Raw genomic sequence first — 55,306 nt, 5'->3', positions numbered from 1 at the left:
GTTGAGCACCTACTACGAGCAAGGAGGAGCCTGGTCTAGCAGAGGGGATTCAGCACTGAACCAAACAGGCAAAGATGTAGCTGGGGCCTGGGCCCACAGACGTTCAACCTTGGGCTGTGGTGTTGGGAGAGAGCTGGGAGGCCTGAGCCCTCTGGCCTCGGCCCTGCTGCCAGTGCCAAATGGGACCATGGGCAATTCCAACACTCCACGCTCAGGCTTGGGACAGCAGCCAGGGCTCCTTGGTTACAGTCGCCATAGCTGTCCACTGCGCTACAGGTACCATGGCAACAGGGCAGGTAGGCCAGAGCCCCTGCTGGCCGGTGTCAGCTCTCACAGTGCCCACAGTGGGAAGGAGGCCAAGAGGGGACTCCTGGTACCCATGGATGGGGGCAAACAGACCCAGGGAGGGGGTTTGAGGCGTCATACAAAGAGGCAGGTGCAGAGCTCAATCCAGAATGAGGCTCCTGACCCCAGACCTGTCACTAGGATTACCTCCTTCTGGGATGTGGCCCCTTGGAGTGAGGGTCTGGAGGACAGCACCTGTGCCTCCTGCTTCTGGAACCTTCCCTGTCAGGCAGAGCCAAGGCTCAGCTTGCTGTCCTCTCCTTCTCAGCTCCTTCCAGGCCTGTTTAAGCCCCTCCTTCCTCTCCCCCTCCTGGGCCTCCCTGCCAACACCTGGACCGGGGGGCTCAGGGCGGGTCCGTGGAGGTAGGAGAGGGTTCAGGGCGTGGGGACGGAACGGAGTGTTCTATTATTATCCCCATTTTACAGACGAGGAGGCTCAGAGAGGCCACGTGAATTACCCAAGGTCATAGAGCAACTCAGGGCCCTGCCAGGGCTTTCTGGCCTTACGGTTGTTGGTGTTTTAGTCCCTGAGCCACAGCGGAGGTTGGCTGATAGGAGAGAGAGGTCGGGGAGGCGGGCGCGTGTCGGGGGGAGGACAGCTACTCTTGGGGGGCTGGGCCAGGTGAGCAGGTGAGTCCGGCAGACTGAGGAGCCTTTTCCTGCAGGCAGTGGGGAGACCTGGGTGGTCTTGGCGCAGATGGGCGAGTGATGGGAGAGGCCTTCGGGAAGCTGCATATGGCGGCCAGTGGGCTGGAGTGGCCGGCAGGTCGGCAGCCCTGATGGGGTCCGGCCTCCATGAAGCCTTTACGCTGCTTCTGGGGCCTCTGTAAGAAGCTGGATGGGGCAGCAGGAACAGATGGGGCAGTTTTCTGGGCTCAGCGACGAGACAGGCGGAAGCGGGGATGCTGCCAGAGGAGCCTCAGCAGGGGGGCGTGGCGGGACGGATTACTGACGGGAAGTGGGAGGGGCAGCTTGGTTCCTGTCTTCTCCCTGACAGGTGCGAGGAGGGAGGACACGCACAGGTGTGCATGGCAAGCGGGCGAGGTGGGAACCGAGGCGAGGATGGACGGGGCTATTTCTAGTTCAGTTTCTGCAGGGAAGGCGTGGGTGACGAGGGGGCCCACAAATGGCCTTGCCGCCCCCTGGCGGCCCAGAACATAGGCTGGGGGCTGAGAGCACGGCCTTCGGCTGAGGAAGGCCCTGGCTCTTGGTGGCGTCAGGAAGGACACAGCAGAAAGGGAAGGGCTAGGAGCCCACAGCCTTGACGTGGGGCCGGTGGCGCCCCTTCCTCTCTGGGTTGTCCTGAGCGATTTGCTTCCCCTCTCTGGGCTTCCGCTGTAAGAACGACCCAAAAACAACTGTGCAACTTCCACAGGGGCCACAGTGTGTGGACTAGATGGCATCATGCATGTGGATCCCGCCACACAGCGTCAGGCCTGGCCTGGGCTCAGGAAATGCAAATTCCTTCTCTTCCCTTGGAGGTAGGTGGGTCTGACTTGAAGATCTGGAAAATGAGTTTGCAGGAAGCAGCGGGCAGGGGAAGGTAGGCTTGAAAAACTCCCTCTGTCATCTTGGCCACCTCCCCGCTGCCAGCTCTCTGTCAGCCTCCCTGGGAGACACGTCACAGACCTGAGCCCACCTCCTCGAATTACAGATGGGGAGACTGAGGCCAGCGAAGAGAAGGGATCTGCCCGTGGTCATGCAGTAACTCAGATGCCCAGCTGAGGCCAGGGCATCCCAAGCCTGACCCTTCTCCTCAGGCCTGTCTGTGAAATGGGGGTGATGATGGCTTCCTGCCAGGGCGCAGCTTGGGCTCACTGAGCTAGTGTGTGAGAGGGGCCGGCACACAGTAGGTGCTCAGGAAACGGCTTCGCCTTCTGCTTATCGAGGTCACGCTCAGGTGCGCCGCTGTGGTTAGCACACAGGCTAGGGCGTCATCTAGGCCCCGGTTGAACCCTGGCTTTGCCACTTGCTGCTGAGTGAGCTTGCACAAGCGACTTGGCCTCTCTGAACCTGTCTGTTCTTCCGTGAAATGGTGAAAGCCCCAGCTCGCCCTCCCAGGGCAGCTGGGCGGACAGAGGGAGATGACGAATGCACTATCAAGCCCCAGAGCAGCACCGTCCTCTCCCTCTTCCCAGCCCGTGCCCCACTGTCAAGGCCCACACCTTGCCACTCCTGCAGGGCGGAGAGCCTGGCCTCGAAGAGACTGAGGCAACCTCTCCCATCTGGCAGGGAAGTGACTCCAGCTCGCCTCAGGCCCCCAAAATAGAGTCCTATTTCAGCTTCCAGCTCCTCCGTGGAGAGGCCCAGAGCTCCGTGCGAGGGTGTTTGGCTGCTGAGGGCCTGCAGCAAACCCCCTCCCCCCTCCCCCATCCTGGCAGGCATTGCCAAGCTGTGACCTTGGGCCTCTCCTGCCTCTGGGACACTATTTCTCCCAGAGGGCCATCATGCGAATCAGGACCCCCCAGTTCTCCACTGTATTATTCAAATGAGGTCCCCGGAGCCTTCAAGCCAGTCCCTGTTTCCGAAGCCCTATCCCAGGGAGAGCAGAAGTTCCCAAGGGGGCAGAGGAGGGAGGCAGGATGCTAGATCAGCAGTGCAGCCGTACAGCTTACTCATTCAGCCCCACAGAACCTTCTCCCCAGTGCTACAGTTTCCTACCTCAGTGCCTTTACATCTGTGGACCCCTCTCCCTTCTCCTCATCTGCAGATGGGATTGGAAGCCAGACTGCCTGGGCCCAGAGTCCATGCTTTTAACCACTCTGCGGTCACTCTGGAAGGAATCTAAGTAGAGGGATGGCATGAGCAAAGCATGGTCCCATGAAAGAAGGGACTGCTACCAATGGGCAGAATGCTTGGGGTTTCTGGAGACACAAGGGGACTTCAGTCTTTCCCTTGTTTTACAGATAAGACACAGGCACAGAGAAGTGCAATAATTTGCCCAAGATCACTATTGAGTGAGGAAGCTGGAATTTGAGCCCGGGGTGGGGTGTGGGGGGGTCTGTCTCCAGAGCCACACCCCACACCCTCATAGCTGGCCTCTGGGAAGGGGTTCAAGAGGTTTGCTAGATGTGGAATGGAATGAATACCTTGATGGGATTCTAGCCGGTGGGCCCACTGCTCACCAGCTGTGCATCTTTGGGCCAACCTCCTTGCTTGGCACACCTGCCTCACCTGTCAGCGTGGCGCTGAGAACTTTCCCAGTGGAAGTAGGGGGTTGAGGGACCCACATCTTGGGGCCCTTCGACTCTCAGATCCTAGGTCTGGTGAGTCGGAGGTGGGAAAGGGGTGGAGATGGGCGGGAGGTGGGGGCAGGGTGTGGCAGGCGGAAGACTGGCCATGCTTCAGCTGCATCCCAGTGCAGGAGCCCACAGGTCAGCCAGCTCCTCTGGGTTAAAAGTGAAGTCACATTTCCAGAAGCCCAGGCTCACAAATGCTCAGCTTCTAAGCAGGCAAAAGGAGACAGGCCCTCTTCCAACAGTTCCAACCCCCCCAGAATCCATTGGCCAGGCTTGAGGCACATGCCCTGAGCCCACCACTGTGGCCAGGGGCATGGACCACTCTGAGTGGCAGGCATGAGTCGTAGGCATGGAGAGGCTCCTTGTTTTAATGGGGAGACTGGCAACCAGGGGGGAGATGGAGTGGGAGGCCAGAGAGGCTGAGAAGGAAGGAAGTAGAAGGGAGGAAGGAAACCAGGAACCAGAGATGAAAGACAACGGCTGGGCAAGAAGAGTCCCACCCTCTCCAGCCTCAGCCAACACCTGGTCAGACGTGAGCACAGAACCCGGGAGTTGCGGACAGGCTCTGCTGGGCTATGTGACCTCAGGCAAACCGCACCACGTCTCTGAGACTCAGTTTTCTCATCTGGAACATGGGTGCAATAGTAGCACCAACCTCATGGGCTGTTATGAGAGTGTAAAGGAGATTAATCACTTAGCTCATGGCAGTTGTTATTTGTATCCTCATCCTTCAAAGTTCACCTTTCAATCCCTGTGCAGGTGTTGACCCTGGCTCCACGCCAGACGGTTGGTAAAGCCCCTTTCCAGCCATCATCTACTGTGGTCCTGCTCCTGCCCTGGGAGGTACTGGTATCCCCGTTTTACAGGCGTGAAAAACAGCCTGGGAGCTTGAATGGCCTACGAGTCAAGGTTCCTCAGCTGGTCGGAGCCGCGACCTCACCCAGACTCTGCAGCCTGAGTTCGTTCCATCACATCAGCTGTTGGTTGAACTTTTAAAAGTGACGGGGGAAACAGTTCCTCGCCTCAGTTTCCCCTCCTGCCGCAGAGGGAACCAGAATGATCCAATCCTCCCCTCCCCGGGGAAGTCCACGCCAGGCAAGTGGTTACTAAAAATTCTCGGGCCGCATGCCAGCCCCGGGGGTCCCTGCGCGATCCCCGGGGTCCCTTCCCACAGCGCCGCCCCGTGGTGGCCTCGGGGGCTGCAGGCTGAGTGCATCCGGTGGACGTGTCCCCTCATTCCGGTTCCTGCGGTGTTGGGAAGCCCCGGCTTGAGCCCTGCTCCGCCCTCTCTCGGTATCCAAACGTCTCCGCGTCCTTCACGCCTCCTTGCCACCAACACGCAGAGGGCGCCTCACACCGTCTCGTTAGATGCTCCTCCACTACCTCGAGGCAGGACAATTCGCCCGTTCTAGGCGCGGAGATTCGAGCTCTGGAGGTGAAGCCACTTCCAAGGAAAGGGCAGAAGGTTGGAGGCGGGATTGGGGCCCAGGTGTCTTTGTCCCCATATTTTGTTTGGGACACCAGAATCTGCTAAGTGCTCTTCACAGACATTATCCAGTCCAGCGTTGCTCCTGCTGTGGCCCCCGGGGAATCCAGACCAGGTCACCGGCTGCGCTGTCAGGTATAGTAGCCACGACCCACAGGGAGCACTTGACTCGTGGCTGGTCGGAGTTGAGAAGTGCTGTAAATGTAAAACACACAACCGATTTCGAGGTCTTAGTACTTAAAAAAAGAATACAAAATATCTCATTTATAATTTTTTATGATTGATTACATGTTAAAATTATACTTCAGATAAATTGGGTTAAATAAAATATGAAATTAAAATATTTTATTTATATATTAAATAAATTTTATGTATTAAAATATATAATTAAAATTTTCTGTAAGAGACTTTTCACCTGTTTCTTTTCACCTTGTTATGTAATTAGTACTAGAAAATCGAAATTGGCAAATGTGGCTTGTTTTTGTGGCTCAGGTTTCCACAGGACAGCACTTGACCAAAGGTGCCCATTCCTGGTTCCCACCCAAGACCCCTGACAGCCTGTCTGGGATGGGACCCTGGGACCTGCATTTTAACAGGGTCTCTTCAGGGATTCCAGAGACCACCAAAGTTTGAGATGAAGCTCCAGAAATATTTTTGGCTTGTTCACTATTATATTTTTCAGGATCTGGCATAGGGCCTGACACATAGTAGGTGCTCATTAAATGTTTGTTGAGTGAATTAGCACATCCAATGCTCATAGTAGGTAAGTAGAAGAGATAAGACATTTAAAAAAAAATAGTAACTATGGGACTTCCCTGGTGGTACAGTGGTGAAGAATCCGCCTGCCAATGCAGGGGACACGGGTTTGAGCCCTGGTCCAGGAAGATCCCACATGCCATGGAGCAACTAAGCCTGTGCACCACAACTACTGAGCCTGCCTGCTGCAACTACTGAAGGCTGCGTGCCTAGAGCCTGTGCTCCGCAACAAGAGAGGCCACCGCAATGAGAAGCCTGTGCACTGCAACGAAGAGTAGCCCCCGCTCGCCACAACTAGAGAAAGCCTGTGCACAGCAACAAAGACCTAACGCAGCCATAAATAAATAAATACATTTATTTTTTTTAAAAAAGTTTGCTGCTAAAATACGTCTAATTAAGAAAAAAAAATAGTAACTATGGAGTTCTGAATACCAGCTAAAAACCCAAAATTAACTTATATGTTCTGAGAGGAAATATGGCCAATATATATTGCTAAAGAACATTATCTACATAATCCCATCAAACAAAATATTTTTATATAAAGGACAAATGGTCTGGTTTCTTCAACAAACAAATTGCAAGGAAAATAAAAGAGTTAGGGTAGGAACCTATAGGCTGAATGAGATGTAGGAGACATTGACCAACTACATGCTTTCACAGGCCTTATTTAGATCCTGAATGAAACAAACGAATAAACAAACAAAATGATATTTGATGATGTCAGGAAATTATTGTTACAGGATGATAATGGGACTTGGGTTTTTTTTAAAGTCCTTTCCTCTTAGAGATACATATTCAAATATTTAAGGAATAATTTATATGACATATGGGATTTGCTTTAAAATAATATGGGATGGGGGAGCTGGTGGGGATAAATATGTTGATTTGGTATATGTCTAAGCTGGTTGATGGTTACATGGGAGGTCATTTATACAATTCTGTACTTTTGTATATGTTGAAAGGTTTCCATAATACAAATATTTTCAAAATAAGAAGTCAAGTCACTTCTCACTAAGACCAACTGGTAGTTCAGAAGTGATTTGACCCAGATAAGAAGAATAGTCCTTCTTTACCTGGGAAAAGATCAAAATCAAAAGATTTATCATTATTTAAACAGACAAACCAAGCTTCAAGACAAAAGCATTATTAGAAACAAGGAATATGTGACTCCAGGAAGATATGACAATTCTAAACTCTTATGCACGTGATAACACAACTTCAAAACATACAAAGCAAAACAAGGAGACATAAACAAATCCATTATCATAATCAAAGATTTTATCACAACTCTTTCAATTGCCGATATATCAAGAAGATAAAAGAATTGTTAAGGATATGGAAGACATAAACAAGAAGATATTAAATATCATTAGTAAACAGGAAAAGTAAATTAAAGCCACAATGAGTTGGAATTTTACTCCCACTAGCTTGGTAAAAATTACAAAGTTGAACACTTCCACATTTGGCAAGGATATGGCTCAGTGGGGACTCTCCTTCCCTCTGGGTGGGAGTAAAAATTGGTTCAATCTCCTTGGAAAATAGTTTAGCCTTGCCTAATAGAGTCGAACATGTTGCACACACAATAATTCAGCAGTTCTCCTCCTAAATTTGTTATTTAAGAGTACATATATGTGACCAACCTATAAGGAAAGTCAGAAGAGGAAGGAGGGTGCAGCTGCGGAGGGGCACAAAGGTGTGCTTCTAAGATGCTGGCAAGTTTTATGAAGGGTGAGTACATGGATGTCTGCATTGTTTTCCTTTGAATTGTATATTTTTTGCATGCACATGTTAACAATAAAAATGCTATGCCTATATATTTGCCTATATCACATCTGTATGTAAATGCACAAGGGGTTGGAAGGAGACCCCAGACTGTTCACAGCAGGCCCTCCTAGGGAGTGTCATGCTGGGGGGTGGGGCAATTCATATTTTATTCAAATATTTCTTGATTGTTTGCATGATTTTACAGTAAGTGTGTATGACCCAGGTAATTTTTTTTTTTTTTTTTTTTGCGGTACACGGGCCTGTCACTGTTGTGGCCTCTCCCGTTGCGGAGCACAGGCTCCGGATGCACAGGCTCAGCGGCCATGGCTCACGGGCCCAGCCTCTCCGCGGCATGTGGGATCTTCCCGGACCGGGGCATGAACCCACGTCCCCTGCGTCAGCAGGCGGACTCTCAACCACTGCGCCACCAGGGAAACCCTGACCCGGGTAATTTTAAAGACCCAATTAGAGCAACGGAAGCAAGACAAAACCCAAATGCAATTAACATGAGAAGAGTGAATATGCCAAAAGGGCATTTTAGGAGGCAGGTCTGTGGAATGGAAAGAGCTGTCACTTTCTGGTAAGTCATGTGATTTCCCTAAGGCTCAGTTTTCTCATCTGTAAAATGGGCCTAATGGGGTCTGGTCTCATGGGGGTCTCTGGAGGACTGGGTGGGATGAGATGAGTGAAGGGCCTGGCTCAGCCCTGGGCCCACCGTGAGTGTTCAGTGCACAGAGATGCACATGAGAGAGGTTCGAGTATTTTGGAGTTCAGAGGAGGGGGTAGAGAGTGTGAGATGGGGAGCTGACTCAGCTGACTCAGCTGGGGGAGGTGACATGTGTGTGCCAGCCTTGGGGAACTGGGAGAATGTGGAGATGGGGTAAAAGAGTGACATATTTAGCTGGTGGATAGGGGGTGAGGAGGAAGGGGCTTGTCCAGGCTGGCCAGGTCTGGGGAGGGGGGCAGTGATGGGGGACGAGGTGGGGAGGGAAGAGGCTTCCCTCAGGATAAAGGCTGACACAGGCTTCATTTGGAACCAGAGACATCATGCAAATATATGCAAAAGACCGTGCAAATTAACCCAGCTGGTGGCCAGTGGGAAGAGGACCCAGCTGGTGATTTTGTTTCTGTAGTGTGGCCCAGGGCCACCTGTAACAGAGTCACCTGGGGAACTTATCCTAGTCCCCTGCCACCCCCAAGTCCACTGCTTCCACCCTCTGGAGCTGCAGCCCAGGAGTCCGTATGTTTAAGGAGCTCCCCAGGTGATTATTTACTTCTGAACTCATTTATTAAACATGCACATAATGTGTTATAATTATAACACATTATGATATATGCACGTCATGATATATAAGATAAACATTCAAACAGAAAAGTAAATCTCCTTCTCTCCTCATTCTCCACCCCCATGCCCAGAGGCAACCACCAGTACCAGTTCCTTTGTGTCGTTCTGGAAGCGTCTCTGCACATTCCCAGGTGATTCTCTCTGACCTTTCAGATCCACAGCGTCTTGGAGTCCTAGGGTGATGTCTCCAGATCATTCACAGACCAAACTGTCATTCATTCATGCCTTTGTTCACTCACTCAAAAATTCACTAAGAGCCTGCGGGACTCATGCGAGGCACAGCCCTGCCCCCAGGAGCTCACACAAGATGGGGAGCCATTCGCAAAGGCAGCACTGCCCAGTGGCTAGCTCCCAGCTCTGCAGTCAAGATGCCCTTTTCAGCAAGACCCTCACTCCCTGAGCCTCCATATCCCCACCTGTATCAGGTAGTAATGGTACCTGGCTCTCAGGGCAGTGATGCTGTGGGTCAAGAGAAATGATGAGAGCAGAGCAGGCTCTTCAATAAATGCTTGTTTCCTTCCAGAAGACAAGCCTTGCCTGGAGCAGAGACAATGAGAACAGGGAGGTTTTTCCAACATAGGCTGGCTGGGCTCGGGGCCAATAGGAATGAATTGAGGGTGGGAAGGGGGCTTTGTTATCTCTCCCCTCTCTCAGGAAGAGATCTCTCCAGGGTGGAGTTTTGGGTGCTCTGGGGCCTGGGAGAGCAGCTGTGACTACAGCATCCCTTGGCCTGGTGCACAGGGACCCCAGGTGATAGAGGAGACAAGCAGCTCACTCTGGATCTCTCTGAATCAGCCCTTACCTTCAAGGCCTGCCTCCTTCAGGTAGTCTTCCTGACCGTTGCAGCCAGAAAGGGAAAGGGAAGGAGTGTTTATTACCTGCCAGGCTTACTAGGTGCGTGTCACTGGGCCTGGCACTTTCATACTTCTTAAAATCTAACTTAATCTTCCCAACCCCTCCTGGAGGGAGATAGTTCATACCATTTCACAGGTGAGGCAGCTGAGGCTTGGGGAGGTGAAGGGACTTACTCAAGGCCACACAGGGAATCAGTGGCTGGGTATTTGTCTCCATGGGGGCTCTGAGCCTCTCCTGTCCTCTCCTTGGGACTCCTCCCCTGAGGGCCTGAATCTCCCAACAGTAAAGTCCCAGGGCCTGTGGAGGGACTGGGATCGCTAAGTTCCTGTAGCTCAGACACTCAGAACTCAGTGACCCTGGCTGATCGGGCCTCTTTCCTCCTCTCTCTAAGCCTCGATGACCTCATCTGTCAAATGGGTAGATTACCTCACCTGTCATAGGGAAGGTGTCTGTGAGAACATCTACACACACAGTCCGTCCTCAGCTCCTCCCCCTGCCCTCTCCAGCTCCTCCAGCTCAGAAGGCCCCAACAAGCTCAGCACCCCCCCAGGCACCATCCAGTTCCACTGCCCCCATCTCCTGGGCCAGAATCCTGAGCTCTCCCTTGAAGTCGCCCCTTCCTTGCCCCCCACACACAGTCACTGAGTCCTGTAGCTTCTCCCAGCAAAGAGCTCAGCAGGCTTCTGCTCCCACAAAGATGCAAGCTCCTCCAAGGGTGGGCCCAAGCCAGGGTCTTAGTTTGAGCCGCTGAGCTCTAGGAAGCCCCTCTGTCAGGTTCCAAAGCCTTGCGGTTTTCGGGCCAGCACATAATTCAGCTGTGGCCTGGACCCCTCCAAGGCAGAACGATCACCAACACTCAGGGCCACCTGTTCAAGTGACATAGCCTCCCAGAATCATCCCAAGTTTCCCAATTGTAAGTGAACGCATTCAGGGCACTTTTAGGGGTCGCAGTCTCAGTCCTGAGAGTTTTGGGTAGTCAGGGCCCGTCTTCTCTCTGCCGGTGCCCCTCGCGTCGGCCCCGGGCTTGGCACCAAGGAGCACCCCCGCCCCGCGTGACCCGGACCCGGCCTGCAGCGCCCGCAGCGGCCACGTGGGGGCAGCAGGCGCGCGCCCTCCGCGCCGCCCGCCGTCAGAGTTCTAGCCCTGGGAGGCAAGCCAGGACGTTGCGGGAGGAAAAGCATCCGGGAAACGGCGGGGGGGGAACCTGGGCCTGGGGCTGGCCGGGCGTTGACTCCCCGCTAGGGCCCCAGGCGGGTCGCCTCACCCCCGCAGCCTCACTTTCCCCATCTATCAAGTGGACACGGCAGTCTGCAAGGGCCTTTTTGACCCTGGCAATCCGGAAACAAGATTTAGTAACAAACGGAGAGGGGCTTTTGTGCCAGGTGTCCCTGCTCACAAAGCAAGGTCCTGCCTTGGTCTGACCGAAACCTCTCATACCCAGGTGGGGAAAAGGAGCCAGGAGAAGGAGGTGAGTCCCTGAGGTCACACCTGACTCCAAGCCCAGCTCCCTGCCCGTGGAGATCCCCATCTGCAGACGGGGGAACCCGAGTCCCCAAAGGGGAGGGGATTTGCCGGTGCTCTCACACGAGGACAGGACAACGCTGAGCCTCTGTCTCTGCCCAGTGCACCCTCCACTGCCTCCCTGGAGGTTTAAGGACTTAGCAATCCCACCTCCACCCCTTACCTTGACTTGGAAAATTAAACGGAACAGGAATTGGCAGCTCACTCTGCACGCAGCGGGAGGAGGGAGAGGCTCCACAGGCCCCATGGGAGGTCCTGGACTCAGGGAATAGCCCCCTTCACAACCTCCGGAGTGTCTTCCATGTGGGCCCTGGCAGACCCTGAGGGCCAGGACCTGCTTCCCACTGGGCCCTCTTCCCACGTTGCCTCAGGGCCACCCTAACACAGCCCCTTCCATCTCCCTCATGGAGAACCAAAGCTGGGGGTGGCCTTCACAGCCCCTGTGCGTGGCCCGTCACACGTGCACAACACAGCAGCTAGGAGAGACGGATGAAGATACTGACGTTCAGAGTGGGTCAGAGGTGGGGCCAGGACTTGAACCTCCCTCTCTCCAGGCTGTCTATACCACTGAGCTGCCCACTCCATACCTCAGAACAGGAAAGGAGGGCAGAGGGGATATTTGCTGAGGCTCTGCCTTGAGCCTGGCCCGGACCTGGCATGCTTGCCTCACGCAGAGCTCCAACTGCGCTGAGAAGCGGCCCCATCATGCATTCCACTTACAGATGAGGACTGAGCCGTGGCCACCAGAAGGAGTGAGCAGACTGGGATCTGAAGCCAGGTCAGGTGGCTCCCACACCTTGGCACAGAGCCCAGGGTCTGACCTATCTCCTGCACAGGGGCCTGCAGGCTGCTTCCCCGTGTGGTCCCAGAGCCCAGAGACCAGCAAGGGGAGCAGGTTTCTAGGGTGGCTTGGGCAAGTCAGGGCACCTCCCTGTGCCTTGGTTTCCCCAGCCCTACCCACTCATAGCACAAAAAAGTACTAAGGATGGGAATTCCCTGGCAGTCCAGTGGTTAGGACCCTGTGCTTCCATTGCAGGGGGCACGGGTTTAATCCCTGCTCAGGGAACTAAGATACCACAAGCTGCGCGGTGTGGCCCCCAAAAAAAGAAGAAAGAAAAAAATGTACTAAGGAGAGCCTTCCAGCCAACTGGGCTAGCGTGTTCCAGTCAGTGCCAGTGGTGGGGGAGAGCATCATGGGCCAGGCTTCCAGGACACGCCCGCCCAGGTTAAGGAGAGAGGGAAGGGGAGAGCATCATGGGCCAGGCTTCCAGGACACCCCCGCCCAGGTTAAGGAGAGAGGGAAAGGGGAGAGCATCATGGGCCAGGCTTCCAGGACACGCCCGCCCAGGTTAAGGAGAGAGGGAAGGGGAGAGCATCATGGGCCATGGTGGGAGTGGCAGGGCCAGAGGATAAGGGGCTGATGTCACGATGGTGACAGAGTTGTGGTCCTCCCCTGCCACCCAGTGCTCAGATCCAGGCAGTGTCCAGCCTTGGCACAGGGTGGTAATAGACACACTCTTGGCCTCCAGGACTGCCCTGGTCAGAGAAATATGTCAGCAGAGGGGCCAGAGATTGCCCACCCTCTTCATCGTGGTTGTCATCGTCATCAGCATCACCACCACCATAGTCATCAACGACTCCAAAGAAGTTCAGAGAATTTCCTCCTGACCCGAGTGAAGCCCACTCCATGGAAGCAGGAGGCTGGGTGAGAAGCCCTCTGGAGGCCTCCCCTGCTGGGGTAGGGAGAGCGGGCAGAGGCTTGAAGCCTATCACATGAATTCTCTGCCTGGGAGTCCGGGAGACTTCTCAGAGGAGGTGGCCTGTCCTCTGAGCTTTAAGAGACAGGTTTACGGCTCCGGCTCCACTCGTGTGCGGTACCTGAAGGAGTCAGGTTCACAGAGACAGAAAGTAGACTGGAGGTTGCCCCCGGCTGGGGGAGGGAGAGGGGGAGTTAGTGTTTAGTGGGCGCCACGTCTCAATTTGGGGAGATGATGGTGGTGATGGTTACACGACAATGTGAATGTACTTAATAACACAGAACTGTGCTCTTAAAAAATGGCTAAAATGGTACCTTTAAGACATATATATTTACCACAATTTAAAACACACACAATTTTCATTAAAAATTTTTTCTTTTTTTTTTTTTGGCCACACGTCCTGCAGGATGTTAGTTCCCTGACCAGGGATCGAACTGGTTCCCCCTGCAATGGAAGCGTGGAGTCTGGACCACCAGGTAATTCCTTAAAATTTCTCACTGAAAAAAATTTTTTGATTGAAAAAAACTTCCAAGAAAAAAAATGAAATTTACATTTTTATTTAAAAAACAAGAACTGAGCTGGAATTGGGCAAGCAGAGCAGGGGAAAGGGGAGTCCTGCAAAGCTGTAGAAGAGGAAAGAGAGTGTGTCCTCAAAAGGCAAAGGCACTGAAGTAGGAGCACAGAATGAAAAAGAGGAAGGAGGTGGGGCAGTGCTGGGGGCGGGGGGCGGGGTGAAGGCAGGCCCCGCCCCAGCCTGGGACCCCAACCTTCCCCACACAGACTCACACTGAACGAGACATTCCAGGCTCCCAAGACCTCTCGGTCATCATAACTCAGGGAGTCTTAGTGTCCTATGGTCCTCCCACCCCTACCCCAGCTGTCACACACAGACCAGCCCTCTGAGAAGACCCTCAGGTCTGTCCTCTGCTGAAAACCTCCTGGGACCCCCGCAGTCTACAGGATAGGATCCAGAGGCTTTGGCCTGGCACTCAAGGCTCCTGGCCCCAGGTGACCTCTGCCATCACTCCTCGGGGGTTGCACCACACCCTGCACCCGCCCTCTGGGCACCAGCGCCACTTCAAGGAGTGGCCCCGTAGGAGGCTCTGCTCCTGGGGTCCTTGCCCTGCCCGCCCCCTCCCTCACCGGTGCCTTCGCTCTCCCTCCCTCTGGGAATGCCTTCTCCCGTGTCCTCCGGCGGCGTTGGCCTTGCTTCCTCTTCTGAGTGCCTCCTGTAGGTCGCGTCTCCACAAACTCCAGGTCCTTCCTGGTGGCAGTGCACAGTAGGAGCTCAGGCGGAATCTGCTGAAGGACTGGTTTAAAGCAACTTTCCCGTCCACCCTCTTAACTCAGTGGGTGCAAGTGGAGCTGGTAGAGAGTCAGGTGTCAGGAGCCCTGGGTTCCTGCCCTGTTGAGATTTGCTGTGTGACCTCAGGCAAGGGTTTCCCCTCTCTAGACTTTGCTTACAACCTTCTAGGAAGTGTGGCCTCCTGGGAAGTCAATCCCGAGGGAGGTGTTCCGTCAGAGAGCAGTAAAGGTGGGGCAGAGGGAGTCATCAAGCACCGTGACCTGAGGGCAGGGCACCCTCATTGACAGGGCCAAGGCCATAAGCCCACAGTGGAGTTTTCTGGGTGCTCCCACACCCCAGAACTATGCCCAGCACTTAGCTGAACCCGCCCTGGCCTGCCGGAATGCCAGGGAGAGGCCAGAGTCCCATCACCACCGCCACTACCGCCGTCATGCTCCATGTCACCGCCGTCATCCTCAACCCACCATCATCAAGAAGCTAGAGGGCCCGCCTCTGGCCTGCTCTCTGTACACCCAGTGGGCTGGACAAGAAGGTCTTTCTAGGCCCCTGGGAGGGGGCTGGAGGGAAGCCCCCGTGATTCTGTCCCCGACCTTCTCAGGAGGGCAAGGGAGGGAAGGGACCCCACTTGACTGAGCACCTGTTGTGTGCCAGGTACAGGGCTCTATTCTCCATAGACTGCAAGGCAGGATTTTTTCCCCGTCTGAAGCAGTGGCTCAGAGAAGTCAGGGTTGCACAGTTGTGGGTGCACAAGGAGGGGTTCAACCCAAGTCATCTCACCTTCAGTTTGCTCATCCCCCTGCCCGGTGACCCCGTGCGCTGTGGGGCTGTGCAGTGTAGTTAGGAGCCAGGCTTGGGAGCCTTCCCGCCGGGGTTCGAGGCCAGTTCTGCCTCTTACCAGCCACGTGACCTTGGGCAAGCCACTGCCCTGAACACCAGAGTTCAGCTGTTAACCGGGGATGCTAATAGCACCGGCTGCCAGGTTGGCCTGAGGGCCGGGTCAGCCTGCGGAGAGCACGTGGAACAGAGCCAGGCACACGGTGGGCGGTGGGCGGTGCATAGGCCTGGGCCAGCAGGATTAACATTTCCCTGCCAGGTAAACTCCTCCTCCTTTAGTACCTTCCTGGCTACCCTCCCACGCCCAGCTGCCCTTCCTCCTCGGGAGCTTTTCTCACCCTTCGAGGTGAGGACCAGTGACACCCCTGCGCCCCGTGCCCCTCCTGAGAGCGGGGTGGGGGGGGCCTGAGTGTCCTGCCAGCCCCTCCCTGCGTCGGAGGCCCAGCCCAGGGCTAGCCTCAGCTGATAATTGAATGGGTGAATCCACATCCGTTTCCTCTTCCCACTACTGCCAGCCACCTCCTCACCTCCCAGAACTTCGTGGAATCTCCCCTGACCTTCTGCTGCCCCATCTCACAGCTCAGGCCACGGGCTCTGCGGTCCTCCCCAGCCCTCATCCCTCCACCCTTCAAGTACAGGAGGGGGCTGTCCCTACAATCTCTCCACCGCCCTGCACAACTCCTGGCCTCAGTCCTGCCTTCCAGGAGCCTGGAGTCCTGACATTCCCCTACCCACTGGCTGTGTGATAGTAAGCAAGGCCCTGCCCCTCTCTGAGCCCCAGGGATGTCAGCTGTAAAGGGAGGAGAAGAACCCACTTCTCAGTGCATTGCTCTGAGATTAAAGAGAGGAGGTGGGGAACTCTTTGTAAACTGTAAAGGGTGGTACACTTTAGAGATCTGTATTAGTGGGTGCTAGATGCTGGCTGGAATGGGAGTGGAGTGGTGGGAGCTTCAGGATGTAATCCCAACACGAGTTGGGTTAGAAATCCCCTCCTTTCTCTCAGAAGAACTAAGTGGGAGGAGGCTTGTGTCCTGTGGCCTTGGAGTCAGAGGACTTGGGATCAGTTCAGTTGAATTCATTCCTGCCTGGCCTGAGCCCCCGCTTTGGGCCAAGACCCGTGCCAAGCACTGGGACCAGGTGAATCCACGGTCTCTGTCCCCAAAGAGCTGAGAGCCTGACGGGGAAACAGTTCTGGAAACCCTTTACCATCAACAGCGTGAACCAGGGAGCCAAACGAGGAAGCGTGACTGCTGTGAAGTGGGGGAGCTGGCGGGTCCTAGAGGGGTTCCCAGAGGAAGCAGGTACTGCACAGGGTGAACTGGAAGTGGCCGGAGTCGCCATCTCCCCCAGAACTCCCTGGTGAGGTCTCGAAAAGCTGCAGAGAGGAGGCAATTCAGTCTTGAAAGAAACTGCCGTAATTCAATCTTAAAAATAATCCCATTAATTTAGTCAAAGAACCACTTAATTGAATTTCTTTCCAAACCCAGGCCTATTCAAAAAGCCAATGAATCCAAATGCTGCTGAATTTAGAGTAAACTCCCAAATAATTTAGTGAACGGGCCAGTCCAGTCAAGTCCCTGATAAATCTAGCCTGAGTCATCCCAGTCCTATGACTGCTCATTCAATCAGCTTATCCTTTTTTTTTAAAAAATAAAGTGTAATTCAGGCAAACAATAGTCCACTTTGGTCAAATAACCAGAAAGTTCAGGATGAAGAGTTCACTGAGAAATCCGTCACGCCTGCCGGCCAGCTGGGGTGGCATCATGCGGTGATGGCCAACGGGAGGGCCGGGAGCCATGGATGTGAACTGGATGTTGGCTGCCCCCTGCACCCCAGCCTTGTGCCTTCAGGGAGTCATTCTCCAGCTCTGAGCCTCAGTATCAACATCTGAAAAATGGGGAGGTGGCTGCGAGAATTAAAACAGGAAAGCAAGGAGAGGGCACCCTCCTTCCCTCGTGCCCTCCTTTACCCGGGGTGTTGTAGGAGAGGAACCTGCAAACTCTGTTGACCCACGAGTTTCCCTTTCTGTAAGATGGGCTCTTAAACTTTTAATTTAATGTAGTTTTTGGAATGGAAAATATTTTCACATGGATCAAAATTCAAAAGTTACCAAAGATGGTACAGTAAAAGTCTCCCTCCCATGACTTTCCCTCAGCCACTCATTTCCTCTCCTGGAGAAGACCCCCAAATCATCACCCTCTTATATTGCCGGTCAGAGATATTCATAATATAGATAGAGGGGCTTCCCTGGCGGTCCCGTGGTTAAGACTCCACGCTCCCAATGCAGGGGGCAAGGGTTCGATCCCTGGTCAGGGAACTAAGATCCTGCATGCCACGTGGCGTGGTCAAAAAAGATAGATGATAGATAGATAGATAGATGATGGATAGATAGATAGAAAAGACGGATGCATGTTCTCTCTCCTCCCTTTTTATATAAATAGTCACAAACTATATACTCTTCTCTGAAACTTGTTTTTTTTCCCACTGAGCAATACTTCATGTAGATCTTTCCCCATTTGTGCATAAAGTGCTTCCTCCTTCATTTATGTGACTTCATTAAGGTCCATTGGATAAATGTTCTATTTTATCAGCTCCTTATTGATGGACATGTTTCCAACACATAACACACACACTGCTATGAACAACCCTTTTCATAAGCCAGTTCCCTCCTGTGCATTGATACCTGTAAGATAAATACCTGGATTTGGACTGAGGTCAAAGGAAACGTGCAGTTCTCATTTTGATGGGTATCGTCATTGCTCTCCTCCGGGGCTGTACACATTTACTCTCCCTGGGATGAAGGGGCCTGTTTCCCTGGAGCCTTGCCATCAGTGTGTTACCCAAATTCTGTATCTTTCCCAAGCTGATGGGTGAGAGTGGAATCTTGGTGTAGCTGTAATTTGCATTTTTCTTAGTTTGAATGAGGCTGCCATCTATTTTTCTTTTTAATATTTATTTATTTATTTGTATTTGGCTGCATTGGGTCTTCGTTGCTGCACGCAGGCTTTTCTCTAGTTGTGTCGAGTGGGGGCTACTCTTCGTTGCAGTGCGCGGGCTTCTCATTGCTGTGGCTTCTCTTGTTGCAGAGTATGGGCTCTAGGCGCATGGGCTTCAGTAGTTGTGGCACGTGGGCTCAGTAGTTGTGGCTCGAGGGCTCTAGAGCACAGGCTCAGTAGCTGTGGCCCACGGGTTATCACTAACCCTGTAATTTGGGCAAACCACTTCTCTTCTCTTAGCGTCAGTTTCCTTATCTGTAAACTGTAGGATAAAATAGCAGACCTAGTCCATGATCATCAGTGGATGCTAAGATCCCTGGGTAAAAGTTTGATGGGGAACTTTATAACAGAAGGATGAGGTCAACAACACCTAAAGCCACTGATCAATCTCAGCATCGCTAAATGGTGGAACAACCCAATACTCTGTGGCTCCTGCTCTGATGCACTGGGAGGGGCACAACATCACCCGTGAAATATCCTTGAGAAAATCATTGAATCCAAATCAAATCAAGCCTCCAGCCTTTAGAATCTACATCTAATTACCACTTTATAGGAAATACGGGGGATAGTGGAGCATGTTAAGAGACACCACAGGGATGCAGTCAACCAATTCTAGACTGTGGGAAACTCGATCTGGAATACTATTCAGCCAGAAAAAGTACTGCATCCCTGAAGTACTGATACATGTGACCACATGGTGGAACCTTGACAGCAAGATGCCAGGTGAAGCCAGTTGCAAAAGGTTGCACATCATGTTATCCATTTATATGAAATAACTAGAATAGGCAAAAGACAAAAGTAAATTACTGGTCACCAGGCACTGGAGGAGGGCGGAAATGGGGAGTGACTGCTGGTGGGTATGGGGTTTCTTTTTCTGGGTGATAAAAATGTTAGGGAGTTAGATAGAGGTAATGGTTGCAAAACCCTGTGGATCTACTAAAAGCCACCAAGTTGTATACTTTTTTAAACGGTGAATTTTATGTTACGTGAATTATATCTCAATGAAAGACAGAGAGAGAGATTTAAAAGCTATATCAACCCTATATAGGGTTGGAGGGAAGTTCAGAGAGTGGGGTATGAATTGAAGAAAACACTCGAGGAATCAGAGGCTCCCCCTGTCCCTCCGGAGATCATTCCTTACCCCAGGTGATTTGAACCTGGAATCCGAGGACCTAACTGCTCTGTGTAAGCGGGGGAGGGGGGTGGATGTGGGGTGGTGGGAATCCCAGCTCTTTCTCGGTGTCTCAAGGGGTCCCTCACTCTGGAAGAGTGGAACCTCCCCTCTCAGTCCGCCCGCCCCCGGGGGTCGCACTTGGAGGCACAGCTGACGGCTGGGGGCCCGGTCCGAATGAGGCGTACGTGTCGGGGGAAGTGTCCCCATCATCTCACCCCGCAAGCGGGAGAACCACGAATCCCCGCGGGGCTGGAAGCCGGGGCGTGGCCGGGAAGCCGGGGGCGGGGCTTAAGCGGTGACGTCACAGCCCCGCCCCAGGCAGGCTACCTCCTTCCTGCGCGCTGCGCCCTAGCTGAATCCTCACCTGGAGAGACAGGTGTGCGCATCTCCCATCTCGGAGGCCAACACGCGAGTGTCAGGTAAGCGTCAGCAGGAGTTCCGACTGGGGGCTGGGAGGAGGGTCCGTGGTGGGAGTCCTCACTGGACGCAGAGGAGAGCCTGGTCAAAGAACGGAGCGGGTCCTGGGTCTGTGAAGGTACTGGTTGATCCCCAAACTCCTACCATATCTCTCGGCTATAGTCACGTTGTACAGAAAACGTAGGCTTTGGAGGGATCTGAAGGAGAGGAAGCTGAAGAGGAAACAGCAGGTTTCCAAATATTTCGACCACAAATTATTATTTTTTTACATGATATCTCTGCTTTGTTGTAAAAGTAATATGCACTGATTGACTCTTTGGCAACTGGACAAAAATAGGAAGGAAATCACCCATGGTACTAACACATAAGCAAAACAACTGTGGATATTTCGATATATTTCCTTTCAATCTTTTTTCTATCCACAATCATTTTAATGTAATTTTATACTGTATTTACAATTTTTGTGTCTTGCTTTTCTCCTCTTAACATTGTGTCATAAGCATTTTCTCATGTTGTTGTTAGTCATTCGTGTATGTGTAATCATTATTTTTAATGGCTGCATGATGTTGCATCTGAAGGATGGGCCATAGCTGGGTACCATTTTGAACCCTTGGAGGAAGGATTTGCGGGGGAGACAGGGAGGTGTAAGAGAAAAAACATGGGCTGCAGGTCAGGCAGGCCAAGACCTCTGCCTGCAACAGTGGGATCTTGGGAAAGATCTTTGCTCTCCCTAAGCATCAGTTTCCACATCTGGAAAATGGCTACATAAAGCTATTTCCCCAGAGTATTGTGAGGATTAAGTGTGCTAATTTATGTAGAAAATCCCCCCCCCCACCCCACCGCATGGTTCTGACAGAAAAAGTTTCCACGTGTTAGTGAGTTTGGAGGAGGGATTTGGACCAGCGGAAGCTGCTGAGGGAGTGGAGTAGGGGAAGAGCTGGGGAGAGGGGGATGGGTTCTTGGGAAAAACCCCAGAGTGGAGAGGTCTCTGGATCTGGGGCAGATGGGCATGAACCGGCATCCACTCTGTGTCGGCCAGGCACAGACAGGGCCCCTAAGGCAGGGCTGGTGACCTCCAGGCCCTCAAAGGCTTCAATTCCTTGGGACGAGCTTCTGGAACGAGTTCAGAGTGAGGGGAGTGGACAAAAAGCAGAAACTGAGGCTCCGAGGACAGGTGATTTGTTCAGGATCCACATAGGCAGCAGTAACAGAGTACATGTGGACTCCAGGGCTCCTAACTTCCCCAGGGGTCTCCACACCAGAGACTATTCAAGGTAGGGGGAGGAAGAGATCAGGGTTGAGTCACCAGCTGCACTTAGACCAGGCCAAGTTGTGCTTAGAGAAAACAGAAGTCTCTGTTCTTTGAGCCTCCATTTTCTCATCTGTGAAATGGGGATAATAACTCTCCACCTACCTACTTAGTACCCACTGCCAGGCCTGTCCATCCACAGGTAGCCAGGGCCTCCTCCACTTTTAGGGGCCCATTCAGTCATATACCCTCACCCTGAACTCCTCATCTTCTTGATCCCCTGGCCATCTTCAGAGGGGGTCTGGGAACCTGTCAGCTGAACCAGGCAGGTACCTGTGGCCACACCTCAGTTAGGGTGGGAAATCCACACTCCCCTGAGCCATCTGTTTCTGGACCTGGGAGGTTTTGTTCTGTGTTTCTTTCTTTTTTTAAAACAATTTATTTAGTTAGTTAGTTAGTTTTGGCTGTGTTGGGTCTTCGCTGCTGTGTGCAGGCTTTCCCTAGTTGCAGTGAGTGGGGGCTACTCTTCGTTGCGGTGCGCAGGCTTCTCATTGCGGTGGCTTCTCTTGTTGCGGAGCATGGGCTCTAGGCATGCAGGCTTCAGTAGTGGTGGCACGTGGGCTCAGTAGTTGTGGCTCACGGACTCTAGAGCGCAGGCTCAGTAGTTGTGGTGCATGGGCTTAGTTGCTTCGCTGCATGTGGGATCTTCCCAGACCAGGGCTTGAACCTCTGTCCCCTGCATTGGCAGGCAGATTCTTAACCACTGCCCCACCAGGGAAGTCCCCTGTTCTGTGTTTCTAATTTGGCTCTCCTGTAACGTGCCCCTATAGCCTGCTCCCGCTGGATGAGAAAGGGCTCTGAGCCCTGGTGGGAACTCCTGAGTATTAAGAAAATCTTGTAGTGAGGGTCTACAGTCCTCTGAGGCTGTCTCTTTCTGCCTGGACTGTCACTCCAGGACAGTAATGAGGGTGTCAGGTTCCCCTAGCAATTGGGTATCTGGGGTCTCTGATGTTCTGAAACAGAATTGGGGAGGTCACTTTCCAATTCACGGAAAATTGGAGGTAGCCCGTTGCATGGTCACAGTTTTTAAGTCATTTAGAGTGACAGTCAGTCCCAGGACCAGAACCAAGCCCCTGCCTTGGGCCTGGGAAATGATACTTTCTGAAACATCCACACCTCTGTTGCCCCTAAGAACCAAATAACGAATACTTATTGAGAGCCTCATTTACCAGCCTCTTGTTCTAAGTGCTTTAGAGCAATACTATGAAACAGACACATTATTGTCCCTGTTTTACAGATGGTGAAACTGAGGCACAGAGAGGTTAAATAAGTTGCCCACGTGGAGTCAGGATTCAACCCCAGGCATGCTGACTCGAGCGTGCATTCCCATTACTGCTGCCTCTTTAGCCTAAAATGGTGTCTGATTTGACACACGTCTGTTTTTCCAAATACGTCTCTTTGTTATCATCTTCTGCGTGGACCATCAGGGCTTTCTGGGATTCCTCACACTCCGTTGGTGTCTGTTGATGTCTTGACCTATGTCTTAACCCTGGTCATACTGATTTCTAATGACTCATTCTGGGTTCTGGATCTCCTACAGCAGACACACTCCACCAGAGCAGGGCCCACCCCAAGGCCCAGATGAGGTTTGGCCCTGCTTCCTGTAACTGAATTGGTAATTACTGCATCTGACACTCAGGTGTCAAGCTCCGGGCTACAGACTTTTTGTCCATCACCTCTTTTAATCCACCTGAGGTGAGTACTACTGCCAATCCCATTTCTGAGAGGAGGAAATGAGGCTTAGGAAGTTTCTGTAAACTCACCCAGCCACATAGCCCGGAAGTAACTGAGGACTTGAATCCAGCTAGTTGAAGCAGGGTCTCTACCACCAATGCCTCTCAAGTGAGAACTCATTGCAGGGGTCCTAAACACTAATGCAAACTTTGGTTGCACACCCAGTCTGTACAAATACTTTTGAACATGACTTTTGTTTTTAAATGTATGTATGTTACAACTTAGGTATATATATATATATATATATATATATATATATATTCTCTGTGCTAATGTGTGTATTATAGCACAAACATTAGGGACTTCCCTGGCAGTCCAGTGGTTAAGACTCCACGCTTCCACTGCAGGGGGCACGTGTTCGATCCCTGGTCGGGGAACTAAGATCCTGCATGCCGTGCTGCACAGCCAAACAAACAAACAAACATTAAAATAGAATATTTGGAAGACTAAGATGAAATAAGAATACAAATTCTGACTTTTTTCCTTCCCACACCCCAGTGGATCACTGCATGAACTTTCTGGGGTTCTACAGGCATCTACTTTGGAGATAGCTACCTTAGTGGACAAGAGAATCCCCTGGATGTTTCCAGAGCAGGTGAGCAGACTCATTCAGTGGAGGCCTCAGGTACACAGGCAGGTCTGGGTTGGCATGCACCGAGGGAGACAAAGGCAGATTGGGGCACAGTCCCTGAGGCAGGGTGAAGCTCCAGGGTGGGTCTGGGAGGGTAAATGGAGTCTTTCATAACCTTTATGAACATTAGGTCAGATTCTCCTCAACTCTCTCAGCCTCGGGCTTCTAGCTGTAAAACAGGTGGGGCGATCTCCAACTCACAGGATTGTTGTAGAATTAAACAAGATTCAATCGTAAGTGTCTAGTGCAGCGCATGGCACACTGTCTGTCCAATAAGCTAGTTCAACTTCTCCCTCTTCTTCTCATCTGTGCGTAAAACTCGAAGCTGCTCTGAGCAAAACGAGTGGATAAATCCCATATTTAGCTGCTTGGAATTGGAGACCCTGCCAACTTCCACCTTCCTTTTCAACCTTCTCCCCAGAGGAAGAGGGATCCCCGGTGCCATTGGACTGGTCTCCCCACAGTGGCTCCCACCCCCAAATATCTGAGGTTCCTTCCATACAACATTCACTTGGACTGTTCTTCCTTATCCTCTGTTTCCGCTCCACCCTCCAAATCCCACCCATCTTCAAGTGCCCCCTCCCCCACCCTCCCCCATGGCAACTCCTGAATCACTGAAGGGGCTTGGGGGCAGTCTGGTCAGAAGGGGGCTCAGGGACTTGTCTGGATGCTGTATTTGTGTAGCATTTCACTTGAAGTTAAGAAAACCCAGGTCGTGTATCTTATAGAATGCCCCGGTGGAGGGTGAGGGGGCAGCTCACCACACTTTGGTGCCTCCGCTGATCCCAGGCCCCGTGGATCTGTCCTCCTGCCCTCACTGCTGGCATGTTCTCTCCAGCATTGGTTTTTTTTTTTTTCCCCACGCAGCGTGCAGGATCTTAGTTCCCCAACCAGGGATCGAACACGTGCCCCCTGCAGTGGACGCTCGGAGTCTTAACCACTGGACCGCCAGGGAAGTCCCTCTCCGGCACTGTTAGTCCGTCTTTTTCTTGGGTATACCCAGACTCCCCAGGCAGATTGTCACCTCTCGGCGAACAGGGTCCCGTGTGGATCTCTCAGGCCCTGCAAGGAGTTGGCATCAGGAAATGTTTGTGGACAGACATGTGACATGCTGAGGAGATGAGTCGCAGCAACGATGCTGAGTTGAGAAGTGTTGTTGTGGGAATCGGGATTATTAGCCGTGGCAATCATCGTAGTTCCCGCAGCCCGGCTAATGAGTGGTTGTGTGTCCCGGGGATGGGATTCTTTGGATTCCCAAAGGATGGAAGGAGCAAGTTTTGGAGAGAATCGACAGCAGTGCGAATGAGGGAGATTGTGCCGAGCAGAGAGGTCAGGTGAGCCCAGAGGGGCAGCCAGGTGACAGGCTGAGTTGAAGGAAGGAGGTGGATGGAGGCATTGGGGGTGGGGTGGTGGGCTGGAGGCAGGCTGATGTGATCCTTTGGTGATGCTGGGTTATTGTTAGTGTTCACTGTGCCTTTGGACACGTGGCAGGCATTCCTAACTCCACTGGGAGCTGATTTCCCTTAAGAAGACAGCAGCCCAGGGATTGCTGAGAGAGGCTGTGTGCAACTGAGGGGGCAGGCCGACAGCCCACTACAAGAAGGCCAAGAAGGCTGGGAGGGGGTGGGGAGAAACCACAGGCCTGTCCCTGAGGGAAGGCTGTCAGGCAACATCTGACCCAGGGATGGGAAGCGCCAGGCCCTGCCTCCACCCCAGGGACCACATACCCGTGGCAGAGTTCGTGGAAGAGTTCGCTCATTGCACAAGTATTTATGGGGCACCCATTACCAACTGAGCACCCACGGAGCAGCTATAGGAGGGTTTCTTTCTCTTGGAGCTTATGTTCACGGGCATTAAAAATAAACAAGCTAACGTTTTCAGCCTCTAGTAAGTTCCATAAAGACCATAAGTCAGGGTGATCCAGCAAAGAGGGACGGAAGGCAAGGGGGACCACTTCAGACTGTGTGGTCAAGGAAGACCCCTGTGAGGAGGTAACATCTGAGTTGCAGTTTGAATCATGCGATGGAGGCAGCCATTGACGACCTGGGGAGATCATTATAGGCAGAAGGAATGGTCAGTGCAAAGGCCCTGAGATGTGACAAAATGAAAGACCAGGGGGAGAAAGGTTCAGGGTGAGATCTGAAAGGCAGATTGGGGCCAGATCATAGCAGACCTGGAAGAGAGCATGGATTTCACGCCGACAGAAGGAGCCATTAGTGTATTTTCAGTAGCAGAGGGACGTGATCTCACATTAACAGACCAGTGTGGTATCCAAGTAATCCAGCCGGGTTCAGCATGTAGTTGGGAGACAGAGCTGACAGGAAGTGCACGTGTTTTGAATATGGGGGTGATGGTGGGAAGAGAACCCTTTCCACTGAGCCCAGATGTGTGGGACCTCAGGATCTCTCTCAACAGAGTGCCGGATGTGGAGCACCATCTGGTCCAGCCTTAAGTTTACAGACAGGGAGACTGAAGAAAGAGCCTTAGAAGTCTCCTTGTCCAGCCTCTTGGGGGCTGTGAATTCTCCAAGGTCCCCCTGAAATTCAGTGGCTGAGCTGGCACTCGAACCCAGGCCTCCTGGGCCCTGGTCCAGGCCTGTTGCTAGCCCGCCCTGCTGCCTCTCAGCTGAAGATGGCAGAGGAGGGAGGAATCACTGCTGGGAATGACCTGACTAGTCACGACGATGTGGTGAGGTCACCCAGGAGAAGCGTCGAAAAGCAGTGGAGACTTGAGAGGGCAGGCCGAGGTGTCAGGACACTGCCATGGAAGGAGCCAAAGGTTGGGGGAGGGCACCCTGGAAGGCTCTGGGGGCAAGGAGCCCAGGTGAATGGAGCAAGGCAGCATTTTCAGGCTGGTATGCCTGAGGAGGACCTCTTAGAGCAGAGCCTGTATGGGCCACTGACCCTTGAGGGTCTTGGGAGAGACCCAAGTAGGAAGACCCCAGAGAAACTTCTTGCAGGGGCTTCCTAGAACCAAGACCACAGGTGTAGACAGAGAGTGGGCAAGGCCAGTGGCTCACCGGGCCCAGCTAGGACTGCATACCTCCAACCCACGCCCACCTCGAAGGGGCTGGTGGCGGACCCTCCAGGGGGAGGTGAGGTAAGGAAAGAAGCTGGAGATGTAGCCTGCACCGCTAGAGAGAATCCGAGACAGGCAGCTGCATTCACTCCCTGTCCACTCCTTACAACAGTAACAGGATCAACATCTTCCTCTTACTCGGGGCTGCTTCTGGACCAGGGTGTTTCTGTGCGTGATCGTCTGCATTATCTCCATTTTACAAATGAGGCTCAGAGAGTTTCAGGAGCTTTCCTAGGGTCCCACAGTTAAAAAGTGGCAGAGCCAGCATTTGAAGGCAGCTTCTTAACCACGGTGGGCTGCTGTCTTGGATTCCCTCTGTGACCTTGAGCAAGGCTCCCTGAGTCTCTGCCTGTGAAATGATGGAGTTGGCATAAATGAGCCCCACTAGGCCCTGTGGCTCTCAACTGGGGCCCAGAGTTGCTTCTCTAGTAAAGGAGCTCAGGGGTCTGATGGAGGGAGCCAGGGCCCTGTCCCGGAGCTGTGTTCTCCACCAGCCTGGGCGAGGTGGTTAAGAGAGTGGGCTCTGCCAGGCCGCTATCTCTGCTGAGGATAGATGCGAGGACCGAATGCAGGTATCGGGCCTCAGAGAGGGCCTGGCACACAGTAGGTGCTCAATAAGTGATAGCTCTTCATGTGTCCTCAGAGAGAGTGGAGGCTGTCCCTTTACCATCCAACCATTCACTCATTCAGCAAATATTTGTTAAATCCCTCCAGTGCGCCAGACACCAGTCTTGATACTGGTGATGCAGTGATGCCCCCAAAGATCTGTAACTCCCTGCTTTCATGCGACTGATATCCCAGTGGGGGAAGCAGACCAAGAAAAACAAAAGTCAAATAAGTACCATATAGAATAAGTTAGGTAGTGGTTAAGTGCCAGGAAAAAAAATGAAGCAGAGAAGGAGAGGCAGATCTTAAATCAGGATTGGAAGGCCTCCCTGTGAAAGGGACTTGAGAGTCCTGACCTGAGGGAGGTGAGGTGCACAGCTGAGGGAAAAGTGCCCCAGGCAGCGGGAGAGCCAGGCCTGAGGTCAGCCTCAGGGCACAGATTGTGTAGGGTCATTTTAAGGACCCTCCCCTGCTGCGTGGTAAATCCATGGTGACCTCCTCCTCCCCACACCCCACCCCCAAGACTCAGGTTGCAGGTCCCTTGGGGGTGGTGCTGAAATCTTTCTCGCCATCACTGGGCACCGCAAGATCCCCAGCCCCATGCTCTGGGGTGCCGGGGAAATAGGAACAAACCGTCTGGAACGGCTCCCCTGACCAGTGCGGAGCAGCTAAAACCCAGGGTGGGACCCAGTGATCAGCTCTTCACTGACACCTGTCCCAGGCCCAACTGCATCTTCTGGGTGGGTGGGTGGGATGTACGGAGGGGGGCTAGGGGAACTCCAGCCGGACACACCCTTGGGCTTTAGAGTTGGGAGTTAAGTCCCAGGAGGAGTCAATGAGAATCCAGTCTGGAGAGAGAAGTCAGGCCCAGAGGCTGCTAGAGCTCTGTTGTAAGTTTTCTTTCCCTTTGGAACCGCCTCCCCTCCTTGGCTAGGTTTTGTGTCCCCTCAGTTTCTCCTGAGAGTTGAGCTGCAAAGTGCTTCAGAAGGACCCATGGGTGGTCTCAGAGGGGAGTAGGGAGGAGGAGAACTTGGGTCCACAGAACAGCTAATCAGGGAGGGGGTGTGGGGAGCATTCTTCCAAGGCAGAGACTGGGGGGCAATGGGATGGGGTGTGTGTGTGTGTGTGGAGAGGCTGGGGGCAGGCCTTCAGGGGAAGAGTGGGTCTCAAGACTGGTTGACCAGGATCTTCAATAGTGGTGCAGAGGGGGGTCAGTTACAAGTTCTGGAATGGGAGGGGACATGTGACAAGATTGGGAGGGGAAGCTGGGACATCTGACTGTTAATGTGTACCCTGAGGCAAAGGTGAGGAGCCTCAGATTCCCCCCTGAACCTGGGAAAGGACAGAGTAGGATTTCATCTGTTGTTGAGAGGATTACATGAGATAACACCTTTCCCAGTGCCAGGTACTTAGTAGAGGCTGGAGGAGTATCAGTCCCTTCCTGGAGAGGGAGGGCCAGGAAGCAGGGCCAGGTTGGAAGGTTGGGGTGGTGAAGACAGAGGACACAGTGGTGTATCCACCCTGCTCAGTAGTGCTGGGGGGCCCTCTGCCTGGGACCCTAGGCCTGGTGTCTTGTCTCACGTAGGAGAACCTGCAGCCACAGGGAGGCCTGGCTTCCCTGGACACTGGAAGCAGGATTCAGGGTCGGTGAGATTGGGATGGAAACAGATGACGAAGGGAAGGGCATTGGTAGCCGAGCCTCGTGGCTGGCCTCTAGGACGGGTCACATTTGGAGACCTCCAGGAGATGAGGGAGTCATAAAAATGGGTAAAACAAGTGGGGGCCCTTGGGCTTTGATAAATGTGGGTGGCTGCCGCCCAGGCCTGCTGAGTATGGTCAGGGCCCAGGGTGCGTTTGGGCCCAGAGTGGCAGTTCTCCCAGTGCTTCGAGAGAAGTAGGGAATACAGACCTGTCATATGAAATCTTCCCATTTTAAAACACTGGGAATCAGTTAACAGAACAAAAGAAATAACGAAAAACACCATGCAAGCCAAGCAAAGCCCAACACTTTTGCTGGTGACCCTCTTCTCGGCAAAAGTGGCTTTGAGGGCAGATCTCCAGCTGACTGCCCCAGGCCTCTCCTGGGAGGCTTGTCCTCACTCTCCTGCTTTTGGAAGTGAGATCATGATAGACTCATCTTCCCAGGGACCTATGAGAGAACAGAGCCATCTTGTGCTGTGTGGTCCCAGGCCAACCCCTTCCTGTCTCTGGGCTGCATTTTCCTGGGCTCTGAAAGAAGAAACCAGTCTGTGGGCCTCCTGACAGTTTGGAGAGTGTGTGTGACTAAGTCCCTCAGGCTCCAAGGAAGGTGTGATTGTTCTTGAAGTGACTCTTCCCAGGAACCTTGCTTCTGGGGCGGGATGCAGTGCACTCCAGCATTTTGTGTGTCCACAGCCACAGTTGTGTGCGTGAATGGATGTGTGTCATAATTTGGAGCTTTGCATGGTACAGTGTAAATATCATTTTAATAACTCTGCCCTGGAATCTTTCATCGCCTGCTCTGGAAGCCAGTAGGAAGCCTTAATTAATTCTCGGTGACCTGGGGAGGGACGGGTGCTCCCTCCCGATTTGCAGATAAGGAAACCCCAGCCCAGAGCTGGGCGGGGACTTGGCTAAATGTGCACCACTTGGGGGACCCTGGCTCAAGTGTTGGCTCCATGGCAGTGTGTGGGGTCTCTCATTAAACGAGTGAGGACAGGATTGGGTTTGAGGTCAGCTCTGTACCCATCAGTTTGAGCTGCCGGAAGAGGAAGAAGGGTGAAGAAAAAGGTCTTTGCATTTGTTTTTTTCCATGGGGGCAGAGCGCAGCATAGCCCCAGCTACCTCTCTGGGCCGTTTGTCAATATCCCTCCGTCTCTTGCTGTCCGGTCAAATCGCTGGCTCCTGAGTCAACCTGGCCTCTGTGCTCTGCAGCACTCAGAGCCCCGAGGCGGAGTGTCCCCCAACACTGTAAACATTCTCCTTTTGCAAACACCGGCCTTCAGAGGGGCCCACTACTAGGGTGTGAGAGGAGAGAGAACCGGACAGAGGGGAGAGGTGTGTTTGGGTCTAGAAGAACCCAGCTTTTTGTGCGCCCTCCTCCTCCCCACCCCCTCCCAGGTTTTTCCACCTGTGCCCCCACTGGATCAGGGTGTCAGTGTCTGTGTGCGCTCCTCGGCCCCACACGTAAGGCCGCGTTCCTGCAAGGTGCTCCTCGCGAGGCTGGGGGGCCGTGTTTCCTGGCTGCGGGGCCCCCCAGCATCCCCGGGAGCGGAGGGCGCGGGCCCTTTAAATCCTCCAGGGCGGCGGCGGCGGGCCCGGGATGACATCAGCGGGCGGGCCCGGGGCTCAATGGGAGCCGGCGGGCGCGCGCCAGGCGGGAGCGCGCGAGCCGGCGGCGGGGGCGGTCGGGCAGAAGGGCCGGGAGGAGGGAGGCGGCGTCGGCTACGCTGAGATCCCAGAGCCTGAGCCCGGCCGGGACGAGCGGAGCGGAGCGCGGCGGCAGCGGCGGTGGCGGCGGCTGGGCCAGGAGAGGCTGGCGCGCCCGGCGGCTCTGCGAATCCTCCGGCATCCGCCCAGGCGGGCCGCCCCCGCCCGCGGCAGCTCCCCGAGCAGCGGCCCGGCACCGGCGCCTTCCCGGCGGGGTAAATATTGGGGGGCCGCGGGCCCGCGGAGGGGCGCAAACCTGGGGGGAAACGGGGCTCCCTCCGCCTCTTTGTTTTTGCGCGAGAGGGAGGGGAGGAGAGGGCGGACACACGCGCGTTCGCACTCGGGTATGGGGGGGCTGCCCGGGCGCCGCCCGCTCGGCCCGGCGAGGACAAAGGCGCGACTGGGGACGAGGAGGAGGAGGGTGACTATTATTTTGCAGACTTGCCCGGGGGGGGCCCCCCCAGTCCGGCCCGTCTCCCCCTCCCCCAGCTGGACCGTTCAAGGCCCCAGCCAGCCGGGGCGGCCACCCCAGGCTGCGATTTGGGGACGCTGAGGGAGGGGGTCCGGGACTGGGGTGCTGGGGTGCACCCGATACTGTTGATTCGGAATTCTCTCCCAAACCATGGGGCTTCGGTAGGGTTCACCAGAGCATTAGCAGAGCCCCCAACCCCTTCGCTCCTGGCTTGGGTGCTCCAGACCTGGGGGTCAGCAAGGCTACTCTCCCGCATGTTGGCTGGGGGCGCTTGGGGGCCCTGGGGTGATGGGGTGTGTGGTCACCCAGCCACCGATTCTGTTTTCCTTTGTGGAGAGAAAGAAAGGGGTGGGGGTTATTTATCAGATCGGATTCTCCCGTTTCTGCGTGTGAGAAATCCATGTTTTGCAAGTCTCTGTGGAACATAAAACTATGTTTGTGCCCGGGTGTCCTTAGAGAGAGGATTCCCAAGCTCTTCACGCCCAAACTCAAAGTGGGGTGAGCCCCCTCCCCAACTTTTTCCCTTAGTTTTCTTGCATATTTTCTTTTTGGATCAGCCTTCGTCAGGGAGATAGATTTGGGAACAGGGGAAGGGGATCCTGAGTGTCTAAGTTGCACCCAATAAATGCCTGTTTGGGGCTCCTTTGCCTGGGTGTCTGGGATGTTCCTCCACTTTTTATTTTAATGGTCCAGGGACAAGGGCCCTGGCTGGGGAGGGGGGTGGGCAGGGAGTAAGAAAACTGCCCATGTGCCGTTCTGCTTGGTAGTTTGTCTAATTTTTTTTAACCAGTTGAAACTCCGGAATCTTCATGTCCGCCTTTTTTTTTTTTTCTTCGTTTATTGCAATGCCAGCCCCCCACCCCGCCCCCCAAAGGAGAGAAGCAGCAAAGAACTGGAAAGCCTCTTCCATTCCTGACTCAAGCCTCTCTCCTCTCCTCTGGGAGGCTTTTGGGGAGACAGTGCTGGGACAGTCTAGGCTCTCCTTGGGGCCCTGGCCCCCCGGGTGTAGGAGGAACGCTGGCGGGTCTGGGTGGTAGCCCAGAAAAGTGGTGGTTGCCTGCAGGGCTGATTGTTTGCACCCTCTCTTCTCTGCCGACAGCCCGGTGAGTGGGGAGGGGTTGGGGGGTCATGTGCAGTGTATTTATGTAAGACACCCAGACGGAGGGCACGGGTATTTATATAACCCGGCGTGGGTATTTATGTAATATAGGATGCGGGTGTATTTATGTTCCTTTCCTAACCTGCGGCTTTCCCGGCTGCCATGTGTGGTCTCTGAATTGGCCTTGGCGGAAGACGGACGGGGCCGGGGGTGGGGGTGGGGGGTTGTTTGTGTGTGTACACACCCGCCCGCCCCCCACCCCCTTCCCCAAGCAGGGCTCACAGTGTATGTCTGCGTTTCTTTCTTCCTTTGGAGTGTACACACGGGACGATGTGTATGTGAGGTGTGTGGCATGTGAGTTTCCCGCATATGTGGAGTGTGTTCTGCTGGCAGCCCTGGCACCTCAGCTGGGACTGGCCAGGCATGTGGGTAGAGGCCCTTGGTGGAGAGCCCGGAGTTTGGCTGGCGCCGGGTGGAGCTCCTTCCTTGTGACCATTGGTGAAGGGCTAGTGGCGGCTCCCTGGGAACTAGTGCTGGAGCTGGATGTCTCTCCTGGGCAGGAGCTATTGGCTCCTTGCTTCTGCTGGGGTGGAGAGCTCCAGCCTGACCAACTGTGGAATAAAGCTCTCCCGTCTCCCCTCCTGGGTGGGTCTGGCTTTTGGGGTAGTACTTGGCCTGGGGAAGGGGCAGAGCCTCTGTGCCGCACACAGCTGCTTTTCCACCTTCCTGTTTTGTTTGCCTCCTGGCCCTGGCATGAAATAGGTCCTGTTTGAGAGGGTGGAGGCTGCCAGGTAGGGCAGCAGGAACCCTGTCTGGGTCTTAGGGGAGGAAACTGTCACTAACTTGCTGCTGGGGTGGGGTGGGGAGCAGGTGGCGTGTCCTCCCTGGGCCTCAGTTCCCTGTCTGCAGGGAGCAGCACCTCTTTATAGTTTTCTGCACTTGCCCTCTCGTAGACCCTCTGAGATCTTAGGGATCCCCCATCCCTCTCCTTATTTCATAGGCCAACCCTCCCCATCCCCCAGAGCAAAAACCACCTCCTCCTGGCCTTTTGAGTTTCCTCCTCTGCTGCCCAGACCTTTGCCCCAGGCCAGAGCAGAGGCATCCCTACCAGGGTGGCCCCTGATGTTCCGTGAGCTTGGACAGCCAGGGTGGGGCACAGGAAGGAGGGAAGTGCTCAGGTCAGCGCTTTCCCCCCAGACCTCCTCCCACACCACAGAAGCTGGTGCTTCAGCTCAAAACCTGGCTTTGGTCCCCTCAGTTGCTCTGCAGGGCCCTCTTAGGAGACCCTCCTAATCTGGAAGAAAACCAGCCCCAAACTGTTCATCCAAAGAGATCCTTGCAGAGAGTCCTTTGTGAGGTTCTCGGTGTTGTGAGGTCGAGAGAGGAAGAGGACCAGAAGGTGGATGTTCTGGGGGCCCCTTTCTTGCCTTCCCCGTGAGTTGGGGAGGAGACCTCTCTGGCAGGGCACACTGCAGACTTGCAAGGTCTGCCTCTGGGAAGACCAGCCCAGGCTGTGAAGACCTGGCCTCCAATTCTTGGTGCTGGAAGCTGGAGGCCTGGGGTAAGGATGGGGGCACGGGGATCCTGTCAGTCCTGATGGGGCTGTCCTCCTATCCCTGGAGGTTGGAATTTGCTGGTGGTTGCCATGGCCGCACCCCCAGGGTGATCAGCTCCTGCATCCCACCTCCCCATCACCCCCTTTGTCCTTGATTTTCCTATCAGGGTCTTTGCCCATTGTGACTGGCCTGCCTCTGAGGCTCCTATCGGAGGGTTCCTGAATGAGTAACCCCCGAGGAGATGCTTGCTTTGCTCTTTTCCTCCTGGGCCTTGTCTCTAGTCCCCCTTCTGCCTGGCTACACTGACACCTGTTCTAATAGCCTCAGCACAGGTGGAGGCTATTGGGCTACCTGACACCTGGTTGCTCTTAGGCAAAGCAAGGCCAAATCCCTTCCTGGATGGTGGGAGGGAGGATGGTGGTATCCTGAGTTTCTCGTGGCTTTTCCTGACCTTTGGTGGGGGAAGAGTGGGCTCTGGGGGCTAGGCCCCCTTCCCAGCTTCCCTCTTCTCTGACCCTGTGTTTCTGCTTACTTTTGCAGCAAGAGTGAACCATGGAGCTACGTGTGGGGAACAAGTACCGCCTGGGCCGGAAGATCGGGAGCGGGTCCTTCGGAGATATCTACCTAGGTGAGTGTTTCTGGCTCCAGCTCAGTGGCTCTGGAGCCCCTGGGACAGCCCTGGGCACTAGGAGGAAAGATGCCAACATTTCATGCTTTGAAGTCAGAACGTGGCTCTGGTGGCATGTTTTGGTCATTTTGTCCCCAGAACCATCCCAGGTGGGGAGGGAAGCAGCAGGCTGGGGGTGAGGCAGGCCGAGGGGCTCCTCAGTCAGGGCAGGATGGGATCCTGCTTGCTGCAGTCTGGGCAGGGGAGTGTATTTTTAACTCTGGTTTCTAGCTGCAGATGAGCTGGGTCTCCAGCTGGGCACGGGAAAACTCAAGCTGGGTTAGCACCCCTGTCTCTTGTCTCCTGGGGGAAGGATGCTGGTGGACAGAAGAGGCTTGAGCAAGCTGATTGCTCCCAGCTAGGCCCCCTCCCTGTGGTCCGGCCTCTTGGAATTCAGCCCAGGAAGGCTTCGGAATGACGCAGGCGCCCCCGTAACCTCAGGGCCAACCTCAGGGCTGGGGCGGGGGTCGGTCTTAGCTTTTAGGATCTCTCTCCCTGGATGTGCTTCCTATTGAAAGTCTGAGTTTGCTCTCTTGTTGTTGATTAAACAAATCACTGACATCTCACCCTGTCCTTGACCCAGGAGAATGCCCGTTTCTCAGCTGCCCTCGGGGTGCGGGGGCACAGTCACGGGGTGCGGCCCTTCCTTGGCGGTTGTTGGTCTGGAGGGGAGAGATTGTGTTGGTAATCGTGGATTGCAGTTGTTAGAGCAAGGTGGCAGCCCCTGGGGTTTCTCCCCATTCCTGTCCCTGTGCCCTTGGAAGCATCTGTGCCTCTGTTTCCCTCCTGGGAAAAGAACAATAAGTCACTTCTGTCCTGGGCTGAGGAAACTGACAGGTCAATGTGCCGTGCTTGTTGCTTCAGAACTCGGGGGGTTTCTCTTACTTAGTGATCTGGGTCCCTGCCCTCTTAGGGTATGAAATCTGCTTCTCAGTGAGCTGCCCCTTCCCCATCAGAGGGGAGGGGGACACGTATGCCCACACTCTCTGGACAGTACTCAGGCTGGGCTGGGCCCTGTTTGAATGCCGTCTTCCCTCACAACAGCCTCTAGAGATGGTGCCGAGCTGTCCCTGCTTCACACATTGAGACGGGGGCGGCACAATCAAGTTGGCCACCGAGGCTTCTCTCCAAAACTAGAAGACAGGGAATTCCCTGGTGGTCCAGTGGTTAGGACTCCGCACTTTCACTGCCAAGGGTGCGGGTTTGATCCCTGGTTGGAGAACTAAGATCCCGCAAGCAAGCCGTGTGGCGTGGCCAAAAAAGAAAAGAAAACAAACAAACAAACTAGAAAAGGCAAACTTTCTACCCACAGCCCTCCACGGGAGTGAGGGTGTAGAGGACAAAACGTGGGAGAGAGCCGTCAGACCTGGCTTTGTGCGGTTGGTGAAGGTTGTGTGATACTGCTGCCTGGCCCACTAAGGACTTTCATGAGGCACAGGTGAAATGGGCGCGTGGGAAAGCATCTTGTAAACTGTGAAGTGCCAGCCAGATGTGCAGGTCATTGTCAGACACCTAGTAGATCACCCTCCTGTAAGCACTGCAGAGCTCAGAACAGAGGGAAGGAACAGTGCAGGCTGGAGCTGTTGGAAAGGTTTGCTCTGTGACTCTGAGCTCCTCTGGGGGGAGGCGGGGAGGCGTTGGGTTGCGTCCACCTTCTCGCCCCAGCGCCCAGCACGTGGGGGCTCAGTGAAGGCCTCTCACATGAATGAAAGAGGAAATGGGGGCTGTGACGTGCAGAGGCCTGTGAAGCGGCTTCACTTACGGCAGGAGAGAAGGTGGGGATATGGGGGCAAGTTCAGGTCCCCAGTCGATTTCTCATGTGCTGTGTGACCTGGGATCTGAGCCTCAGCCTCTCTCTGAGCCTCAGCATTCTCATCTGTGAAAGGGGGTGCCATCTCCTTACTGTGTGTGAAATTGGGGTGGGTATAAAGGACCCTCTTATCATGGAGGCTTTGGGCTCAGGACTGAAGCCTGGAGCCACTGGCTTGAGGGCAAAGGGCAGGGAGAGGCAGCTTTTGGCTGGTGCATACCTGCTGCTAGACAACACCCAGCCCCAGGCCTTCTCTTTGCAGAAGGGAAACTGAGGCCCATAGATGGAGGGGCAATCCAAGGTCATTCAGAAAGTCAGTGTCCCTGGTCCCTGTGGTGGGACCTTGCTGGGGGCAGTACTTCCTGTTTATCCAGTAATCATCTAGTTCATTTTTTTAAAAATATATATATTTATTTATTTTTGGCTGCATTGGGTCTTAGTTGCTGCGCATGGGCTTTCTCTAGTTGTGGTGAGTGGGGGCTACTCCTCGTTGCAGTGAGTGGGCTTCTCATTGCGGTGGCTTCTCTTGTTGCAGAGCATGGGCTCTAGGCGCACGGGCTTCAGTAGTTGTGCCACGAGGGCTCAGTAGTTGTGGCACGTGGGCTCAGTAGTTGTGGCACGTGGGCTCTAGAGCGCAGGCTTAGTAGCTGTGGCGCACGGGCTTAGTTGCTCTGCGGCGTGTGGGATCTTCCCGGACCAGGGCTCGAACCCGTGTCCCTTACATTGGCAGGCGGATTCTTAACCACTGCGCCACCAGAGAAGCCCCCATCTAGCTCATTTTAAAAACTAGGTCCGGGTTTACTCCCCTTTGTACAGGCTTTGGAGTAAATTCTACCAGGGTTTAGGTACTGGCGTTTCTTTTCCTCACTGTATGCCCTTGAGCAAGTGATGACCTCTGCCAGCCTTGGCTTCCCCATCTGTAAAACGGAGTTGCGAGGCCTCCAGGGTGGTGAGAAGTAGTGAGGTCACAGCATGCAAAAACTCTGCACATGCTCAGCCCTGCAGTGGTGCTTTTATGTTGTGTCTGTCCCCCAACCCTCAGTCTTGGTTAGGATTTGCTACTGTCAGGAACTGGGTCCTTTTGGGCCTGAGCTGGGGGGTAGGGAGCTGGTTCTCTGCTGACTGTCCAGCCTTCGCTGGCTGCACAGGCCTCGGGGACCCTGGCCTGATGCAGTGTCCTGCCAGCTCCTTCCCGGGCCCCTCTCGCTGGTGTGGGGATGGTAGTGATTGTAGGGCCTCCCTGGCTGGCCTCACTGGCTCCCTTTGTTCAAAGCTCTGGCCACATTCTTGTCACTGGTGCCAGTGCCAGGGCCTGACTCCAGATGGCCTCTGCAGGTGGGGCTGGGCGCGGCCTGCAGGCCCTGCTTTCCAGGATCCACTGAAGGCGAGCACATTTGTGGATGTGGCCGCAAGGCCTATACTCCTCTTCCAGCCCCTCCTCCCTCTCCCCTCGGCATCGTGCGGGGCCAGCTCTGGTAGGGCCTCACCTTGGCTGCATGGGGTCCGGCAGTGGCCGAGCCTGTGCCACCCACTCTACCAGCCGCTGGCCATGTGCCTCAGGAGCTCTCTACACCTCTTAGTCTCTGGTCCTCAGTTGCAGATGGGGGAAGGAGTGGTGCACCCCAGCGGGTGATGGTGTGGGTACTGCCCGCCTGCAGTCCCGCCCGGCCCCCGGTTGTACCGTCTGTGAGTGAGCCCCCGCCTGAGCTTGATCATCCCCCTCCCCACCTAGAACTTGCCGAGGTCCCAGACCCTCTAGGGCTGGCCAGGTCTGAGCCCTTCTCTACATCCAAGTTTGTTTTCCACACTGACTCGTCCCCCGACAGGGCTGCTTGTTCTCCGAGGGGCCACCTCTGCCGCCTTTGCCTGGCACTTTTCACTTAATCAAAGTTATCCTTTGTTGTTCCCACGGAAGGTGCGCTGAGCTCCTCCAGGGCAGGGCTGCCTCAGGTGGCCCAGGGCTCGGTGTGCGTCTGGTGATTGAATGAATGAGATGCTAGGGAATTGGAGTAGAGAAAAAAGCAGGGGTTCTAGAGACTAAGTTTCAGATCCTGGCTCTGCCCCAGCCAGTTCTGTGTGACCTCAGGCCAGTTACGTATCCTCTCTGAGCCTCAGGTCAGTGGTTGTGAGAAGTGAGGGAGGTCAGAGAGAAGACTGGCAGCTTCCTGGTAGAGTTCAGAGGCAGTGCAGGGGTCTGGTGGTGGTGGGACCCGTAGGCAGCTGTGACAGCTTTCCAGCAGTTGCTTGGGGTCAGAAGCCTTTGCCTAACAGCTTAGGTCCCTGTTCAGGGAAGTTGTGTGGCATTTGGTCATTGACCTTTGGTGTCTCCGTTTCCTCATATGATACAAACAGTAGTACTGGCAGGATGGTGTAAGAGCTCAAGGGGACAAAGGGCTTTTCCCCTCCACCTCCCCATTTCGGGAAGGGATGTTCTCCGGGCACCTCTGCTCCCTGAGCAATCTGCTGAGTCATAAGTGCTGAAGGCCCTGCATCATCCCGTGTCTCTTGGTCTCTTCCCCCTGCCTGGGCGGGGCCGCCATCGACTGGACAATTGCAGCAGCCTCCTTCCGGGTCCCACCCCCCCCCACACACACACCTCAAGTCCTCTCCAGTCCTTTCTAATACACCACTGGGTCTCAACAAGGGGAGGGAGGCCAGATTTTGTCTCACAGGGGACGTTTGGCAAGGTCTGGAGACATTGTTCGTTGTTTCACCTCAGCGTGGGGGTGTGCTGTGGGCAGCGAGTGGGTAGAGTCGGGGATGCTGGTAAACACCCTGCGGTGCACAGGACTGCCCCAGAGCAGAGCGTCAGCAGTGCCCCTGGAGTCTCAGGCTCATGGCCAGGATCGTAGCTCGGCATCTGAGCCCCTTCCCATCTCCCCCTGACTCACCTCTTCCACTGTCTTCTTCAGCCACCTCGAGCTCCAGCTGCACCAGACCACCCAGCGTTCACTGCACCCGCTCCTGTCGGGCCTTTGCACGTGCTGTGACCACAGTCTGGGATGGTCCTGCTCACACAGCAGGAGCCCTTGCAGCCTTTCCTCCCACTGCATGGCCAGTGGACTGCAGTGAGCCCCAGCTCCCCCCCACCCCCACCCCCATCCTCACTGTTGCCTGGAAACGTGTGAGGCTCTCCCCAGTGATGAGTTTTGACGTGTCAAAAGCACTTTACAGTTTGCAAAGCACTTTCTCTCCCATTGCTCACTGGATTTGGGAATCCACTTTTTTTTTTCTTTTAAGTTTTAAGTGGTTCAGAAATGAAAACACAAAACCAAAAACCAAAACACAAAAACATGCTAAGTGAAAGAAGCCAGTCACAAAAGATCACATATTCTATGATTCTCTTTATATGAAATATCAGGAGTGGGCACGTCCATAGAGACAGAAAGTGGATTAGTGGTTGCCTAGAGCTGGGGCGTTGGGGGAGATGGGGAGCGACCACTAAGAGATGCAGGTGTTTTGGGGATGGTGAAAGTGTTTTAAAATTGATTGTGGTGTTGGTTACATGACCTTGTGAATATACTGAAAACCACTGAATTGTACACTTTAAAGAAGTAATTGTGTAGAATGTGAATAATGTCTCAACAAAGGTGTTGAAAAAAATGACAAGACGTAACATGGTATCAGAGAAGTGTCCTTTTCTCCTCCTGTCCTTATCCAACCCTGCCCAGTCTTGACTGGTTTCTCATGTTCCTTTTGAGTGTTTCTTTATGTTGATACAAACAAACACCGATACATATTGTTTCTGCACTTTTTTCTTTAACCACTGAAAGGAGAGCATATAATACATACTGTTGTGTACTTTGCTTTTTCGCTTCCTGTATCTTTGAGATCTTTCCACTTCTGCACCGAGAGAGCTTCCTCTTTTCTTTCTCCATTGTGTTCCGTTTTATGGATGGGCCTTTCTTTATTTAACCAGTCCCCACTGCTGGACATTTGGGTTGTTTCCAAGCTTTTACTGTTGCAAACAGCCTAAGTGGACAGCCTCGTCCAGGCCTTATTTTGCACTGTGCGAGGGTATCGAGTAAAGTCCCCAGAGTGGGAGCTGGAGGGAGCCGAGAGGCCTTGCAGCCAGGCTTCCCCGGTTCACACGGCGACCGCTGGGGAGGAGTGACCCCTCCCACCGAGAGCGCAGGCCAGCTTGGGTGGACGTGGTCTTTTAATATTTATTTATTCATTTATTGTGGCCGCTCTGGGTCTTGGTTGTGGTACTCGGGATCCTTAGTTGCAGCATGCCTGCAGTACTTAGTTCCCCGACCAGGATCGAAACCGGGCCGTCTGCATTGGGAACTCGGAGTCTCACCCGCTAGACAACCAGGGAAGTCCCTGAGTAAGCCATTTTTATACTAATGATTTCTTTCTTTCTCTGTGAAGTGTGTGTTTGAATCCTTTACCCTATTTCCTATGGAGTCATTGGTCCTTTTCCTACTGCTTTGTGGGTGCTCATATATTAGTGTGATGTTACCTCTTTGCTATTGATAAGAGTGTGCACTATTTCTTAGGACTTTGTTTCTGGTGTTTTTGCCGTGGAGAGGGATTCCTTTTTTTGGAGGAGGGAAGGGAGCCTTTTTTTTTTCTTTAATGGCTTCTGGATTTTAAGTCAGGATAAAAAGCCTTGCCTACCCCCAAATTAAAAGGCAGTGCTCCTTTCTTCTAACATCTCATTGTTTTACTTTTTTATTAAATGTATAAAACATGTCCATGGTATAAGGCATCCTTCCCAACACCCAGTTGGAGGGGGACATTACCTGTCACCTTGAAGGCCCCTGGTACCCCACCCCACCCCGTCCCGCCCTCTGCTTCCCCCACACAGAGGTAAGCACTATCTTGACATTTTAAGTTATTCTCTTCTGTTAGTTTTATCGCATGTTTATATCCCTAAACTATATATATTTCAGTGTTGTGTGTTTTGAAATTGAGACAATTAGAACTGTGCTTGCATCCTTCTGTCTCTTCCTTCCTCTTTTTTTTTCCTTAAATTGAGGTGAAATTCACACAAAAAATTAACCATTTTAAAAGTACACAAGTTAGTGGTATTTAGTACAGCCCGTGTTGTGCGACCACCATCCCTACCTAGTTCCAAGACGTTTTCATCACCCAGAAGAAAACCCTGCACCTATTAAGCAGGCCCATCCTATTTCCCCCTGCCCCCAGCCTGTGGCAACCACCAGTCTACTCTTTGTCTCCATGGATTCGTCTGTTCTGGGCATTTCATGTAATGGAATCAGACAGTATTTCTTTGCCCTTCGGTGTGTGACTTATTCACTGAGCGTAGTATTTTTAAGGTTCACTGATGTCACAGCATGTGTCAGTGCGCCGTTCCTTCTCAGGGACAGGCAGTCTGCTATCCATGCCTCTTTTGATGGACATTCAGGTGTCTCCACCTTCTGGCTCTTGTGAACGGTGCTGCTCCTTGCTGTCTGCACTCAGGGTTCAGATGCTGAGAGCCACCCGCTTAGCCATCGAGTATGCCTTCCACTGCCTGTGGCATCCCCGGGGCGCTTGCACCACCCTGTAGCCATCCTTCTGGTGCTGGACTTTGTGGTCTTTGTTGCTGTGCAGGTCCTTTTGTGTCCTCCTGGTGCTCACGGTTCTGAAGGGCATACACTTGAGAGTGGACTGGCTTGGCCAAGGGTTTGTGTGTGTTCAGCTTTACCAGGTAGAGGCCAACCTGGTTTCCGAAGTGGCTGAGCCAACTTACACTCCGATTTTTTCCCCCCGTACTATATTTTGCTCCACTTCGGACTTCCGGTGTGTGCTGGGCTGTCTTTTCTCAGATGCCAGTTATTCCAAGGACGTTTGTTGCATAGCCCCACCTTGTCCCCTGATTTGAGGTGCCGGCTTTATCCTGCCTGTCCTCAGTTCTTCCAGTCGTTGTGCCCTCCTCCGGACTTTCTCTGTTGTCTGTGTGCTAAGACTACACCGTTTAGTTGTGGCAGCTCAGTCCCGCTTGGCCCCGAGAAGGAGCCAGCCTCTCAGCCTAGCCCCCAGCCCTCCAAGTCAGCCCACCCCTTACTGTAGCTGGGGAAACTGAGGCCAGGTGCAGCGGGGATTTGGGTCTTTCTTGAGACAGTCTTGCCCCCCTCCCTTCTCTCCTCCTCATCCCCACACCCCAATGACCTTACCTGTCTTCAGCTCGGGAGTCCTCAGTAGCTCCCACGCTCCAGGATGAAGTTCCCCTTACTGGTCTGTGAGCGTTTTTCGGCTGTGCCCTGACCCCCCTCGCATCCAGCCTTCCTGCTGCCCCAGCCTCCGGTTCTCTGAATGGTCCATAGCCCTCACCTCCTTCCCCTGGCATGAGCTGCAGCTCTGGCTCTCCCCTCCCACCCAGGCTGGGTCGGGTGCCTGCTCTGTGTCCCACAGTCCCTCCGCTTCCCTTGGATACAGTGCCGGGCCCTCTGCACAGCCTCCCCCAAGGGGCGCTGAGCTGCTTGGGGGCAGACACTTAGTTGGTCCTGGTCTGGTGCTGCCTGCCCAGCTGAGTGTGACCCCGGTCCCTTGCCCCTGGCAGGTGCCAACATCGCCTCTGGTGAAGAAGTTGCCATCAAGCTTGAGTGTGTGAAAACGAAGCACCCCCAGCTGCACATCGAGAGCAAGTTCTACAAGATGATGCAGGGGGGAGGTGAGGGCTGGAGGGGGCTGGAGGGGGGCGGGGCCTGAGGAGCTCTGTGCATGTGCATGCTTACGCTCGTGGGAGGGGCCCTGGGGCTGGGCCGGGTGGGGAGTGACCGACCCTGACAGCCCTGCATCCCCCTCAGTGGGAATCCCGTCCATCAAGTGGTGTGGAGCCGAGGGAGACTACAATGTGATGGTCATGGAGCTGCTGGGGCCCAGCCTCGAGGACCTCTTCAACTTCTGCTCCCGCAAGTTCAGCCTCAAGACGGTGCTGCTCCTGGCCGACCAGATGGTGAGTCCCCCACCTACCCACTCGGGCTGGGGACTGGGCTCCCAGCTTCCCTTCCAACCTCCCCTGCCCCATCGTGCCAGTGGGCACTGGGTACCCAGCTGGAGGATGCTGGAGCAGGAGGCAGTGACAGCGACGTAGGACGGGCCTGGTTCCTGGACCAGGACCACGGGACCTTGACCATCAGCCATGGTTGGGGGGTAGGTAAGGAGGGGGTATTAAAATGCAGGCTCCCAGTTTCCACTCCAGACCTGCTCGGTTGGGCTTCAGGGCAAGGCCTGGGACCCTGCCCTCAGGTGAGTGTAAAGCCTGTTGTCACACAGACCTGGGTCCTGTCCCTGTGGGGTGACTGTAGGTGAGCTGCTGGGCTTCAGTCTCCTCAGGAGCGTCTTCCCTTTGCTGGGTTGTTGTGCGGTCACCTGGGATGCCACACGGTGCCTGGACCAGAGCAGGAGCCCACGGACGAGCAATGCTTAGGTCCTCAATCCCTTTATAAGTTCAAGGGAGGAAAATTTTAGGAAAAGAAAGTTTTAAAAGCATAGAATTCTAGCCCTGGAATGATACGTGGAGATCTTGTTACATAGGGGTCTGTAGCTGTGGCTGCCCTCCAGAACATCTGCAAACATCCTCCAGTTTTAGGCTAGATGTGTGTGTGCAGAGGAGGGTTGTCAGATTCTCATAGGACGGGAGACTCAAAAAGGGTCTAGGAGATACTCAGAAGCCTGAGGCCCAGGGAGGGGACCAACCTGCCAGAGGACCTATTGTGTGCCTATATGTTAATTTAAGTTTCCAACACATTGTTTAAAGGAAGACAAGGGCCTGTGTGTCCGCCTTACTTTGGTGTCCTCTGGAAGCCAGGGGACAAATCCTGTCGGTGTGCTCCATCTCTGTCACCCCTGCCAAGTTTAGGGTTCACTGGTCCTCCTGTTCCCCCCAGTCTGGTTGCCAGAACAGCCTTCGCGATGCCTCTTTGGTCCCTTGAGGGCCTCTCATGTCCTCTGTGGTGTAGAGCCAGGCAGGTGAGGCCTGAATGCCTTTCTGGGCTTCATTTCTAGATCTTGCCATTCGCTTTCCTGCCTTGCTCTCTTTCCTTTGTCACAGCGAACTTGATGAACTCTTCCTTCAGAGTTCCTCTCTACTGTCACTTCCTCCAGGAAGCCTTCCGTGACCTGACCCTTGAAACCATCATACATGGTGATTGCAGACTGATCTGGCCCTCCCCCCGGCCCGTGGCAGGGACCACGGATGTGTTTTCCATCTGTACGGCCCCAGCCCCTCTGTGGAACATGTGCTGAACGACTTGTTCTCCCCTCCCCCAGATCAGCCGCATTGAGTACATCCACTCCAAGAACTTCATACACCGGGACGTCAAGCCCGACAACTTCCTCATGGGGCTGGGGAAGAAGGGCAACCTGGTGTACATCATTGACTTCGGCCTGGCCAAGAAGTACCGGGACGCCCGCACCCACCAGCACATCCCCTACCGGGAAAATAAGAACCTGACTGGCACTGCCCGCTACGCCTCCATCAACACCCACCTGGGCATTGGTGAGTGAGTGAGGCCCGGGAGGAGAGTACACCCACGGGCTGCTGGCCAGGACCCTGGCTTTCCTTCTGCAGCCTGGGTTTATTCCCCTGGCTGGCCGCACAGGCAGGTCTTCTCTTTCACAAGAAGAGCTGTGGGGTGCTGAGCACCCGCCCTCTCGTGCCTTACTCATCCCTGCAGCAGCCTTGGTGCGCAAGGCTGTTTCCCCATTTTTTTTTTTTTATAAATTTATTTATTTACTTTTGGCTGCCTTGGGTCTTCGTTGCTATGCGCAGCCCTTCTTTAGTTGCAGCAGGCGGGGGCTACTCTTCATTGTGGTACGCGGGCTTCTCATTGCGGTGGCTTCTCTTGTTGCAGAGCACAGGCTCTAGGCGCGCGGGCTTCAGTAGTTGCGGCACGAGGGCTCAGTAGTTGTGGCGCACAGGCTCTAGAGCGCAGGCTCAGTAGTTGTGGCGCAAGGGCTTAGTTGCTCTGTGGCATGTGGGATCTTCCCGGACAAGGGCTCGAACCCGTGTACCCTGCATTGGCAGGCGGATTCTTAACCACTGCACCACCAGGGAAGCCCTGTTTCCTCATTTTTACGTGTGGGGAATGCTGGCTCACTGTGTGACACAGGTCGCTTAAGGTCATACAGCTTAGCAAGTGCCAGAGTCAGAACTGACCCCAGCCCTGTCTGATGCCACTGCTTGAGCCTTATCCGCGGGGTGGGCCAGGCAAGAAGGCCCCGGGGTGCCTACTGCATAGTTGCTGAATGAATGAGAGCCTGAGCTGGAAAAACTAGGCCTAAGTTGTGTTGGAAAAGCTCAGCCTCAGGCCCCTTCTCTGTAGAAGGGGGTGATAACAGTGCCTGTTCGTAGTGGGGCTGCAGCAAGCCAGCATGTGACGAGGTGGGGCTCGTGCTGGGTGCACGGGGGGGGGTTGTTCCCCTCAATCAAGGAGCATGTCCTGGAGAAAGGGATCCTGACTCCCACCAGCCGGGAGCCCAAGTGGACCCTGCCCCTCACCTCGTCCTTGACTCTGCAGAGCAAAGCCGTCGAGATGACCTGGAGAGTCTGGGCTACGTGCTCATGTACTTCAACCTGGGCTCCCTGCCCTGGCAGGGCCTCAAAGCGGCCACCAAGCGCCAGAAGTACGAGCGGATCAGCGAGAAGAAGATGTCGACGCCCATTGAGGTCCTCTGCAAAGGCTACCCCTGTGAGTAGCCCAGTGGGGCAGGTAGTTAGCCTGGGACCCCTGAGGCCCCTTCTGAGGGGCAGACGAGCCTGTCCTGGGCTACCACTGCCTGGCACCAGAACGTCAATCACAGGCTCTGCCACTGTTCAGGCACAGCTGGGAGGCCTGGCTGGTAAATAGCGAGTGTCCCCAACCCACACTCCGGCCTCACCTCGTAAGGGCTGAATGTCAGGAAGAACTCCAGACCTTCCTCTTCCTGGGAGTCTCCTTCACTACTCTCACGGAACACCTCACTTCTGACACTTCTGGTCACCAAAGATCTGGGGTTCTTTTCCCCTCAGCAGCCCATTCTCTGACACCAGCCGGGTGTCCTAGAGTTTAACTCAGTTCCGACACTATCTCCCTGGAGGTAGTGTCAGATCCCACAGGGTAAGGGCTCAGTCCCACAAGGCTGTCCCCACCACACTTCAGATGCCGGTCACGAGTCCAGGTTGCCACCTGTGCGTCTGGTTGTTGGGCTATAAATAAACCTGAGGTTCCCATGACTCCCTACTTGGGTTTGATTAATTGGGCTCACAGAAGTCAGGGAAGCACTTACTTGTTTACCAGCTTATTAAAGGATGTGGTAAAGGATACAGATGAACAGCCAGTGGAAGAGATAGGTAGGGTGAGGTTTGGGAGGGTCCCGAAAGCAGGAGCTTCTGTGCGTGGAGTTGGGGGGTGTCACCCTCCTGATGTGGATGTGTTCACCAACTGGGAAGCTCTCCAAACCCCATGCTATTGGGATATTTATGGAGGCTTCATCACGTCGGCATGGGTGATCATTAACTCCATTGCCAGCCCCTCTCCCTTCTCTAGAGAAGTGGGTGGGGCTGAGGGCTGGAAATTCCAAGCTTCTGATCATGGATTGGTCTTTCTGCTGACCTGCCCCCATCCAGGAGCCCTAACCCAGAGTCTCCTCCTTAGAGCAAAAGATGCTCCTACTGCTCTTACCACTTAGGCAGGTACAAGGGCTTTAGGGGCCCAGGGGCAGGAACCAATATGTATATTTCCTATTGTCTCACAAGGGTCCTCTCATGCCTCTGATTTTCAGAGGAGGAAAGGGAAGTTCTCCTCCTGTGGCTTAGAGTTCCCATCGGGCTCTTGACAGGCTGAAGTTCATGGATTGTTGTAGGGAGGACGGCCTCTTGGACCTTGTCTTGACCCCTCTTAGACCAGCAGTATCTGTAGGGACGGTGGCTGGGTGGGACTCCGTCGGCTGTCGGGGGCCCTGGGGGCACACGGGCCTCATGGTGACACCTTCTGTCCCCTCCACCAGCTGAGTTCTCAACATACCTCAACTTCTGCCGTTCGCTGCGGTTTGATGACAAGCCCGACTACTCCTACCTGCGCCAGCTCTTCCGCAACCTCTTCCACCGTCAGGGCTTCTCCTATGATTATGTCTTCGACTGGAACATGCTCAAATTCGTGAGTCACCTGGAGGCCGAGGCGGGCTTGGGGGACTGGACTGGGAAAGCCAACGTGACCCCGTAGCGGGCGGGGCTCCCGGAAGATGGGAGCTATGAGCCGGACAGTGCAGGTGACGTCACCGGGGTCCCGGAGCCCCCGTTCTCCTCCCACTCCAGCGTCGTCTGTGCTGACGGCACGTGCTGCTGCGGTCAGCGGGGCCCAGGCGGGGCACCACCTCCCACCACACCCAAGAGGGCCTGTTTGGGCCTCGAGTCCATCATGGGCGCCTGGATGGGTGGGGCCCGGATGGCGCTGGTGGGCCCCCCTGCTGTCTTGATCGTGGCCTACACCATCCTGCTCTTGTTGCTCTGTACCTCCCAGGTGGCGGCCTTCACTGAGGCCCCCTTGGCCTGCCTGGACCCCTTCATTGTGGTTTCCTTCTTCCTGGTCATGGGACCCTGGGTCTTGCTAGGCGCCTCCTCTCTGTCTCTCTCTCTTTCTCTCTCTCTCAAGAGTCTTGGGGGTGGGCTGGGGAGAACTGTTGTGGTCAGCTGGGCCTAGAGCTCCGGAATCTGTGAAATCCTATGTCTTGTTTCCCGTCTCTTCTGGAAAAGGGGGCTTCCTCGAGCCAGGCTCAGCCCCGTGACAGCGACGCTATTGCACTGCCCAGGCCCCGCCCCTGTGCCTGTGCCGGGTCCATGTACCCACCCACGTACTGGTAAGGACCCTCCGAGACCTAGCCTCCAAGACGTACCACTCGGCGGGGTGAGCACAAGAGGCTGAGCCCCTGCTGTGCTCTCTCTGTCCCTTCCAGGTGCCTGGCACCCCTGGGCACCCAGGACCCTCCAGATAGGCCCATGGAGGAGCTGCCCCCCCCACACTCCTGGCCTGTGGTCTGGACCTCAGGGCCCCAGTTCTGACATCCCCAGGTGTGCCTGAGCCCACCGGGGCTAGGCCCAAGGAGACATCCCTTGGCATGGTGGGAGTACAGTGGAGAGGCATGATGGAGAAGGCCCTGCTGCGAGATTCTTGGGGACAAATCGGCTGCCTGATGAACAGAGCCTGAAGGAGGGACGATGTTCACTGCCCTGGGGGGGCCTGGTGGCAATGGGCCCCAGGAGCAGCCTCAACGAGACCCTGTCGGTGGCCTCTGTATCGAACCTGAACTCATTAAACGCCGCTACATGTACTGCGTTCCATCGTGGCGTGCCTCTTGGTGGGTGCCCTCGGCCTGCCCCACCAGATGCTCAGGACCGAGGCCTTGTTCTCCAGGACGCTGGGATCGGCACTTGGTCTTGTGCCCCTCCTCCCTCTGGCTCTCAAACAGTGGCCTGGTACTGTTTCCTAAGGAGTGGGGCAGAGGTTGGGGGTCCCACAGGCCGAAGGGCCCCAGGGGTGAGAGATGGGCAGTGGGGCACCTTTCACCCCAGACCTTCCGGCTGGGAGCACAGCTGAGGGCCCGGGGCCAGCTCTTCTTGCCCCAGGGCACTGCTCAGGGCACTGCGCACCGGCTCATCCATGTAGAAAGTCATTCCTGAGCCTGGTTCTGGGCTGAGTTTGGCCCTTTTCTCGGTATAGCTCCAGGAGTGGATTTTGCATCGTCCAGGCCTGTGCCCTTCAACGTGGTAGCCACTGGCTACCTGTGGCTAATTTTTAATTAAAATTAATTAAAGCTGAAAACGTACTTCCTCAGTTGCATTTGGCACATTTAAAGTTCTCAGGAGCCACAAGCGGCTGGCTAGTGGCTGCCATACCCAGCAAGGCGGATGTGAACATACCCATCATCACAGAAAGTTCTGTGGGACCTGCTACTCCAGATGGCTCCTCACAGAGCTTCTCATGGGACCATCCAGCCGACAAGATCTCGCCTCAGACCAGGCCGGGAGCACGCTCTCCACCCATTGCTGGCACGCTGACCCCTTCCTGGGATTCCCTGAGAGACAGGCCCTGGACTCAGAAGCTGAGCAAAGGTGCCAGCAGCCTTATCCTGCCCCGATCTCTGACTTGAGGGCCATCGTACTGGATAATTGGGCACCTTTGACCCCATCACCACTGTAGTGAGCTCAACCGCCTCCTGCTGCCCTGGCAGAAGTATCTGCAGACACATGATGGAGACCTTCCACACTTTCACCTCAAGACCAAGCCCCTCCCACATCACCCCTTCCCCCCTGCAAGAAACCTTCATCAGCACCTACCAGCAGGCTGGACGCCATGCTGGACGCCGTGGGCCACAGACTCTTCCATGGGAAGGATCCTGCCCTTGACTGAGAACTTCCCTCCTTGGAGTGGCTGCCTCGTATCGTTTGGCATCAGGGCCCTGGAATCCCCGGATACCCGGAGCCTGGGGTGTTGCTCTCAGCACACAGAGCCGCTGTGTCCCGAGGCCTAACTAGCTGGCCAGGTGGAGGCTCGACACAGCCAAGGACGGGGGTCCATGCGACATTGGTGAATGCTTGTGTGACTTTGATGTTGACCTTTTTGTGTTTTCACATGGGCAAATGAAAAGCCAAGAGACCTCCCTGGTGTGCGTTTCTTGAGGCATCACTTGGGTTGGTTGGAAATGGAGAGAGTAGCTCACCTCAGCCTGCCGCGGGCCTGAGCCTGCCATTGGCCTGAGCCTCCTGAGGTCACAAAGGGCAGGGGCTCCAGCCTTCCGCTCATCCATGGCCCCCGGGCTGTGCAGCTCTGAGTGAATCCCTTGGCTTCACTGAGCCTGAGTTTCTCCCACCAGGGAGTGAGTTCATACCTGCCTTGTGGGGTTGATGTGCCCTCTGCCCATGGGATGGGATGTTTAAGGAGTGGCTGCTGCAGCTCATATCATAGGTTTTGCTGTGCTTCTGGCCGGACATTCTCTTTGCCAGTCTGTAATTGAGTGGGTGGGAACCCGGGGTGAGGAGTGGAGGTCGGGAGATGGTGCCCTGGTGCTTCCATCTTCCAGGCTTGTGGGTGGGAGGGCTGGGAATGTGCATCCCTAGAATGTTCTGCTAAGTCCTCTGGGGGTGCGGAGAGCAGAGCGGGACTGGGTGGCGGAAGCCTGGGTTCACACCCCAGCTCTGCTCTGAGCTGTGTGGCCCCAGGAGGGTCCTGAGGCCTCTCTGGGTCTTGGTTCTTCAGTAGGACTCAGGGATCATTCTGATCCCCAGCCGCTATCTCTCGGAATTGCTTAAAGTCAAAGGGCCACCCCTACCCCATCTCCCAAGGACAGCAGGGCCTTCTCCGCCAGTTCTCTGGGAGAGACAGGGTTGCAGGAGCCCACACCCCGTGGCCCGTGAGCAGGCCCCCAACTCGGCCTGCAGGTCTCTCCACAGATGCGGCCTCCCTCATGCCAGCCCCCGCCCTTCCCTGTGGACGACCCCAGGACCAATTAGGCAACGCGGCCTGGCGCCGCTCCCATGCCGCACTCCTCTCTGGGCCTTCCTCCTTTCCTCCTGCACTGGGGGTGGCCGTGGCCAGACGGCAGAGCCCCCAGGGGCTCACGCACCCCTTCTGCCACAGCCTGCCTGCTGGGCCTCTTTTTCTTCCATGGGGCATCTAGCCCATTCCTTCTCCAGCTCCCATCCCAAGGCAGGCAGCATCTGTGCGGGTCCCCCGGGCCTCTTGGTTGTGGTCCCCACAGCACCTGCCAGAAGCCATTGCCAGGTCCAGGGGCAGGGGAATAACAGCCCTTTGAAAAGATTCCCTGGCTAGGCACTGGGAAGCCTGGTTTGAGTCCTGGCCCCACCTTCAGCTAGCCTTGTAACTCTCTCTCTGGGCCTCTGAACACCTGCCTTGCTGTATTTGGAAACCTTGAGGAGCTGGGGCCCCTCTGTACACGGAGGGGACCCAGGTTGGGAGGGCCACGGAGTACCCTTGGTTGTCTTGGGGCATGCGACCTCCCTCTGCCCCTCGGGCCCAGTTTCCTCTTTCCGGGCAGTTGTGTGTCTTTGTTTCTCTGTGCGGTGTGATCATGGGTCATTTCCAGGTCTCTTGGGCTTCCTGCTTTGTGGGGAGGAGGTCGGACCAGAGGGTTTCTGAGATGCCACTTCCCCAAGACGCCCACCTGGCCTGCCTCCCCCTGCTCTGACCCCGAGGGAGTGCCAGATCCCGGAGCACACTGACCTCGCAGGGCTGACCAGGTCTCATGTCACACCCACAGGGTGCAGCCCGGAACCCCGAGGACGTGGACCGGGAGCGGCGAGAGCACGAGCGCGAGGAGAGGATGGGGCAGCTCCGGGGGTCCGCCACCCGGGCCCTGCCCCCTGGCCCACCCACTGGGGCCACCGCCAGTCGGCTCCGCAGTGCGGCCGAGCCTGTAGCTTCCACCCCTGCCTCCCGCATCCAGCAAGCTGGTGAGCAGACACCTTGGGCAGTGCGCGGGGGCGGGGGGGGGGGGGCGTGGCCTGGGGGGGGGCGCGGGGCGGCCAGGGCCCCAGGTACTGAGGGCAGCTTCCCCCCGCTTCGCCCTCCAGGCAATACTTCCCCCAGAGCGATCTCACGGGTCGACAGAGAGAGGAAGGTGAGCATGAGGCTACACAGGGGCGCACCCGCCAACGTCTCGTCCTCCGACCTCACTGGGCGGCAAGAGGTCTCCCGGATTTCAGCCTCACAGGTGAGCTGCCCTCACGCCAGCCCTTCTGTGCCTCACAGCCGAGCCAGGAGAGGTAACCGCCCCAGCAGGCGGTAGAGCTGGAACCCAGCCCTCTGCCAGGGGCCCAGCCTGCGTGGGCGGCGGGGCGCTCACAGAGGAGGGGCTCGTGGCCCCTGCCATCAGCGAGCCCCCGCCGTCCCGGTCAGCACAGCATGGAGGGATGGGTGGACCCTGTCGGCTGGCCCCACTTAGGGGCCATGTTTGGGCTAGGGAAGTTGGGAAGGGGGAATCCGGGGTTGCCCAGGGAAGGGGTCCGGCAGAGGTGGGCAGGAGACCTGCTCTGGGCCTCCTGCCTGTGGTGGAGGAGTCTCAGCAGGACAGGCCACAGGCTGGGAGTCCAGCGGCTCCATTCACGTGTGGCCTTGAGCAGCTGCTTTGCCGCTGGGGGCAGGGTTCTTGTCTTACAGAACAGAGACATCCTGGGTCCTTGAGATCACGTACCCCTGCCCTTGGCTTGAGGGGCTTGGGTTGGGGGTGGGGCTCCATGGTGGGGAGAGACTTGCCGAAGTGCCGTGGCCAGCAGCTCACCCCTCCCACCTTTCTGCCTCCCTTCCCAAAGACAAGCGTGCCATTTGACCACCTCGGGAAGTGAGGAGCCACCATCGGACCAGTATTTGCTTAGGTGAGCCGATGTCTGCTGCAGACGTAGCCCCGTCAGGTCTGGAAACACCCACGGCCCCCTGGAGGAGCCCAGTGTGTGCGCTGAGCGGGCCCGGCCCACGCCAGCTAACTTCTGCTGGAAAACTCCCTCTTGCGTGGGGCAGTCCTCCATCCCCGCTTTGCCTTAACTATTCTGGAAGGTTGGTAGCAGGGACTGAGCCTGGGGCCCCACACCCCGACCTTCTTCAGGGCTCTAGCCTTGTCCCAGCCTCTGGGCCGTTAAACGCTTCGTTCATGCAGAGCACCTAAGACAGGGCCCTGTACTTAGGAGTTTATCTGCTGTCAAAGAAGGCCCTTGGTGGCTCCGCAAGCCCAAGAGAGGCCCTCTGGCTAGTGTGAGCCTCTATGGAGCTTGTGGCTGCCCGAGGCCTTGAGGTGGGATGTCGCAGCTCTGCACTCGGGCCCCACTTGGGAACCCGCTTGGGGCTCCTTTGGCGGTACATAGGGGGATGTCGGAGCTCCCTGGGGAATATGTACATGGCTGGCAGCGGCTTACATTTCACAGGCTTGACCTCGCACCAGGACATCTTGAGTACGATCTGCTTTTTGGAAATGTATTCCAGAGGTAGCTCTGGGGCATAAATCGGAGTTTACCTTCGTCAGACCTCAGGCCCAGGAACCAGTCCATCCGTGGCAGGGTGGGGCAGATGTGTGGCTAGGGGTTGGCTGCTCACCAAAAAGAGGGAGAGAGGCTCTGTGTCTTTTCTGTGAAAATGGAGCACCTACTTTGTGCCCCAGAGAGGGACCAGCTCAAAGCCTCGGGGGCAGGAAGACAGGAGCTGAAGGCCGCTGGCAGATGGGTAGCCAGAGGCAGATGTGCACCTGATCTGTCTTCTCTCTCCCCCTTTCTAGTGTCTTCACTGTATTTTCTTTTAAAAAAACAACAAAAAGATGGGGAAAAAAAAACCACTCGAACAAAAAGAAAAAAAACCCAGCACAAAACCAACGATGGATTCTATTTCGAGTCTTTTTTTTTTTCTTTTTTTGCCAATGGCAAGAAGATGGGATGCCCTCGGCATAGAGGATCCTCGTCCCTTCACACTTCCCGCTGCCCACAGCCTTCAGGCTGCCAAACGCTCCCAGACATCAGGCTCCACTTGGCGGACGCCACGGCCCTGCCACGGCCGCCGCCTGACATGGCTGGGAGGGGGACACTTCTGCACTGGAGCTGCAGCAGGTCCTCACGGGCCCTCAGGAGGTGGCCTGAGGAGCTGGGGGAATGGATTGGTTGGTCAGAGGCAGGTCCCACTGGGTGTCCATGAGCCTTGGGACCACGGGAGACGTGTGCAGCCTCACCCCCCTGAGATGACGGCCGCCGGCTTTCTGTGTTGGGCTTTTGCCAGTGCCCCCCTCAGCGTTTGGGTCCCTTCTTTGCCTGTCCACAGAGACCTTGAGGAGGGGGTGGTGAGGCAGGGGGGCCAGGAGTCCTTGTGGGCGTGTGTGTATGTATCTGACCTGTATCTCCCAGGACAGCAGGTGTGCCGCCCACCTGCCAGGCCGACTTTGTGTTCTCATGCCCCTGACAAGGACATGGGGGTGAGCGGTGATCTCCATGTCCCTCAAGGAGGGCACAGAGGGTCTTTGACAGCACCGACCCCTGAGACTGTCATAAGCCTGTGGTCCCCCTTTTCTGGTCTTAGGGCAGAATCTGTGGAGACTGCTTCCAGAAGGCATCTGGCTCCTGGGTTATAAATTAATTCCCTGGTCCTGACACTCACCTGGGGTCAGGCCTGGGCACTGGATTTATCCATCCTGCCTAGTTAACACTCGTTTTTACTTTATTTTTGTTTGTTTTTTTCCATGTGTGTATTTCCTAATTTATTTACCTCTGTTTCCCCTTTATTTTCTTTTTCTTTTTTTTTAATTAAAGAGCAAAGCTTTTTATTACTTTGTAATTTAAAAAACAAAAAAAATACTGATGAACTTTGGGGGGAATTTTGTACTTTTTTCCTGTGTAAATATTGGACTTTTTTGAGCTTTATTGTGGTTGTTAATTTGAAGTAATAAAGTAGAAAAGGGTAAAGTGACATGGGCAGCCCTTGGTCCACCCACCTCTTTGCTCTAGGGGCTTCTGTCCAGCAGACCTGGGAGCCGGGGATGGCTGAGGACACTCGGAGAGTACTTGGTGCCTCCCTGGGACTGTTTTAACCCTGTGCTTCAAAGACCACACACAAACCACCTGGGGACCTCGTTAAGAAAAAGCAGCTTCTGACTCAGGAGGGCTGGAGTGGGGCCTGAGAGTCCGCATCCGAACAAGTTCCAGCTCATGTCCACAGCCCAGGACCACACTGAATAGGAAAGTTCAAAACGCTCTTCACGTTATCTTATCCACAATTCTGAGTTATCTTAGCCATTAATTCTGAGTTAGGTGTTAATCTCCCTGCCTTCAGATGAAGAAACAGTGTGAACGTAAAATAACTTGCCCAAGACCACAGCTCTCCTGGGTCCAATGGCACCTGTGCCACAGATGAGCCTGGGCAGTTCCTTCAGCCAAGCTTTGATAAAGGAACAGCCCTCAGCCTTGGCTGCCTTTGTCTGGCCAGCTTATACAAGAATTTGTCTAGCAGTCCATGTTTATCCAGCACACGTTACTTTCCTGCTTCTCATTCATTAACCCAAAAGCCACTGTTGCCACGATCTCCACTCACAGCAACAGCTCAGCCTGGGGAGGGGGTGGAGGGCTCTGAGAGACGGCTTGTAAGTCCTGGGCATCGCTCAAAACCCTCATAATTCAGGTCCCTTCCAGTGCTGGCATTCGAAGACCCTATGACCCCACAGCCTG

The 55,306-nt window shown here is 54.8% G+C and overlaps 1 protein-coding gene across 5 annotated transcripts; it reads left to right on the top strand.

Moving 5' to 3' along the window:
• The first annotated feature begins 19,721 nt into the window (after positions 1-19,721).
• Positions 19,722-54,551, top strand: CSNK1E (casein kinase 1 epsilon). Of its 5 annotated transcripts, none has more exons than XM_089921325.1 (11): positions 19,722-19,797; positions 34,229-34,316; positions 42,677-42,787; positions 42,924-43,072; positions 44,389-44,617; positions 45,639-45,809; positions 47,107-47,255; positions 51,373-51,565; positions 51,686-51,825; positions 52,424-52,486; positions 53,377-54,551. In XM_089921325.1, the coding sequence occupies exons 2-10, from the start codon at positions 34,241-34,243 to the stop codon at positions 52,454-52,456; spliced, it is 1,251 nt and encodes a 416-aa protein (XP_089777451.1). In that variant the 5' UTR covers positions 19,722-19,797; positions 34,229-34,240; the 3' UTR covers positions 52,457-52,486; positions 53,377-54,551. The 5 variants fall into 5 exon arrangements, with proteins under 5 accessions (XP_089777451.1, XP_089777450.1, XP_022452305.1 ...); XM_089921324.1 differs by lacking the exon at positions 19,722-19,797 and adding an exon at positions 19,844-23,433; XM_022596597.3 differs by lacking the exon at positions 19,722-19,797 and adding an exon at positions 30,557-30,776.
• Positions 54,552-55,306: the final 755 nt, after the last annotated feature.

This window comes from Delphinapterus leucas, chromosome 11 (genome assembly GCF_059928025.1).
Source record: "Delphinapterus leucas isolate spDelLeu-1000000601 "Yukka" chromosome 11, BTC_Dleu_Yukka2, whole genome shotgun sequence".
NCBI lineage: Eukaryota > Metazoa > Chordata > Mammalia > Artiodactyla > Monodontidae > Delphinapterus > Delphinapterus leucas.
The sequence above is the reverse complement of the archived record's forward strand: the minus strand, read 5'-3'. Positions and strand labels throughout refer to the sequence as shown.

Bases quoted from the DNA above. Each gene is read 5' to 3' on its own strand.
- CSNK1E (XM_089921325.1), top strand. From the start codon at position 34,241: ATGGAGCTACGTGTGGGGAACAAGTACCGCCTGGGCCGGAAGATCGGG. The intron at 34,317-42,676 runs GTGAGTGTTTCT...TGCCCCTGGCAG, and splicing joins CTTCGGAGATATCTACCTAG to GTGCCAACATCGCCTCTGGT. The intron at 43,073-44,388 runs GTGAGTCCCCCA...CCCCTCCCCCAG, and splicing joins TGCTCCTGGCCGACCAGATG to ATCAGCCGCATTGAGTACAT.